The 72,089-nt window shown below is 43.8% G+C and overlaps 1 protein-coding gene across 1 annotated transcript; it reads right to left on the bottom strand.

Moving 5' to 3' along the window:
- Nucleotides 1-45,879: 45,879 nt before the first annotated feature.
- Nucleotides 45,880-69,948, bottom strand: AJM1 (apical junction component 1 homolog). The gene is made up of 3 exons (XM_069241433.1): nt 69,878-69,948; nt 50,230-52,478; nt 45,880-47,327 (listed from the first exon to the last, which is right to left on the bottom strand). The coding sequence occupies exons 2-3, from the start codon at nt 52,417-52,419 to the stop codon at nt 46,200-46,202; spliced, it is 3,318 nt and encodes a 1,105-aa protein (XP_069097534.1). The 5' UTR covers nt 52,420-52,478; nt 69,878-69,948; the 3' UTR covers nt 45,880-46,199.
- Between the last annotated feature and the right edge of the window lie 2,141 nt (nt 69,949-72,089).

Here is a 72,089-nt window from a genome sequence, read left to right as displayed (position 1 = left end):
AATTTATTGAAGCCAAATAAGTTTGTTTATAGCCACCAAAATGCCATTTTCTTGAAGGTTATTTTTCCTAATTTCTTCTTTGCTTTTTTACTTAGTGATTATGGTAGAAATCCTGTTTGTTAATTTCAAGAAAGTATCCTCAAAAGCAGTTATTGGATTTTCCTCTTTATTTTCTATGACGTCGCCAGTTGTAGCATCGTCCCCAGCCTGGGTACCCGCCGATGGCTACGCCACACATAGAGCTGTAAATCACACGTCTTTATTCCTCTGCGAGTAGCAGTGAACTCCAACATTCTGAACCAAAATTTCAGTACATTCTAAACTGGCGATTACATCACTCTGATATGGAGTCTGCTGGTAGCCAGAAAGGTTCCATTTTAAATCATACAAGACACTACACTTCCAAGAGGTATATAGTGAATAGTGAGGTGTCTATCAACCTGTACAATCTGTCACAAGGCCTAAATAACAAAATAGATCAAGTCACAACCGTGATGGTCTTCATTACCTCAGCACGTCTAATGAAGGTAATTTATTGTGCTTAAAAATAATGGGAAAACTTGACTAGTTGCTGAGAAGGATCTTTTTCATTTCAAAGAAAACATTTGGGTAGAAGTACCTTCACCAAGAACCATTACAATGAAATGTTGTAGAGAAATACACTTACAATCAAATTTGTACAGAGAAACATGATTTTTAAGTTTAAATAGAAGAAAATCTCCCAAAATGAAAATGCTATTATAAATTACAACAGAGATTTATTTTGGCCACCCACTCATAAATGTAGCCACACTAACATTGAACCTGAGCCTATCGCTAACCCGAAACCTAACCCAGTCCTGAGTGAGAACCAAAACCTTCTCAAAAACAATCTCACAATGCATAGTGTGAGTAAGCATAGAAAGGGAGTCAAGACCTTTCCTGACTGGGGTGGGGAGGTTCTTTCATCCCCTGTATAAAATATTAGAAATAACAGGTGAACAGTGTACATTATAAATTACTTTTCCACACATATTGGCTAGGCTGTTTTATGGCAGCTTACGAAGTACTAAAAGTACCCCACTAGCTTGTGGCACACTGGAGAATGCCTGAATAGCCAATCCATCTATGCCTTAACCTTACCCTTAATTCTAAACTTAACCTTAAATACTAAACTTTACCTTTACTTTAGCCTTTCTAAACCACAACCCTAACCCTATCACATACAATAATCTCCACCATACCTATTTTTCTAGCATCTTTAACCCCTAATGTCAATTGTTTTAGCTAATCACATAATATTACTAGACATGTTTTATTTTTCATTATTCAGGTTCCCTTGTAATGATATAATCCCACTCTGAAAGACCCCCAGAGAGAGCCATATAGTTGATCACAGAATGTGGGGGATGATTTCCTTACTGGCTGGATTTTTGCAGTTATAATAAAAGCCCACAGAGTGTTAAAATGAAGATATGATAGATTTAGTTGGTTTACTCCTGAGATTTACTTTGTGTCTTTTTGTTCACCAGAGGAAGAATATAATCTTAAAAGGAAACAAAAGATTAAATGATTGGTTAGGTGGAGAAACACTTTGGCAAGAAATTTACATTACTATAGAATTCCCTTTCACTCTCATTTAGTGCTAATTTTTGGAATATTGCAAATATGATTTACTGTGACGTATCATGTCCTCATTATAAATACAGTAATAACACTTTATAATCTCATACAAAAGTTCTCCCCAAATCATTATTTTTGATATGAGAATATGCAAAACAAGCCATCAATTATGAATAAACATTCCTGCTTAACCTATATGCTTAGTACTGGAAATTAATCTAAGATAATCAATGACCCAGCAACTTCATTGCATTTTATTATTTATAAATTGCACACAATTACATGCATTTCATATTGTTTATGAATATTTATCAAACATTTTTCCATACTTTACAATAAAAGGCGTCCAAGTTGCACTTATTTATACCAACCAGGATTATATCATGTGGATAACACAACAACTATAATCAATACAAAATTGGTCACAATCCACCCCACTGTCACTGCCTCTCATTCATTCCACACCACTACACTCATAACATCTCACATAATCTTAGATATTTCCTCACATCCCAACATGGAGACTACTCTTTTTCCAAATGATGTAATCCTTGTTGTTATAAATATGTGAAATATGGATTCCTTTATTTATTTATTATTTAGTATGGAAACATTGTGATACATATTCATAAAAAACATGAAATGCATGTAATTGTAAGCAATTTATATATAATGAAATAAAATGACATTAGTGGGTCAGCGATCATCTTGGATTAATTTCCTGTACTAAGTAGATTTGTTAAGCAGGATTGTTTATTCATAATTGATAACACTTTGTGATGCCTAATACCACGCTGCAGCAAAAGAAAATCTTGCCTGTTAGCACCAGTAAAAAGGTGGTGCTAGCCCAGCATTAGTAAATACAAAAAAACAACAACTCAGGAGTAATGTTTCCACAGGTTATTCTCCATTTTAGAGTAGATTCACAGCAAAACAACATGTACCAGTGCAGTACTGCAATCATTAATTCATGTTTATACTTCATATTTACTGAGATTCTCTAAATGAGGGCCTCTGTTTTGGGTAAAATCTAAGTGGGAAGGGTAAGTAGGGACCTCTTTAATCTGCTAAGGAAAACTCAATATCCTTGTTAGACTGACATTGAAAATACATTCTCGAGTACCCACAGTTTCAAAAGGCAATGGTAAATGGTTTCCCATAGAGTTTCACTGAGCTATGACAGAAGGACATTTAGGGTCTGATTTACATGAAGGTAGTAAGAAAATTCACAGAAAAAGATTCCACTTCTGCATCTCCAGCAGTATAACCACCTTACCTTGTGTACATCAGGTGGCACACAAGTCACCAGCAGAGACTCCTTTGCTCCTCCATCGGTTTTACATTCTTTACAGAGATTTCTGCTATTGTTAATATTGGATCAGTTGTGCAGTCTAGGTAGGGCTTGCTGCCATCACTTCTGCTGGAAGTACCTCCATCAGACATGCTGTGGAGGTAAGGTATGTTGATACTGATGATGTGCCCCACCACCTTTTTGCAAGTAGATTTCTAGTGCCCATTGCTGTGTGTGCCATTGCTGGATTTTCCACCAGTGGGCTTCTCACCACAGTAGTTGTTTTCATAACAGATGCACCTCTGTGGTCAGAAAACCTCTGTTTCCTAGTAGAACCCTGTTAAATAAAACAGATGTAATCACCCCCAGATAGAGCCCGGTATTCACCCACATCAGTGGGCAGAAATTACACCAGCATGCTCTTAAGCAGACCATTAGCTTCATGGGGTAGCAGGATATCACAAGGATGGGGATCTTAAGACTTCTTAATGTGAGACAATGGTTTAGTAATTTGGGTGGCTGGGTGACCACCACAAGTAATAAAATCACCATCTTTTTAGGTTCAGTCAAAGGTTTTAGTCATTTAAATCTGATCGCAATCCCTACTATCCGTGGCACAGGGCAGACAGGCTTACCTTAGAGAAAATCAGTAAAGCATTTAGAAAAACCAAAACAGTTAAAAAGTTGAAAACACAATCAATCAATCAATCAATCAATCAATATTTTATAAAGCGCGCTATAAATCGAGGCGCTAGGGGGGGGTGCTGCTATCGTTCGAAGAGCCATGTCTTGAGGAGTCTCCTGAAGGTGAGGAGGTCCTGGGTCTGGCGTAGTGAGGTTGGGAGTGCGTTCCAGGTCTTGGCGGCGAGGTAGGAGAAGGATCTGCCGCCAGAGGTCTTGCGCTGGATTCGGGGGACGATGGCGAGGGCAAGGTTGGCAGAGCGTAGTTGACGTGAGGGAACGTAGAAGTTGAGTCTGGTGTTCAGGTAGGTGGGTCCGTTGTTGTGTAGAGCCTTGTGTGCGTGGGTGATGAGTTTAAAGGTGATCCTCTTGTCCACGGGGAGCCAGTGGAGGTCCCTCAGGTGAGGGGAGATGTGACATCGGCGGGGTATGTTGAGGATCAGGCGGGCGGATGCGTTCTGGATGCGTTGGAGTCGTTTGATGTCTTTTGTTGGGATGCCTGTGTAGAGTGCGTTGCCGTAGTCGAGTCTGCTACTGACGAGGGCTTGGGTTACCGTCTTTCTGGTTCCTGTTGGAATCCACTTGAAGATCCTGCGGAGCATACGAAGGGTGTTAAAACAGGAGGATGAGACTGCGAGGACCTGTTTGGACATGGTGAGGGCGGAGTCGAGGATGAAGCCGAGATTTCGTGCGTGGTTGGCTGGGGTGGGTGGAGGGCCCAGGGCGGTGGGCCACCACGAGTCGTTCCAGGCCGAGGGGGTGCGCCCGAGGATGAGGACTTCCGTCTTGTCGGAGTTAAGTTTTAGGCGGCTGTTGCTCATCCATTCGGCGATGGATTTCAGTCCCTCGTGAAGGTTGGCTTTGGCGGTGTAAGGATCTTTGGTCAGGGAGAGGACGAGCTGGGTGTCGGCGACGTAGGAGAGGATGCTGAGGTTGTACTGGCGGGCCAGTTGTGCGAGGGGGGCCATGTAGACGTTGAATAGCGTTGGGCTTAGTGAGGAGCCTTGGGGGACGCCGCAGATGAGGTTGGTGGCTTTGGAGTGGAAAGGTGAGAGTCGGACCCTCTGGGTTCTGCCGGAGAGAAAGGAGGAGATCCAGTTGAGGGCTTTGTCTTGGATGCCGGCCTCGTGTAGACGGGGTAGTAGGGTGCGGTGGCAGACTGTATCGAAGGCGGCTGATAGGTCTAAGAGGATCAGGGCTGAGGTTTCGCCGTTGTCCATTTGTAGTCTGATGTCATCTGTGGCGGCGAGGAGTGCAGTCTCTGTGCTGTGGTTTCGTCTGAACCCGGATTGGGAGGGGTCTAGGATGGAGTTGTCTTCAAGGTAGTGGGCGAGCTGTGTGTTGACGATCTTCTCGATGACTTTCGCTGGGAAAGGGAGGAGGGAGATTGGTCGGAAGTTTTTGAGATCGTTGAGGTCAGCCTTAGGTTTCTTGAGGAGAGGTTGGATTTCTGCGTGCTTCCAGCTGTCCGGGAAGGTAGCGGTGTTGAAGGAAAGGTTGATGATCTTGCGGAGTATGGGGGCGATTGCGATGTCAGCTTTGTTGAAAACGTGATGTGGGCAGGGGTCAGAGGGAGATCCTGAGTGGATGGAGTTCATGGTTTTTAGGGTTTTGGCGTCGTCTACTTGGGTCCAGGTGTTGATGTGGTCGGCGTGGGAGGAGTTGTTGGGGGTGGGGTCTGGCGGAGGTGAGGTGTTGAAGCTGTCGTGGATGGCTGCGATTTTCTGGTAGAAGAAGGTAGAGAGGTCGTCGCAGAGTTTCTGGGATGGAGGGATGTCGTTGACGTTGGCGTTGGGGTTGGAGAGTTCCTTCACGATGCTGAAGAGTTCCTTGCAGTCGTGAGCGTTGTTGTTAAGGCGTTCTGTGAAGTGGGAGCGCTTGGCGAGTCGGATCAGTTGGTGGTGTTTACGGTTGGTTTCCTTGAGGGTAGCAAGGTTCTCGGGTGTGCGCTCCAGGATCCATTTTTTCTTGAGTTTCTGGCAGGTGCGTGATAAAAATCATACTCAAATTTATAAAGCGCCAAGAACTACAAGGCGCTAATGATAGTCATTGGTCACAGTGGACCAGGACCTAGGTGCATTTTGAGACTATGGTGGAGCGCAGGTTGGATACATCAAGAAGATTGGCCTGCAAGGGTCTGGAAGTAGGAAAGTTTGAAAAAGTTTCGAAGTCCAATCTGAAAAGGGACTTTGTCATTTTTCTAAGCAAAAACTCTTCTCCACGCAAGACGAACCTGACATTCAGGTGTGCATTCTGAGTTTGGCGGTAACCGAACAGCCATGCCGATGGCAGTCTTGTGACCGCCGGCAGGGTGGCGGTGCAGACCGCCAGATAACGAGTAACGCGGTGAATCCAACGCAATACAGACAACTCACCGCCAGCACCGCCACTGCCAACGAACCACATCTGCCGGCGGAAGACAACTTCAGGGAGGAGGCAGACAACGTCCCGCCCTCCCTATTCCGAGTAACCACTCCGCCCGGATATCCGGTGGGGCCATCCCCCCATGAAAAACCTGGCGGAAACAGAAAGTATAAATGGAAATACCCACCTCTAGGCACAGAGACGCCGCCGTGGCCGCCATGGCAAATTAACTGATAGTCCTCCCAGCGCTGTATCTCGCCATACACCTGCAAGACCACCGCCGCCGCCGACGAAGACAACCATAAGTATACCTAGCACATATGGGATGGAAATGGCAGTAATACACTCCCACACAGAACACACATACCCCACACACACAGTTAAGGCCACACACACGCACACACAACATAACTCAATGCAAAATATCCAATACACACACACAAAGCCATGCAGATATGTACCAAACATACAGCACAACGCACAACAACACCACCAACACACCCCACAACCACACAATGACAACTACCCCACAAACACCTCAACAATGGCATAGACGGGCACGTGGTGCGACACCACACATACACACACATCATGAACTCCATGTAGCAGTAAAACACAATCAATAGCTGTGAACACACATCCAGACAAACATACAGCTGACACAATACGAACAACCAACAATCAAGGAAATACACACATCTAGCACTAGACACACGGACGCACACAACACCCCATACAAACACACAAGCAAGTAGACACACACATCAAAACATCCCCATGGCCCAAACCATCTACCAAGCGCATACAACAACACAGACACATTCCACACACAGACACCACACAGCTTTGTATACAGATGTCACACCACAATGTTGAAGGAAACCAGGAAAAGCATCTCATCTTGCCAACCACAGCAATTTGGGCAGTTGTATTGGAACAAAAAACTATATACAAAGGTGGCAATGTCAAGTTTAAATGTCAAATTTTGCAGGACACATTGTCCATGAAGAATGGCCCAACCTGACTCCTGACTGAAGCTAGGGCTCCACTACATAGGGGCTGCAAAGGGACAGGCAGGCACCTCAGGGGTGCGGGGTGGTGGGGGAGGCTTGGAAGTAGAAGGGGCATGTTTTAGATTGGTCTTGGGAGGGGTGACCTTGGCACTGGGAGGGGTGGATTTTTTGCTGTGTGGAAGAGCAGGGGGGACCCAAGGAATGGGAGGTGGAAGGACCCGAGAGGGGCGGGGGACATGCTGTTTATGGGGAAGACGGGGTGGGAGAGGAATAGGGAAGAGGTCAAGGGTGGCAAAGAAAACTCTCTCAGGTACACAGGGGTTGTCACATGATCAAGGGAGAGGAGTGTAGGTAGAGGGAGTGGTCGTCTGACGTGTGTGTGTGCTATACGTGGATGCTGGTGTGTGCAGTGTCTGGATGTGTGTGGTGGCTGAATGTTGTGTGGGTGAGTGAGTACGTATGCATTTCTTGGGAGGGGGCAGAGAAGCAGAGAGAGGGAATGGGTGATGTGTGAGTGAATGTTAAGGTGATGTGTGCAAGTGAGGTGGATGTGCTGCAGGTGGCAGAGACGGTAGTCGTGGTGAGTGCGGATGTGGTGTGTGGGGTGTGTGACTGTGAGTCTGCTGTTGTGGTGATTGTGGGGATGACAGGAATGACAGTAGGACCAATGTGTGATGATGCTGGTTTGGCAGGTATGAGTGGGGATGTGACTGTACGTGAGGAGGTGGTTGGAGAAGTGTCTGTTGTTGTGTCTGCAGATGTGTGTTGTGTGTGTGCGTGCCTGTGTGAACGTCTGTGATGCCCATGTCTGTCTTTGCGCACCTTGTCTGTTGTACTGGGTGTATGCTTGTGTGTTGGTGTGCCATGGACAGGTGTAGGGAGAGGGCTTGTGGATTGGGAACAGGTAGCTGGAGGGGGGACGGAAGATGAAAAGACACTGGCTGCCATCAATGAGGAGGCCAGAGCCTAAAACAATCTCTGGAGGCCAGACAAAGCACCGTGAATGCCTTCCAGGAACGCATTGGTCTGCTGCATCTGGGATGCCAGTCCCTGGATGGCATTCACGATCTTGTCTGCCCCACAGAGATTGACCTTAGGAGGTCAATAGCCTCCTCATTGAGGGCAGCAGGGCTGACTGGGGCAGGGGCAGAGGTGTCTGCGGCGAAGGAGATGCCCACCCTCCTGGGTCAGCGGGCATGGGCAACTGGGTGAAGTGCTACAGGGAGGGGCGGTGCTGGAAAGGGGGTTGGCAGACAACAATGGTGTTGGTGTGGTACCAGAAGGGTCCACTATTGCCAGGAAGCCACCATCGGAGGAGGATTCTGAGTCAGATGTTGTGGTAGCTCCTGTCTCTGCCGTGGTGCTCCTCTCGCCCTCCGTCCCACTAGTCCCCTTGGCTTCACCGCTGGTCGCCTCCTGGGTCCCGTGGGTTGCAGCATCCCCACTCGCCGGTGCCCTTCCTCCCTCGCCAGATAATGCTAATGCACACATAGACAGAGGAGGAGAGAGAAAAGGAGGGTGGGAGGAACAGAAAGGGAGGAAAATAGTAGAACATACACATCCACTTCACATACAAACAATGCAGATAACAGTCCCTGCCTGCCAAACATTGGACATTTTAGCAGTTTTTACCAAAAAGAGTCATGCAAACTATGTCCAAACCCATTGCAACCCTGCAGACCAAACCCTTGCATGGAGACACCTACATGCCCATCATTGCCAAATGGCTCCTCCTACAATCAAGCCCTGGACTATAACCAATCACGTCATCCACTTCAGGATGATATTAATCTAAGCAGAGAGGGACTCGGACACTAACTAACGGACAGGAATGTGAGGAGTACATGTGGTACAGAGGATACATTGATGTAAGAAGTGATGCAGCTGCAACCCTCACATAACATGCCTGTCAATACCCATACAGTACACGCAGAGATAGAGGATGCAGCCATTGACATGATAGCAAATTAGAGAGACCCATACCTACAGCAGAACATGTGTCATTGTACCACCACTACTCATCCTACATGGCTCAACATAGCATCCATCACACATGCCTACCTGACAGGTGTGGCAACCAGAACTATACATTCCCTATATCACATCTGACTACATTAATTCCAAGTCCAAGGAGGGTGACAGTGCACAGCCATGCAGTAGTGACCTGACAGTCAACACTTACCCCCTTGTGGCTGCTGTGCTGCCTTCAAGCGCCCATCCAAATCAGGGTACGCCACTGCCAGTATGTGGGCCATTAGTGAGGTCAGGGTCTGACGTGCACCCCTCCCACGCTGGGAGGCCATCCCCAGCTGGGCCTCTGCGGTCTTCCGAGCCCAGCGACGCAGGTCCTCCCACCGCTTCCTGCAGTGGGTGCTTTGCTGGCAATGGATCCCCAGGGTCCGCACTTCCTTGGTGATGGCTCACCACAACCCTTTCTTCTGATGAGCTCTGACCTGATTGGGAAACAATGAGAAAAGGGGGGACATGATGCAAATGATAACAATCCAGCAGTGAGCGTAGGCAACACACAACAAACACTGCTCATGCACACTGGCAATGTCCCACACATATCATGTGCATGCTACACACCTGGTCAGTCATGACATGTGAATGAGCACACACATACATCGTCAAACAACACACAACTTGTGGAACCATGGACGTTGTACTGACCTGTTGTCCTGGAGCTCCATACAACCACCCATACAAGGATAGGACCCGTTCCACCAGTTTTTCCAGCTCCTCTATTGAGAAGGCTGGGGCCCTTTCCTCTGCATTGCGTGCCATCGTTGTTCCAAGAGACAGGACACAGCAGCACACAAAGTGGAGGTCTGTATCGCCCGAATGCCAGGAGTCAAGTGAGCTGTCTCACACAAAATGGCGGTTACGACCGCAGCGGTCATGACTGTCACCGCCGGCGGTGATCGTCATTCATCCCAGTCTCCCATTGACATCAATGTTAACCAATGAGGAGTTGCACTCAGGTTCTGACCGCACGACGACTTCCGCCGGCAGGATGAGGTCACTTCTAGCAGTCCAACGCATGCCATTTTAGTTTGTGACATTACAGCCCTGAGTTTACACAGCTTCACTATCTGCCTGTCAACATATAAACATACTTCAGGTCTGACATGGTGAATATGGACAGTTGTAGTGCGTGTCTAGTGAAATGTACAGACTTGGCACTACAATTGTCAGCATATTTGACCACTAAGGTAAAACACAGGAAAGGTGTAGGTGTACATGTCCTGTATACGTCCATCCACACAGTAATCATGTGCCATTGTCTATTTAGGTATGGATAGTAGAGTAATGTGTACTGACACATTACATGCAACTTGCATGAGTAGTGCATAATGACTGTTGTGTATCATACTGTATAACCTACACTGTGACAGACATACTGATTGTTGTTTGTATTCCTGCACAGATTTGGCCAGAATGGAGTGAGGAGGAATGCACCAGTAGTCTGGCTACTCGTTGATCTAGAAACCATAGAAGAGTGCCACATCCTGACCTATCGACTGAACCGTTCATCAGGGAACTGGTCGCCCAGTTGAAGGCAGACCTCCTGCCGGGTTTGAGGAATCCCCATGCCATCCCTCCAACAGTGCAGGTGTTGTCATTCCTGCATTTCCTGGTGAGTGGCTCATTTCAGAGCACAGTGGGACTGGCTGCAGGCTTTTCGCAGCCCCAGTTCTGTAAGGTGTTGCAGGATGTGCTGGATGCCCTACTCAAGCATGTGCACAGGTACATTAGGTTCCCACTACCTCCAGATTTTCCCACTGTGAAAGCAGCCTTCTACAACATCTCAAATGTCCCACGTGTAATTGGGGCCATTGATGGGACTCACATTGCCCTGGTAACTCCGAAGCTCAATGAACAGGTTTATAGGAACAGCGCAAGTACATATTCACTCAATGTACAAGTGGTGTGTCTTGCAGACCAATACATTACACATGTGAATGCTAAATTCCCTGGATCAGTACATGATTCCTACATCCTGAGGAACAGCAGGGTCCCTGCAATAATGTCCCAGCGAAAGGGCCTGGCTCATAGGTAGGTGTACTGCTCTCCATGTCAGACGTCTATACCCCTCATGACCCAGTCAGCACTCCGCCTAGCAATGTTACCCATGTCCATGTTTCCTTTCCCACACAGGTGACTCCGGATACCCCAACCTGCCCTGGCTCCTGACACGTGTGAGACATCCAACTACTTTAGGGGAGAACAGGTACAATGAGGCACATGGCCGGATGAGGCGTGTGATTGAACGTACCTTCGGTCTCTTGAAAGCCAGATTTTGTTGTCTCCATGTGTCTGGTGGTGCACTACAGTATAATCCAGGGAAAGTCTGCAAGATCATTGTTGCATGCTGCATGCTCCATAATCTGGCCCTCAGAAGGCACATCCCACTATTGCAGGATGGGGACGTTCATGCTGGAGCTGTTTTTGTGGTCGGTGACTCTGATGCTGAGGGGGAGGCACATGACAACAGGACTGTCATGATTTGTCTCTACTTTCCTTGATGTACAGGAATGTCTGCATTACATATCATCTGCGCATGGGAGATGTTTTGTTGAAGGCAGTCTGTAGGCAGTATTTGCATGCATGAATGTATGTGTGGGGACTGGAGCCTTACATATTGGTTGACGACTTTGAAGGGTAGGTGACTCACCATGAGGGGTAGTGGAAATGCAAAGCTGATAACTTAATTTGTGGTATGCTGGTGCAATTGCGGTACAGTCTTAAAGTTGTTGTGTTCTCTCTCGCTCTATCTGGGTTTCAATTTGCACAGGGTTCTGGGTATGTGCGTGGAGTGGGTGTTTTGTAGTGCTGTGGACAGGTGTGTCTGTGTTTCAGGTGTTGCTATTGGTATTATCCTATCTGGTGCAGTGTTGCTGCGGTGGTGGCTACTTATTTTCCCCCGGCGGTTTGGACCACCAATGGATTACCACTGTGTTGGTTTCCAAATTGCTGATTTGTGTATCGGAATTTGGCGGGTGGCATTTTCTCAGCATGGCGGTGGTGGGGCAACCGCCTCCTTCTTTCCGTCATTTGGGCAGACGGTGTTGTTTTTCCAATCAAAATTTGGCGGTGTTGTGTTGGTCACTCGTGATATGGGGGGCTTCACTCCGCCATCGCTGGCGGTGTTTCGGCTGCCTTTTGCACGGTGGTCTTCGGGTTTGACTGCCAAACTCAGAATGAGCACCTCAGTGTGACACTGCCTGTCAGCTACTTTTCTTGGTCTCTTGCCGCTCTGAAGCAAAAGTGTTGAAAAAGTTCCCAAACTTCGTTTGGTGCCCAAACAATCAGAGGAGTACATTTCCAAGGCCCCAGGACGTCTGGGAGCACTAAGGCCCATATTGATACTTTTTTAGGGCCACATGTGCGTCATTTTTAGATGCAAAAGCGGTGCAAACTTACAAAATACATTTCTATTTTGTAAATTTTATCCACTTTTGTATCTAAAAATGACGCAAATGCGGCGCTAAAAAGGTATAAATGTGGGCCTAAGAGACTCACAGTGTATCATACAGAGGGCAACATCAAGCTCCGTTTCAGGTCCAGTGGCCACTGTTCAGCTGGGATTCTTCAAAGGAATGTCCTCTTCAACTTTTAAATGCTCCTGGATCCAACTAGGGGATTAGCCTCATGATCACTGGAGATATTTATGTCAGATCCTTCTCAGATGTCACAAATGACAAATACAGAAAGTTCTGTCTGTCTGATATCCATTCACAAGTCCAGCATTGTTCAGAGGAAGACTGGGTGAGGGTCCAGATATGTAGAGGTCTCTAGCTTTTGTGTCAGGGATACCATAAACCACTCCTTGTCACCAACAGAGTAATTGTTCACTAGCATAATCTCCTTAAATGGACCCTCTAAAGAGTCATTACATGTTATAAGCTGGAAGGATTCTAATAATAATAGTAATAATCTTCATAGTAGGCTGGTTGATTGCAAACAATTATTTAATAGGGTCATTTTTACTGTAGTAAATAGTTCTGTGGAAGAGACAGACTAGTTCAATTTATTATGTGTGTTACTGTCATCCACAAGTTATCTAATGAAAAAATTAAGTGCAAACCTATTTATTCAACTGTAAATTAATAAATGTTATTTACATACGACTGGCGGGAATGTTGTAATACAATGTTCTCCCCGGTCAGCATGGCAGGAACATTGTAATACGACTGGGGGGGGACGCGGCCAGTATGACGGTTGCATCCTCTCCATGGAATTGGCAGTCCTGTGGTGGGACCGTCAGTGTCATAATGAGCCCCTTACTGCCTTTTACACAAATTCCTAGTTCTAAAGGTCAGGTGAAAGTTCAAATTTACCATAGCTAAATTGTTTCATTCACTTGAGTATAATGTTCTGAGTCTCCCACTTAAGGAAGTCATTCTTTCGCTGCTTGCATGGTGAATATAATTGCTGTGGTCACCAGCTAGCAGGCCAAAGGTGCCATTGATTAATAGGCCAAAACCAGGGGAGATTAGGTTCTCCTGCTGGAGAAAGTGGAGGGGTGTGAATTTCAGGAGCTGCTAGCATAATCTCCCTGTCTCTCAATTAGGTCAAGGGATATCCCCAGCCTGAACAGTTGAGACTAGGCAGATTTCTGTCTACAGTGTTCATCAGGAAGCCCCTTTAAAGTTCGAGAGAGAAGGAGAAGGTCTGAGTGGGTAGAGACAAGCAAAGAGATCCGATGTGATATCACTTTTGTAATATTACCCATCTTGAGTCATTCCCAGCATGCTGTGCAGTGGTAGGGCAATCACTGGACTGGCTTCTGTCTGTGTCAGTTGGAAATGGAGGGATAATGTGGCAGCTGCTATAGATAGACTGGGTTTAGCCAAAGACAGATTTCTTCACCTTCGCTTTTAGCCATCAACCTGCCCATGCAGGGTGAGCTGAAAAAGAGTTGTGTGGAAGAAGGACCGACCCAGCTGTTGAATCCGTTTAGTGGTCTTACAGATTCACCGACTTCTGACTTGCATTAAATGACTCTCTAAGTTTCTGTCCAGAGCTGTTGGCCACGCCTGTCCGCGTGAATGCTGTAGTTCTTTAGAGGAAAGGTCACTGTGGACCTGGTGGTTGCTGCGAGTGGACCTGCTAAGAGGAGAGATGCAACCACTCAAAAAAATAAACTTGAAGCACTGGAGAGTCTATGATTTAATCATGGAAAGAGTAAAAGTAAAGTGAAACACTAGTATAGCCTCACAAAAGAAGAGTGAAAATAAAGCATGGTTGGTTTTTTAGGCAATTGTAATAAACGTTTGGATTTTTGGATGGGATGAGCTTGCAACTTCCCATCATGAACAAAAATATAAACTGGCTACAAATTTCTTTGAGCTCCCAGGGACAGCCCTGATTTTATCATTGTAGGTCTGGGCATTTCTTCATGTTGTGTCTCAAAAAAGAGACCTGCTGTTATCATTCTGGGTCTGGCTGATGTGTTAACTTGTCTCTCCATTGGGAATCTGAGAAGGCTATTTAGTATGGGAAGTACCAGGCACAGCCAGCAGAGTTTTATGCTACCTCTGAAAGGTTATACAGTGATGTATAAACGGATTCCATGTGTTGTGCCAGGTGACCATGGAAGACCTCACTAAATAACCCCTATAATGTTAGTGTAAATGAAAAATGTTTTTTTCTGTTGTATATTATTCTCAGAGATGTACTGACTGTCCACAGAGCACACACAGGCATATTCTTAACCTTTCTTTCTCATGTAAAGTTTCCCCACAAAGAAAGCATGAGTGGACTCATTCATGACAGTAGGTTGAGGACCTGACTGGGAACCAAAAGCAGCCCTGGCACAAATGTTCAAACCAGCCCCTGTCAGTCCCTCTCCACTCTCTTCCCAGCTATTCATTTTCTGCCTCCTTCTCCCTCTCTCTCTTGCCTCTCCCCATCCTCTTTCTTTTCTTCCCCTCTCTCAGTTGTTGCTGTCGCTCCCACTGTGTCTGCTGTAATGAAGTGGCTGACAGTTGCCAGCAAATACCCTGGGACTTAAAAAACTGCCTCCACAGACTCCAGCCCACCTGTGAAATACCCATTGAGATAAAAGGCCAGTCCAGCCCTGAGTGGGATCTATACATGCCACGATGCTGTGGTCGAGTAGTGTGTGTATGTGTCTTAATGGGTGCAGATGTGTGGGTGTGATTGCGCCCAACCTAATTTCAAACCATTTCCCCGTCACAATAGTACTGTATGTATGTTAAGCTGCACCAGAATAATTATTTGATTGCAGGAACGTCCTTGGAAGATTGCAGGATAAAGTGGTTGTTTCTTGGAAAAAATGGTGACCACGAAGGAAAACTATTGTGAGGGTGACCTTCCGGCTCTTCGATGTTTCTTGGTAGGCAAATGACTTTTGTGGAACATTGGCTGTGACATCCATGTTGTATGTTCTGCTTGCCACAAAGAACGTGTTGCCTTTTGAGCATAGTTCTCGTCTTTGCTGGACTGAAGTACAGCTAAAGTGTGCCCTATCCCTAGTGGAAAGTTATGTGTCTTCCCTGAGCATGCTCCAGTGAGCCTGATGGTTGGAGGCAACTGATTAGCATGCAGGGACACATGCCTTTTTTGCATGTATCACTGAGGGAGATATGTACCGACTCTCTTGAAAAATCTGCACATTTTCCCAGTACTAGGCCTATTCATCTGCCAATTAGTGCATATTATCTGACTGTGGTTATATGTGGTGTACAAGGAGAAACATGTTGCTCTTCTGTCTGGGGATCTGGTCCGAGTTTTGTTACTGTGTCCTGTTTGGAAGACTGGACTTGTAGTGTGGTTAGTTTTACGTATTCATTGCGCTTTAGCTTCAGGCTTTAGGCCTTTGTGCATTTTGCCCTGAATGTATTTTATTCATTTGCTGACAGCTTAGAGCCTCTGTGCACTCTGCTCTACATGCTTTTATTAGGCTTCGTACTGTTATTTTTCAAATAGCCAGTTCTACGGTGTTGTTTTTTATTCATATCACACTGTTTTGCCTACTTCAGCACTGGAGTTCTTCATAACATATTTACTCTGTGCTTCAGTCAAGGATACAGTCTGGTACATTGCCGATAGACGTGGTCAGAGTTTAGACTTGGCATTCCTGCGTAGGGACATTTTGTGATCACGGTGACATGTTAGTTATAAAATCACTTCCTTGTCCCAATACACGCAAGAGGGAGATTCCGACCAGGGAACCACAACTTGACGCTGACTGCCTCGTTGCAGATGCTGAACCAAGATCACAGGTCTTTGCTCAGGTATGAGGGCTGATATCCCCACAGTGATTCTAATAGGCAAGCTGGAAGCTTAACATGCTGTGCTCTAGTTAGAACAAGCAGAGGGAGAGTAGAAACTGTTTGACAATATGATAGCTTTGTTTTTATGTTTTACTCTCCTGGTAACTATTACAATCCTACTGTATTGTATCGTTCTGGTTATTGCGGCTCACGCCTTAATATCTAAAATACAGTCGTTTTATTAAAACATTATATAAAACTTATACTGTCTTTGTCATTTGTATATGAGATCATATTGGAAATGAGAGAGTTGGTTTGGATCTGAGTAACCACGACTTCCCTGAGAAGTTCCAAAGATGTCATGCGCTCGGCTGCCCAATCATTCCTTCCACATGGGAGAAATGAGGCACTGCTAGTTAGCCGGAGCAAAAACCGGATTTAGGGTGACAGAGTTCTTTACACGTGGGTCAGACTCAGTCCCCCACACCGTTATCGATCATGCTACCTAGAAATCCAGTAGTCTCATTTAGAATAATGAGAGCCCACGCGACATGGCGCCGCCAACGTTTGGTCTGGCTCTAATGATTAGGTCCGACTGACTCTCTTGGTCTCATATATATTTTGACTCCTCGGTTCCGTATACGGAGACGTCCGTGGGGCTGAGGGTTTCCGCCGCCACTGCATAGGTGTCCTATTGCTTAGTGGTTGGTTGTTCAAGCTTCAACTTTGAAAGGAAAAAACCCCGATATTGGTGTGCCTTCTCTGACCTGCAGCTGTTTTTTAATATAATGGCGAATCCTAATGTAGTGAACATAGCTATTAATATGCGACATCCGCTCACGGGACATCTATTGACACATGGACTGACAGTCCAGGGGGGTCCGGTCACTTTTGTGGTGGACGCCCATGCAGCCTATAGAACGGAACTTTTTTATTCTTGGGTCGCTTTTCCAGCAGTGGATGGGGGGACAAATACTTTTCACGAATACACAGTTGCGAATGTCCCTGGACAATACAGGGCTTACGCTTATTTAGAAATACCTCTATCTTATCAAGAACACCATAATTGGCTTGATGGCGCCCTCCCACACACAATAGCACAAGTAAGGTTAGGGCCACTGAGCAATGATGGCCCTACCTGGCCTTTATTGGCTACATATACACCACATCCTGCGGTTGCTCAATTGGCAGTGGTTGAAGTTCGTCGTTTATATACAGAATTAACGGCTACATATAGACGATTAGTTCAGTTTGTGATGCAGACATTAAACACAAATGCAGCCCGTGCTGCTCCAGCGCACCCACAGGCGGTGGTTCCGGGTCTTAATCCGGCCACTGTACACTCAGTTATGGGTAAAGTACCGGCTAAACGAGAGGAGACTCCGTTTTGGCTGGCGCAAAAAATTAATACGCTGGAAGCAGTATTTCCCCATACGGGACCTCAGGATAAACATAGAATTTTGACGACGTGTTTGCCGTACGGGATGGTTCCTCCGGTGGACCTTTGTAATACCTGGGGCACGGTGTTTGCCGCGCTCTACACTACGGCACACGGTACACCGACATTAGCTAATTTACCGGACGTACTTAAACAGATTCAGGATGAATATGGGGCTGCCCCTGCCTTGGATTTGGGCATGCAGTTGCTGGGCAATTTTGCCACAGTTTCTTCTATTATTTTGAGTAATCTCAAAGGAGAGGCAGTAGCACTAGCAGTGCGTATGCGTCTTCGGGATGTTCCGCTGCTTCAACAGGAGCGGGAGCTTCCGAGAATTATGGCGGAAACATATTCTAGTATTGGTCGTGATAGCCTAGGGGCTAGACCACAAAAACCCCAGTTACAGGGTAAAAATAATAAAGATAATGCTAAACAGCAACAACCTGAGGGTTCGAAAAAGCGCTGGGAAAAGAAACAGCAAACACCTAAGAAGGATGATGGGCAGTCTCCGCAACCGGAGACCCCACAGAATAAGTATAATCTCAGGAATAGGGATACTTTGAAGACGCCTGATAGATATCAATATACTGATACACGTCAATCTCGTTCCTTTCAGGACTCCTCGGAAAAGAGAAGTGAGAGAGGTGGGCGGTCAGAGCGGAGGACGGAGTACGTGAAACCGAGACAGGATTCACAACGCTCAGCGGAGGTTTCTATTAAACAAGAAGAGAAACCGCTGCAACAGAAACAGCAATTCAAAAAGAAGAAGGTGGCAGCTGTCTCAGTTAGACATGCCGCTCAAGAAGAGAGTTCTCTTGACGAACAAGACATGGGCGTTAGCACTGTTAGACAGCGCGGCAGAGGTCACAATAGTTCGCCGGAGTCTTCTAGAGCATCTGGAGGTGAAAGCAACTGATGACTTCATACAAGTCGAAACGGCGGATATGCGAGTCTCTGATCCTGATAGGGTATATGAAGTAACTCTGCGATTGGAAGGAGACATTGACCGTATTATAAACGCCATTTTTTGGGACCATGTGGTAAAATCATATGGGGGGTGATTCTAAGCTTGGCGGGCGGCGGTAGCCGCCCCCCAAGCGGGAACCGCCAGAAGACCGTACCGCGGTCAAAAGACGGCAGCGGTCATTCTGGGTTTCCCACTGGGCTGGCGGGCGACCGCCGAAAGTCCGCCCGCCAGCCCAGCGGGAAACACCCTTCCCACGAGGACGCCGGCTCAGAATGGAGCCGGCGGAGTGGGAAGGTGCGACGGGTGCAGTTGCACCCGTCGCGAATTTCAGTGTCTGCAAAGCAGACACTGAAATTCTTCGTGGGGCCCTCTTACGGGGGCCCCTGCAGTGCCCATGCCATTGGCATGGGCACTGCAGGGGCCCCCAGGGGCCCGCGGCACCCCCTACCGCCATCCTGTTCCTGGCGGGAGACCCGCCAGGAACAGGATGGCGGTAGGGGGTGTCAGAATCCCCATGGCGGCGGAGCGCGCTCCGCCGCCATGGAGGATTCTCAAGGGCAGCGGGAAGTCGGCGGTACACCGCCGACTTTCCGTTTCTGGCCGCGGCTGAACCGCCGCGGTCAGAATGCCCAGCGGTGCACCGCCAGCCTGTTGGCGGTGCTACCGCCGACCTCCGCCATGGCGGTAATTACCGCCAGGGTCAGAATGACCCCCATGATGTTCTGTTGGCCGAACAAGATTGGCCGCCTGACTTTGTTCGCGACTGTCCGGTTGGGGAGGAGGTTATTACACCTTCCTTCTCACCACTTGTTCCGAGAGAACTCGCGGAGTCCTATAGTAAATCATGGGCTCTAGCACAGGCTCCCGCCTTGTATAGAAATAACGTGGGGTGGGACAGACAATCACCTTATCATGTAATACCGATAAAGGGCGAACCTCAGCCACAACCGCAATATCCTATCAAATTTGAAGCTAGGGCATCGGTTAGACAGATTCTTACAGAATTGGAGTATCAGGGTGTAATTGAGCCCTGTGTCTCGCCGATTAATAATCCCTTGTTTCCGGTTGCTAAACCGGACCATTCGTATAGGACAGTGGTGGATTACCGACATTTAAATAGTCATACACGCACATATGCAATACAGAATTCACACAGCGCAGCGCTTATGAATAATATAGTGCGTAAAAAATACAAGACAACATTAGATATCTCGAATGGATTTTTCTGCCAGAATATAGCTCCCGAGAGTCGGGACTATACCTGTTTCAGTGCGTTTGGCTCTCAGAAAATTTTTTGTTGTTTGCCTCAGGGGTATAAGAATAGCCCAGGACTGTTTTCGGCTCGTGTAACTGAACTGCTGCATGAGTTCGACCCTGAAGCATTATCATATGTTGATGACATATATCTGACAGATGATGAGATTCTGCAACATCTAAGGCGCGTATCGCGCATTGTTGTGGGGTTTGCTAATATTGGCTATAGGTTTAATTTTAAGAAATCGAAGATTGCCTTCCTCAGCGTCATTTTCCTGGGATATGAGTTGTCGAGTGAGGGCAAGAGCTTAGCGCCACATTTTTTGGAGAAATGTGCTTTATTGCAGCCTCCTAATACGGTTCGGAAGCTCCAGTCATTGTTGGGGTTTCTGAATTTTGGCAGAACTTACATTCCTGAATATGCATCGCGTATAAAACCCTTATACGAGTTGATTTGCCCGAATTTTTCGAGTAAATTTTGGACGATTGAACATACACACATACTGCGGGAATTACAGAGTGATCTTTTAGCAGTTAAACACTTACACACTCGGGACAATAAGACACATTTAGTGATCAGGGTGATACCTGGGGCTGTTGGGTTTATTTATGTCACCTTTAATGAAGGGGAGACTGTCCCAATTGCATACAAATCTCACTTGTTTTCTGCTGCAGAGCAACGTTTTGCACAAACTGAGAAAATTCTCACTGCAGTACAGATGGCTGTTATTAAAGAAAGACCGCTGGCCCAGGGTCAACGCATTGTTGTTGTTTCACTGGTTCCGGCCTTAGAGGCTGTTACAAAAGCGAGTGTTCCTAATTCGAAGGCTCTACACCCGCGATGGATACAATGGGCTACGTCTTTGACAGCCACTGATGTGGATTATGTATTTGACCCTAAACTGCAGACTCAAGAATTTCTTCAATATGAAATAGAATATCCTGTTCCTGCTGGTACATTGCCTATTGACCAATATGAAGTGGTCATGTATACTGATGGCTCTGCGCAACCAGCGGTTGGGACTAAACAACAGTATTCTGCTGCATGTGCGGTGGTGAGCGGCACTATGGAGGGGGAAGTGTTCTGCCCCGACATACTTATACTAAAACCTTGGGAGATTGCACGGCACAGCTGGCTGAGCTCAAAGCTCTATTGTTAGCGTTGGAGCACGCGGATCCGGCACTTTTAACCTTGCTGGTCTGTGACTCCTACTACTGTGTGCAGTCTTTCAACGAATATTTACACTATTGGAAGATGAATGGGTTCAGTGATTCTAAAGGCAACACCATTAAGCATAAAATGTTGTGGGGTAAGGTTCCGGATCTGAAGGAAACGCTTCCTAAAGTCCATGTTGTGCATACACTTGGACACCAGTGCGTTGGAATACACGTTGCTGGGAATACTTTGGCTGATGAAGCCGCGAAATCGGCAGTGGCTGTCGCCACTGTGGCCGCAGTGACTCGTTCGAGTTCCAAACCAGACACAGAAATATCGGCTGCCATAAAAGCTACTGCTGATGGCACGCCCTTTCCTAAAGGATTTCCTTCAAAATATAGTTACTGCTTGAATGGTGCGCTAAATGCTGCTGTTACAATTCCAGGCATTGGTGTACGTGAAATTCCGAATAAAATAGAGAGACCTCGATTGATTTCTGCAGCCCATGAAGGGGTGGCTTCTGCACATGCTGGGGTGGCTGCCACAATTTCACTTTTACAGGCTCGTTACTGGTGGCCTGGTCTCTATAAAGAGACGAAGCAGTATGTCCTTTGTTGTGACATTTGTCAACAAATTAAGGCATCGTCGGCTAGACGCCCGCAGCAGACGCCCCTTCTGATTTCAAACAAACCATTACAGTGTGTGTACTTGGATCATTGTGGTCCGCTGACGCCAGATAGTGCATACAAGTATATATTGGTTGCTGTAGATTCGTGCTCCAGATTTGTATGGGTATGGACACAACGCTCGGCTAACGCTCGCACTGTTATTAAAGATTTGCGCATCTTTGTCGATATATTTGCAGTTGCGGCTTTTCATTCGGACCAGGGCCCTGCTTTTGCCTCTAAGGCATTCAGGGACACCATGGCTTTGTTGGGGGTCCAACTCCAATTCTCGTCTCCATTTCATCCCGAGGGAAATTCTGTTGTGGAGCGTTTACATCGTGATTTAAAGCAGTCCTTAACGGCCAGAGTTATAGGTACGGGTCGTGGTTGGCTAGCCCACCTATATGGAGTACAGAGAGCACTTAATAACTTGCCTAGAAGGTCACTGGGGGGTCGTACTTCATATGAGTGCCTGTTTGGAACACAAATGTATGTTCCTGATCTTGATGGTCCTGGTGTGGAGGCGGCAGATACGCCCTTTGACATAAATGATCGTGTCACTGTTTTGCAGGATTTACAACAATTCCGTGAAGATAACTCTTCTGCTAACGCTGCCTCCTCAGGAATTAAGGATGGGCCAGTAACACCTACTGGTTGGATACCCAGGATTGGGGATCTAGTGCGTGAAAAGGTCGCAGTTAAAAAATAATTTGGTCCTTCCTATCGAGAACCTGTCCCTGTGTTAGGGGTAAGCGGCACGAGAACTGTGATTTTACCGCCGCTGCGAGGGGCCAAAGGAAATCGCTTTGTTTCCATTGATAATGTCAAGTTACAACATGTGGCCGATTCTGCACAGCAGACCAAGAGGGACACCCAGTAGTTCCGGAATCCCTCTCACTACTGGGGACGAGGTCCCGCTGCAGGTGATTTTCACTGACACTGTTTCCTCTCCGAGCTTGGGGAGGGTGGATGATGATCTTGCGATTGTTCCACCGACGGCGATTAATATGGAATCTTGTGATCAAATTGCTGTACGTTCTACTGACGTTTCTGAACATGTGGTTTATAGCGTGCCACGGCGAGAGCCTCCGTCTGCTTCATCGTTCACAGTTGCACCTTTTGCTAGAACTGCTTCTGGCTGCTTCAACGACGCTGATAATGATGGGTCCGGCTCCTCGTCTTCGATGTCTTCTGTCCACGACGGCTGCTGGGATGGCTTAAACGAACATATTTTGTTTTTCCTTGGAACTATTTTTGGCTGTTTTTGGCCGTGATGACTATTTTATTATGGTTGGGATTTGTGGTTACTTTTTTTCTGATAATACATGGTCATTTTCTTCCTGATCGATCTGACATTGAGCACGTGGAGACTGTGTTAAAACCACATTTTTCGTCTCATATGGTTCGAAGAGACTTGTCCACAGTGAACATTTCTGCTATACCAGTTCCGGATGGAATTGTGTGGGATAAAGTAATGTTTGATATATATGGTCCCACTGAATTGATTCAAATACCGTATGTCCTCAAATTATCAATGAATGATATTGTTATACCTGCCATTGTTTCTGATGATTGGGATGTGAAGACAGTAGATTCTATGCTAACGGATTTGCAATATTATACTTTCTATGACGATGAAGATGCTTACCAGTTTAGAGATAATCATGGTGACATGTTTTGTTACAACTATTATGGACACCACTTTATTCATAAAGCTAGTAGCCCTAAGCCCATGTTTAATTATGTGCAATGGGAACATTGCTCGACTCCTCCACAAGGGAGTTCAAAAACGTATTATGACAAATTTGCATATTTTGCTGGGCATGATCCACGTAATGCTAGGTCCTACTATTTTAAAGTTACACCGTATTCTAATAAGCAAATGTTATTGACCGATACTAAATTACTGTATTCCAATTTGTTTGTATCTAAACTGTCGGTCGAGGGATATGAATACTGGTTCAAAACTGTTGACTTGAAAAGTGTTTGGGGTACGAAAAATTGGCAAATGCAAGGCAGGGACACGTTATTTAGAGCATGTATTATCCCTGTGCAGATGATTTTCCTCAATGACACAGTACAACAGACTAGCTGTTTGGGCTTAGCGACGATTAGGGAGTTAACTTTGCCTAGTATACCTGTCCCTTCTAAATTAAAAAATTGGCAGCGCTATGTGAATGCTACTTTCAGTGACTTTACACATTGGGTCCAGAATGGTACGCTTAACACTTCATCGTTACATCCAGGCAGGTGGTTATTATGGCCTGTAGACACTAATGTGTGTCATCAACGTTTTGTCACCTCTTCGGGGGGGTTCAGGACTAGTAGGACAGACCCTCGTTACGTTTCACTAGAACATGCTGATATTATAACTACATACAGTGTGGGGAAGCTTTGTCAGCAATGGTTGAAGTCATCCACGCTGGATGCAGTTAAGTCACATCTCATGTTACTGTCTAATACTACTGATTTACAAGATTTTTTGTCAGGTCCCAGAGTACCACGGAAGAAAAGGTTCTTATACGAGGTTTATAATGAGATTTGGAAGCTTTCACAACAAGAGGCTGCAGCCCGGTTGAGGAAGATTGATCGAGAAAATTTGATGCAGACTTTGTCTGTTGTTGATAATGGCATGCATACCCTTTCTGAAGGTGTTTACACGATTGACAGCATTGTTTCCTCTGCCATTGACATTATTAAATCGGACATGTCTTCTTTATATCATGGGCAGAGTCAGACGCGGTCCATCATGCAGCTGGGTTGGACTTTTCAGACCTTGAAGGCGGGTCGCGTTCCATGGCAGCACGTTCGTGCCAGAGAGATCTTTATCTCTTTTAATTTGACTCGTCAACAACAACTGATGGCTAAAAAGGAAGCGACATATGTTATGTTAAATATTGAGAAATTAGAGAAACTGCCTTTCACGGTAGCTGAGATTCCGTCAGCTGAATGGTTGATCCATGGGGTTATTAATTTGCCTATCTCTACTTTGCAATTTACTTTGTGTTTGAAGCACATTCCGGTGGGTAGATATGAACTATTGGGAGACAGTTACATACACGAGGTGTGGGACCTTCCCTTTCAGTACAGATGTGTTAATGGTTTGAAGGAGGTTTTTCTTAGCGGCAGCGAATGCGAAGCTTCTGTCAGCCATTCAATGGTTTGTAAACAGCTGTCCTTGCACGGGGCGTGTAACGCTTCGATTGCTAACTTAGCTTGTTATCTGAAGGGAGTTCCAGTCCCGGTTATTAAAAACACTTTCCAGGTGCTTTCTAACGGCAGTTACATTGTTCTTAACAGCGAACGCTGCTGTGGCATGCGTGCCGGAATAGTTTACATCGTCGTTGTCAACAAGGCCGTTACGTGCTGCGGGAATGTGTTGTTTCCCCCCACTCAATTTAGGGAGGTAGCAGACATCTGGCCTCATATTGCTACTTCCAAGGTTGATTTCGACAAGTTGAGTCGGCTAAAAGCTTTATTGTTTCAAAAGCATGTGGCCCTTACATCTGCTAGCGAGACCTACGCACTTCAGGTGGCAAGGTCATCGGCGGAGATACAGTCCCTTTTGAATACTAACTTTCCGAATCACTTCGGTGAACTTGTGGGACGTATATTTAATGCATCCAGCACCGCTGGTATTGCACATTTTTTCAAAGTCGTTGGTGTTGGTTTTGCTCATACCTTCTCTTCCATATTCGGTTTGATACCTTCGGCTATACATTCTATTTTCGGAAGCATTTTTTGGGGTTTCCCGATTACTTTGGCTTTATTGGCTGGAGTCTTGCTGTTGTTGCTATTTTTTCGCAATGGCTGTCCCGTCACGACGAGATCCTGTACTGCTGCTCCCATCAGCGCAGCTGTGTCATGAACGCATGATGCAGCATTTTGGAACAACACTCCTGGGACATTTGGAGTGCGACTGGTCTCTGTCATTCAGACCGGTTTTGGATTGTGTGCAACCCGTGTTTCGATGCCTTTGGTGCTCGTTTGAACATGCACTGGCTCTCTGTCTCTCATTGCAGCGCCCTTCAATGGTCGATACTGATCTGTTGATGTTCCCGATTAGGGCTCATTCCCAGACTTGTGCACTACGGATGCGCTTGCTTCGTGAGGCAGTTTATGAGATTCCCTTCCTGGAGGAAGATGGTGTTGTCTCTTTCATAGGCCCTGCACGGGGTGCCGCCCTGAATGGTTTTGGGGCTTTGGATCACACCTGCTCCATGGTACTTTGTGGCGTGGATCTTCCGATATTGACATATATCGAAGTGGAGGAACTCCTGCGTTCTATTGCTTCTGTCTGACGATTGGATTTTTACGAAATTGACACTATATTGAATTTGGTTATGCTCACATGTTACCTAAATTTATGACTTTGTTGTCTTCTCACCTTGTCGAAATACTTGTTTTAGATATTGTTTATATTTAGGGCATCCTTTTATATTATTGGTACCACTTGCTACCGACAAGGGGAGGGTGTAGTGTGGTTAGTTTTACGTATTCATTGCGCTTTAGCTTCAGGCTTTAGGCCTTTGTGCATTTTGCCCTGAATGTATTTTATTCATTTGCTGACAGCTTAGAGCCTCTGTGCACTCTGCTCTACATGCTTTTATTAGGCTTCGTACTGTTATTTTTCAAATAGCCAGTTCTACGGTGTTGTTTTTTATTCATATCACACTGTTTTGCCTACTTCAGCACTGGAGTTCTTCATAACATATTTACTCTGTGCTTCAGTCAAGGATACAGTCTGGTACATTGCCGATAGACGTGGTCAGAGTTTAGACTTGGCATTCCTGCGTAGGGACATTTTGTGATCACGGTGACATGTTAGTTATAAAATCACTTCCTTGTCCCAATACACGCAAGAGGGAGATTCCGACCAGGGAACCACAACTTGACGCTGACTGCCTCGTTGCAGATGCTGAACCAAGATCACAGGTCTTTGCTCAGGTATGAGGGCTGATATCCCCACAGTGATTCTAATAGGCAAGCTGGAAGCTTAACATGCTGTGCTCTAGATAGAACAAGCAGAGGGAGAGTAGAAACTGTTTGACAATATGATAGCTTTGTTTTTATGTTTTACTCTCCTGGTAACTATTACAATCCTACTGTGTTGTATCGTTCTGGTTATTGCGGCTCACGCCTTAATATCTAAAATACAGTTGTTTTATTAAAACATTATATAAAACTTATACTGTCTTTGTCATTTGTATATGAGATCATATTGGAAATGAGAGAGTTGGTTTGGATCTGAGTAACCACGACTTCCCTGAGAAGTTCCAAAGATGTCATGCGCTCGGCTGCCCAATCATTCCTTCCACATGGGAGAAATGAGGCACTGCTAGTTAGCCGGAGCAAAAACTGGATTTAGGGTGACAGAGTTCTTTACACGTGGGTCAGACTCAGTCCCCCACACCATTATCGATCATGCTACCTAGAAATCCAGTAGTCTCATTTAGAATAATGAGAGCCCACGCGACAGACTATCCTAGTGAGGAGACGATTCGTGCCAAAACTGAGCTCAACCCTGTTAGGGCCAAAAGGGAACTCTTGACCTGAGACCTCACTGTCACACCTTGTAAGGGACTGCAGGGTGGAGAAAATAGACAAGCCACCCAGGACTCTTCCTTCAGTTTGTGCAAGACAGAAGATCCTTATAGGGACTGAAAATTCAAACTGCCAGAAACTCTAGAAATATTTGTAGGTGGGCTCCCCCTTATCCAGTCCCTTACTACGCTCACATATGAAGTGGATTTTATACAAATCTTTACTTTGTAGTGTTACCAACTTAACGTAGACCAGGTGTAGAAAAATAATAGCAGTGGTCACAGTTACACTGGCCATGGTAAACAGTAAAACTGTATCGTAAATGAATATTGTAAACATGGTATAGATTGGTATGTACTCTAGAGAGATTTCCATAGAAACCCGGCAAAAAGAGGAGTGTAGTGCCAGAGATGCATACCTGGGCTAGGCTGCAAACAGTAATTCTGGGAGCAGCAAACAGACGCCCGTGAATGCTGCATGCTTGTTACTGGCCACTTATTCTTTGCAACCCAGCTCCCTGGATAAAGCTGCTCCTCTCTGCTCCTTAAAAGAATTGTCTGCCTTTTTGTAGTCTCACTTACATGATAAGAAATTGTGATATGCGGTCTCTGTTTCTCGTGACGTGTTAAAATATGTGGTGGGATTAACACATCTGCAGGGTGGCCTTAGCCTAATACTCATACATTAGACATATGAGCAATATCTGGTTTGTTTTTATGAATAAAAAACAATTAAAGCATAAGAAGCATTTGTATAAACATAGCGTCAGGTTATAGGATACAATTCGTAGGTCAGAGTTTGGAGGACATAGGTCACTCCTGATGGGTCTAACAAGTTATATGACACAATTAGTGTACTTTTTCAATTTTCACAAATTCGGAGTATGGCCAATTAAAGGGGCCACTTGGCGTATAATTCAGCTGTTAAAGTGTTTCTGTGTAGTTATGAGTTTTCTGCAGTTATATTCTAATCCATAATCTGTTTATTTTACCAATTTCAAGAACATTATTTCATTCAGGTGCTAAATGGATGAAAAATTAGCCAACATGATGTTAATAACCCTAATGAATAGGTTAGTGCTTTTGTCTGCAGCATAAAACATACACCCTCCATATTTAATAATATCAAAACTGTACTGAAAATTTAGAAGTGTCACAGACATTTTTTTAATCTCTTTTCAGTTCTTCTGTTGTAAAAAGCGAGCATGTGATCCTGTTCTATAGGGCTGATTCTTGGAAGAAAAGGGGTGGTTCTTGAAGCCCCAGCGTGTGCCCAGACAAACTCCTAAAACTGTGTTTCAGGAAGCAGTCTGTAAAGCACAGCTGGCATGAGCAGGATAAAAGAGGGATACCTTCAATGACATGTAGTGTGCCTATATAGGTCTGTCCTCTGCTGAGTTCAACAAGGTATATGTTTTACACAAACGTTTTGTTGTGGACGGAAGAGAGGATGGCATTGATAAAATTGAGTTCCTGTACGTCCACGCAAAGAAATGGTTTTACTGTGAGCACTACCCAAACCAATAAACAAAAACAGAATAACATGCAAAATATCATTACTTCTTGGTGAATAATATTTACAATGCTATCTGCTGAATTTGTACTTTTTTTTTTACATTTCTATATTTACTAAAGCATTAAAATCCAGTTTTGTGCCACTTATAAATTGTCTTATAAGGTCATGATAATTAGAGTATATCGCCATTAAATTAGCTGCATTATTGCCCTCGATCACTCTTTGTGTCGTTTAATTTACAGTCTCTTTACAAATAATGTAATTAGCCTTTTTGGCCTTTCAATGCCACATAATTCGAGGATCCTGACTCTATGTAAATAACACTCACATTTCACGTGCACTCATCCTTAATGCAGGGCTTGCTGAACACAAAGCATGATTTCTTTGTGGGTAAAGATTTTGTGTATCTTCTGTTGTAATAAAATCGTGACATTTTCACCAGCGAATATAGCACTTCCCAAATCAATAAATCACAGAATCAAGAAAATTATTTTCAGTCCACCATTTTATTTTCTCATTTTAAAGTTACATCATTGACAAAATATTCTACTGCTTTTTTATATTGTTCAAAATATATTATTTCCTTTCACCCATCTTTGTTTATTGCTCTCTGGCAGGCCTTTTCTTTCTACCTGCATTCAAGAGCGGCAAACTCGAAAAAAACAGTACAATTTAAGAGGGGCTTATCCTCCTCTCACACGGCACTGAGGATGTCATGGAACGTTTCTGGCATTTTATTACACCCATGCACTGCTAATGCATCCTTGATTGGTCAAGAATACCTTGGCCACGTCATCATTTACAGGCAAATCCCTTCACAACAAACTTATGTGTGTGAAAGGTTTGCACCATGGTCATATATACTTAATAAAATTTCAGCTGCATTAAAAATATCTCAAAAACTGGCCCCTCTGAGTCATTGGAAGTGACATCCATTTTAAGAGCTCTTACCCAAGTCCTAAGGAAGTTCTGATAAAATTCTATCTCTTCTTTTAAGTGCCCTTTGTGTAGTTGAAGATTCATATGATAATCCCCAGCAATAGCAAGTCAGACATGCTTTATGAATGCTAATTTGTCATTGTGGAAAGGGCTCATGAAATAGATGCACTATTTATTGTTTGTGAATATGTTAAATTTCCTTTAGGTAACAAGGCCATACAATGTAATTTCTTACCATACATCAAAAAAAATTATCACACGTTTAGATGTTCCTTCAGTGTGGGCGATACGACCTTCGAACTAAGTTGACATCTCACTCAGCTTGGATATGCAAACATTTATAAACTTCATAATCAGAAGACAGTATACGGGGCAGATTGTAGGAAAAATGCACACTTAACACATGGACAGCTCTTTTGTAAGGTGTGTTTCCCCCTTAAAGAGATACATGTATTTTCCCATGGAAAAGAAGTGATTAGGCCATCCTTGGAAGTCTCACATAGGGCACTATTGTAGGTCAGTATGCAGTGGCGTGTTCTGTGCAGGCTGGTATAAAGCGAAACAGTTTGGGTTCCGATCAGTGTATTTTCACTTGGGGCTACATTTCCCAGTATGCTGTACGTGATTCAGGCAATGATATGGAGTCACTCTGTTAACAGTCCCAGATGAAGCTGAGCCATTGCGCCTTCGTTCCATCAAAGTGCCATCTGGAAAAGGCAATGGTGAGCATGTAGTCTCCCAGCCACTTTTGAAAAATTAATAAGAAACCCACTGCATAATGAGTGCTGTACGAGCTGGAAATACACATTGTCCATATATACTAAGTGTCTGATCTAATACTGAACTAGCTCATTATTTCTCCCCATGAAGCAGAGGAACTGCTGTCTCTTCCCTGTGCCGAATTGCTCTGATCCCACCCAGTTGCATCCTGGCCCTGTGCGGCTCGGGTGCCCCACTTTCAAGAGAAGACAGTAGTCCTCGGGAGAGAAGTGTCACGTGGTACAAGCACGAACCTTCATGCAAGAGATTTATAAACTCTCAGCAGATCGGATTCTAGCCATCAGCATATAATGTTATTTTGGTAATTTAGATACATTGGTAGCTAATTGTTTTTTCACTCACTCGCACTCTCCCCCTCTCTAACTATTTCTCTCTCTCTCTGGCTAGATGCCATTTAGGAGTGTCGAGGAGAAGGCAATTTGCTGCCACTATGGTTTCCCTGGTGACCCATATACTGGACATGTCCAGATATCTCCTGACTGTCCAGCACCTACGCGCGAAGAGGTGGATGTACGTCTGTTTGTGATTCACTCTGAAAGGAACCAAAAAGTGATGGCTTGGAAGACTCTAAATCTTCAACAAAGATTTTTCTGTGAAAAACACTATTTATTTCTTAGTTCCACTGCGATTCTGGAACCTGTAACAAGATTTTAGGATTGTTTAAATTTCTTGTAAACCTTGGAACCTTATAAATCCTGCCTATTTCTTCTAGAAATCCCAGGTAGCAGGGGCGGCTCCTCTGCTAAGGTGGAGGAGCATCACCCCGCTGGATTTTCAAAAAAGGAAAAATAAAATGATAACAATGCACGCTACGTTATTATCATTTTATTTTTCCTTGTAATAAGGGGAGGGACAGGGCTGGAGGGAGGAGGCCAGAGGAGGGCGGTGCACCACAATGTGTGCATATCTGCCCGGCCGTGTTGGGGTGGCCAAACAGACATGCACACTTTGCAGGTTCTCTACCCAGCTGTATTGAACAGCCGAGTGGAGAACATGCACAGGCTCCCACTCCCAGTCTCAGTGGTGAAGCAGGCTGCTCAGACCAATCACAGCGCTGCTGTCATGCTGGTGACAGCAGCGTCGTGATTGGTTGGGAGCTTGTTTGCACCCAGGAACAGGAAGAGGACGTAGGGGAAACAAAAGCGTCTCCCCACAAAGGTGTTTTATAAAAAATATTTATTTTGAACCCCTCGTCCCGTCCCGCCCAACCACCGCCGTTCCGCCCCGCCACCCCTGTTCAAACAGAATTCTGCAAACAAATCGTAAAGGAAGGAAGGAAGGATGAAAGTTGCACCAGAGCAGCCGATCTAATCATAGGTTAGTAACTGAAGTGCTAATGTATTGTAGGAGCAGTTCAGGTCAACTGCAGCTGGGTGCCTCAAAAAGTGATAAATGGAATTCTTGATCTCAGCCACTGGTAAACACTATGGATTACATTTAAATTTGTGTTTTTGTAGTTAATCTGTTCTATTGCAAACAGGGACCAATCATATGTAAACTACTTTAGGCCTGCTTCCAAACTGACAGTGCACACCAAAGTGCTAAGCCAGGCCAGTTTTAGACATGTTGGGCCTCATCGGTGAAGTACTGCTTGAGTGTTATGACCATGAAAGCTTGGGAACCATAACGGGCATATCCCTCCCGCTTCCGGGTACTCACACAGAACAAAATGTGATACGTAGAATGTCTGAAATATTCTCAGCTACTGGAAATCTCTCTGGACTGCATTCCAATGTGTTATTTTTAGCTCAGCTGCACCATCACAGGCAGGGACCCAGGGAAAGATTTACTAACAAGTCATGCAACGAGACGCAGCAAAACAATTTGCTGCGCTGTGTTGCTCAACAGGGAAAGGACAGGAATGAGCTATTTCTACTTCCTTCATGCACAAAAACACTCCCCTGAGGCCATTTCCTCTTTCTATGTATGCCAAAGCATATGTAGAAAGAAGAAAAATAGGAGAAATAAACATATTTCTCCTCGTTATGCCTCACCTGGGAAGGTGTAACATTTTGACACATTCCCAGGTTTACTAGTCTTAGTAAATGTGGGAGTGTGCCAGAATCCATTGGTGGATGTGTGGGAACACCCACGCTCCCCCATGGAATGCCTTCCTAGGGCAGAGTAGCGAAATGCAGTGCCTTGCACTGCCCTTCGTTACTCCACATTTACTAAACCACGCAGAGCCACGCATGGTGGCATGGTATGGCTTGGTAAATCCCAATAAAGTTCTTGCATTGCTTTACGCCTCTTAGATGACATAATGGCAATGAAAAAACTTTGTAAATCTAGGTCCCAGCTTCTGCTGATCAGTCTTGGCCCGTTGCAGAAGGCATTCCTTTCCAAAAACAGAATACAAGGAAAGTACTTATCGGCTTCAACTTTGGTGGGCTTCACCAGTGAGATGCGGCTTGTGTCCTATGGCACACCAATCTTAGGGCCACCTCTGGGCATACCCCTTCTGCCTACCGAGAGAGACTCAAGCCACACAAAAAGCGATGAATGTAATGCTTGAATTAATCTCATGTCTGTGGATACCAGCAAAGTACATCTCTTCAAAGAAGTCCCCAAGCCAGAGGCAGTCATTTCAAACAGTGCAGGCGCTCTTTTACCCACCATGTCTAGAGGCTGAAGCGGTTGCGTGCTCACAGGGACACAATCACACAGAAGGGGCACAATAAATGGGTGGAAGGATGCAGAATTCCTGGCATCAAAGTACAGGGAGGCTGTAAAGAGGGATTACATGTCAAGTGATGTCACTTCCTTTGAAATCATTAGGGGCTTATGGCGCATATGATATCACTTCAGTTAACCCTCTCATTTTGAGGCTATAATATCTGCGCTGATCAGGAGTCAGTGCAACGCAATCAAATACTGTAAGCAGAGGGTACCTAGCTTTTGGGAAAGTATGCTTTTTTGACAGATTAGTGGGCTCAAAAGATTATTCCAAGTTCCCATTCCAGTGCACTACATTATCAAAAAAGTTAAAGTTTTGCTACAACTAATCACGCCTTTGCTTGTGTAGACTTAATAGTTACTGTTCTGTTTTTTCAAGTCGGGCAAGAGAGTTGAACACTGACATCAGACATCAGACTGTAAGTTCTCACATATTGCAGCCTGTGGTTTTGTTAACCTGTTTTTCTTTACTTCTCTTGAAGTATGAAGAGGTGGCATCTCTAGATTCATTTTTCATAGATGTAAAGGTTCAGCACTATAATTTCCTTAAGATGACACAAGTATGCTGCCTTAGGCATTCACGACTGGGCATTCACGACTGTATGGCGCCAAGCTGCATGGCCTGAACATGAAAATGGATTTGTGATTAGGTGACAGGAAGATGTTTCAATGGTCAAAGTGCTATTTGTCCTGGAGCACCAGAAATCCTTGCACCAATCCTGTAAAAATCACAGTGGAGCACTTTACAGCTCTGCAGTTTGCTCCTGCTGATATATACACTGCTCTCCATCTCATCCCTTTAAAGTAAACCAAAGCAAGAGTTATCAGGATGTTAGTAGCATTTTACGCAGCCCGGTCCTGAACATTTTCAGTGGTCCTTTGGCATTGTTGTGTTTGTTTGTTTGCTAGAGTGATGACCCAGGGCGGAGGCTGCACTAATAGCTATTACGTCTCAATTCTCACCATCAACCCCAGTGTGTAGGTATGTGCTCGTACCCCTAGTTTAATAGTGCATTTTGACCCTGCAAGATTGTTTTCCTGGTTGGGAGATGGGTATCTCATTCTCCTAGTTTTCGAGCTTTATAATTGGCATTTGATGTCACTCTCGATCCCTGTCCCTGCGGCTGCTTACTTCTTGTGATGTGTTATCCCACTGTGGTAGTGCGATCTGTATGTGTATTCATGAGCTGAGTCAGCAGGCTGCAGAATTTCAAGCACGCAGGTTGCAAGAAAGCGCTGATGCATGGAATGTTGGGGTCTGTGTGCTGGGTGAAGCCTGGCAGTTTCATATAGTTGGGGGGAGAAAGGATACCGAACAGTACTTATCAGGCTGTGACTGTAACATAAGGGCCTAACATGAAATAAAGAACGTCCTTCCTTCCTGAATGGCTACAGTCTCTTGTGTGAAGACCCTGTCATCCATCGCCAACATTTTGGCAACAAGAATGGCATAGACACTGACGCATGTATATCACAATGGATTAGCATTGGACAGTTCATTGAGAGGCTGTTCTTGCAACTTGCCAACATCTGAGAATGTGGAAATGGGGAATGTTTGTGGTACCAAAAGGTTTGACGATGTTCTGGACATGTTTCATTGTCTGACAGTATTCTACCTGACCTTGTGTGGTGCTGACAGTTTGTGGACCATCTGCCTAGTCTTGATGTGGGCTACCCACCTGTGAACTCACATTGGCATTCGCCTTAGTACAGACTAAATCAAATGTACATTGTATGAAGAAGCACACAGTGTTGCTTTCTCTGTCTCTGTCTGGACTCCATATACAAAGCAGCGGAAGGCCGGGTAGTGGCTTGCCATTTTCTTTGAGTTAGCGGAGACCCAAAGGCAGTGAAATGGAGAATGACAAACCAACATCATCCTGCCTCCTTCCATCTCCAACAAGGTTCCACCGACCAGCGAGGTGGGAAAATGGGAGGTGACATAATGTCATCTCCACCCTCTCTCCCTTAAACCTCCTGAAGATCCCCAAAGACCCATGAGAAATGCAAATCTGTTCTCCGCTCTTTCTTAGAAAGGACAGATCATGGTTGCTGAGAAGGGGGAGCGCTGGAGGGCTAGAGAGAAATTGGTGGAGGTTTTCAGGACGCCAGACCCTAAAAATACATGTGCGAGAAGAGACTGCATGATGTAGGAGAGGATGACAGGAAGCCAGTAACATATATTTAAAAAATAAGGGAGAGGAAATTTAATGAAGGTGGAAGAGTGTGAGGAAAACCAAAGAGTGCATGGATCCTATGTGGCTCCATCTTCATGCAGAGCTGGTCAATGGCATCAAGTTACATCGGGGAACACGCAGAACCTACAATAAGTTTTTCAATTCTGGGATTCCAAGGGGCATCTCTCTTGTCTGTGATGGCGCTAGGATCTCCTCAAGAAAACACTCCTTGTTGATGTGCACCCATATGTAGTTCTATATGTATAGCTTCTGGGTATTAATTGCTGTTACATTACAGCAGTAAAAACAAAACTTGTGTTTCACAGCGGTGACATCACATGGGGAGGCAATTGCTTCCCTGATTTTCCCTCCTTACCTGGATCTTTAGAGACCTGAGTGAATCAGTGAGAGAAGGGACGCGAGTCACTGGCCCCCTGAACTTTCTGAGAACTAAAGAAGAGCGGGGATGGAGGATGAGGGTCCACTTTCTCACCGCATTTCCCATCCTCTCAAATCTCTGCAGACCTCAAGTAAGCAGGGGGAATACAGGTCGCCCTCCAGTGTCTCCAACCACTGTCTCCTTTGTCTACCATGAATCTGTACAGAGTTCATTTTGTGCTCATAGCAGCTTAGCAGCTGTCAGCAAAAAAACATACTCTGCTCGCATTAAAAGGGGAGAGCACAGCACATGCTCTCATTGAAAGAACTCATTAAAAGGGAACATGTTTTGTACTGTCACTGAACGTGGAGAGCATGGTAAACCCTCTCATTTAAAAGGTAACCGGCTCTATGCTCTCATTAAAATGATAGAGCAGGACACATGCTCTCTTTAAAATGGGAACCTGCCCTGTGCTCTTATCAAAAGGGGAGAGAATGGCACAAACTCTCATTAAAAGGGTAACCTTCTCTTATTAAAAGGGTAATCTGCTCTGTGCTCTCATTAAAAGGGGAGAGAACATCATACAGTCTCATTAAATAGGGACTAGCTCTGTGCTCTCATTAAAGAGGGGAGAGCATGGCACACACTCTCATTAAAAGAAGAACCTACTCTGTGCTCCCATTAAAAGGGGAGAACGTGGCAAACGCTCTCAATAAAGGAAGAACCCCGAAATATGCACTCACTAAATGGGGAGAACAGGGCACATTAAAAGGAAAACCTGCTCTGTGCTCTCACTAAAAGGGGAGAGAATGGCACATACTGTTATTAAAAAAGGGAACCTGCTCTGTGCACTCATTACCAAGGGAAGAGCACAGCACAAGCTCACATTAAAAGGGGACCTGCTCTGCATTCTCATTAAGAGGGGAGAGCACGGCACATGCACTCATTAGAAGAACCTACTTTGTGCTCTCATTGAAAGGGGAGAGCATGGCACATGCTCTCATCAGAAGAACCTGCTCTGTGCTCTCATCAAGAGAGGAGAGCCCGGCACTCGCTCTCAATAAAGGAAGAACCCTGAAGTGTGTGCTCATTAAATGGGGAGAGCAGGGCACATGTTCTCATTAAAAGGGGGGCCTGCTCTGTGCTCTCATTGAAAGAAGACAGCAGGGCACACACCCTCATTAAAATAAGAACCTGATCTGTGCGCTCATTAAAAGTGGAGAGCACATGGTTGGGAAGGGGGGGCATTAGAGATGCTGGTGAGAGAACGTGGCAGTGCATCAGGTATCTTTTCAATATTTCGGTTGTGTGTTACAGGGCCGGAAGCAGGAGGTTAATAAGATGTCATATATTCCGTTTTTTAATATTAAGGCAGGGTGGGTCTGATACCCCGAGAGCCAGGCAAGGGTGGCAGGATGGCAAGCATTCTGTTGGACGTGACAATGGGAAGGATGGTCAGGAAAAGGTGGAGGCAGGTTGATGGATGCCAGATAGGTTTTTTTAAATATTTGTTGGAGGAACAACAGGGAGCAGAGGAGGGGGGAAAACAGTGTTTGGTATGTGCACGGTTCCCACATGCTGGTTTGACCAGCACAGCTGAGCTATGGGGTTATCTTACAGGTGAGTGAACAATATAATGATGGATGCCTACGTAGCAGAACTCCAAGTGACATCAGAGATAACTCAAGGTTTCTTCGAACCCCGTATTATTGATGGGTACCCATTTATAATTCTGTGTTACGTATGGATTCTGTACATGCTCAATATAAACAACACCCTCTTCAAAACCCACTTATTCATTACTCTGATGTATGATCTTTGAAAGGTTAAGCCAGTTGTATCTGCTGAAGTATCTGAATAGTCTCAAAGAAATTCCCCCTAAATGTTCTCTGTTTCTAAAAGCAAAGGAAGCCTCACAATACCTCAAAAGAAAGTACATTTTTACCACTTAAGAGTACAGGTATGAAAAAGTATACACTTGTTTTCGTGAAATTCCATATAGGTTTAGCAAAGAATAAGCTTTTAGATTGAGATGCAGTTTGTAGGTATCACATATTACTTCGCGTAAAACAGTTGTGCATGATAGTAGCAGGAGACTGGTTGAGCAGAAAATGCCTCTTGGCAAGGCATTGTCTGAGCACACAAACTCCCCACATTCGTGAAATGCAAAATTGCATAATGTTAAACTTTGAGAAATTGCAAAATTTGCAGTAATGCAAAACTCTGAAATGACATGAATTTCACCGCCATATTAAAAAATTTAGCGAAAGCACACATAAGCCTGAAATAAAGAATAAAACATAATCACGAAAACAGAGAACAATAAACTGAAAGGTTGTAATTCAACTTAAGCATGCCTCTCTTAATTTAGGAATGATGAATTATTCTTAACAAAACAGAAGAATGTGCTGTTGATAAACCCCTTGTATGGGGCATCTTCATGGCCATAAAATTGGAGCTGATTGGACGTTACCCAGTTGTTTTTTGTGACACCATAGACAGCTTGACTTAGTACTAATTGTCCATGACCTCGTATGAAGCCCCTCGATGACAACTTAACGTCTGCTATCTTATATTCTAGTTGCTTCACTAATAAGAAAGAAAATACTGCTCTTTCTAGGAAGTAGATTCGTCTCTCTTCCCTGTGTTGCCACCTCTGTGGCTACCCTTTGAGGCTTGTTTGACCTTGATTGTATACAAGGTACCCCCTTCACTGAGCCATCTTCTCAATGAACCCCTCACTCCTATACTAACTCTCTCACTGGCTGTGGTAGCCTTTCTATTCATGACATGGTCCTGTCTTTTGCAGCAGTTTGACCTTGACTTCACCTTTATATAGTTTATTTCCCAAATGAGAAGAACTTCCAAGTGATTTCCCCAAGTATTAAACTGGGCTGTGTATGTGGCGTCCCATCTTCTCTAGCTTTAGTTGGCAACAAATGGTTGTTGCAAACAGCTGATACAAACACCAACATGCCTCAGTAAGCGTGTGTATGGCACATTGCACCAAGATTAATTTGGCATACTTATATAAGTAATATTTTGTGATGGCTCAGTTTGGTTTTGAATGCGGCATGTGTTATACGTCAGGTTTTAGCTATTGACAGGATGCAATGTCCATCTCAGGACAAGCTTTATAATACAGCACTTGAGAGAGCATGCCTGTGCTTAATTTATGCTGATGCTTGCAGGTAGTGGCCATGACACTTATTTTTTCATCATCGAACTTTGATCCAGAACAACAGGAGAAAGGCAGAAAAGTGAGAACGAAGAAGGAAGAAAAAGATAGGAAAACAGTGTTAATGGGATTCAAAAGGGATGGAAAAGAAGTTAGATTCAGATAAAGGGATAGGTGACAACAAGTTTTGGGAGAAAGGCAGGGGGAGGAATCATAACTAGGCACCCTTGGAATTGAGCTGTGCCTGCACTCAGCTCTGGCAACTGGATCCCCAAAAAACTTTGGGCCCTCCACTTCTTGTACCAGAAGTAAAAAGTTAGGATTCACATAAATTCGTTACAATTTGCACATCAACATTTCGCAAATCTTATGGAAATTTGTGAACCAACCTATGTACTAATATGCCTGTTTAAAAAATATTGAATTGCAGTGTGTCACAATTCAACCTACTTCATGAATATTAATAGGGTGGGTCACAAATTGCGACTCACTGCAATTTGCTGCCAGCACAGGGTTGGTGGCCGGCTAGGGTTAGCAGACGACTATGTCTGTGATTGCTTTTTAATGAAGCAATCTTTTTAAAAAATGTAAATACAGTTCTTTTTCTTTAAAGGAAAATGGGATGTGTTAAAATAATTAACATTTTTACAAACCATCAGACCACTGCCTACCCTTAAAAAGTATTTTTCAACATTCACAAAGGAGAAAGGGTCCCCCTCTTACCATTTGTGAATGGGTCTCTATCGCCTTTAATGTGTCAGTAAAATATTATGACCAGATTTCAGGCAATGCCACTGATAATCGGTATTTGAAAGGGGTGCCCTAAACACACTGCTTCCTAATAGAGATTCTTAACTGTTTCCTAAAACCATTTAGTGATTCGGTAACATGTTACCAAATCACTAAATGGTTTTAGTACATTTGAAAACAAAAATTCTTGTGACAAACCCTGCGATTTACTGAATCGCTGGCTTTCAACCAGAAAATGCTTTTGTACATCTGACCCTTTGTTCTCTACAGATTAAGCAATGGAAATAACGTTATTGAACCTGCTGTCTCATACAGCAAGGGAGAGTTGGAATGGAGGATGGAGTACATCTCTGAGAGATACCCACACCGTCCCAGCAAAGTAGAATAGATATTCGAGGTGTTACCTCTGTTTATAGCCAAGGAGCGAGAGCAGTGGACATTCAGCCTAAATTGTTCTGCTCACTCCACACCATGTGTTATATTGGTGTTGGTAGGCCAGTTCTCAGCTTCACACTTATGAGGACTTTCACCACATCCCTCTTCCTAATCACATTTCTTTCATTATGCACAGTACATGCACCCAGGTAACACTCACGTGGCCAACAGAAATGAAACGAAACACTGATTAATCTGTTATTGGGGTCAAAACGTCGACAGTACTCATAAATGTGGACTCGTTTTTCATTTTTAATGTGTATTGGGATATCCGAAGGACAGATATCCTTTACAACAACACATCATGTGTTCCATGTCACATGTATTCGTTATGTATATATAGCACCATTGCACTTTTTTCACCTTGACACTTTGCAATGCGCCATCACTCTGTAGGAGCACCTTTGGTATTATGATACTATGATATTCTTGTTTTGAAATTACAAAAATAAAATGACATTTAATTTTCGAAAAATTTCCTTTCAAGAGGGTTCTAAAACAATAAAAAGAGTGGCCGTAGAAATCAAGGGTGACACTTCCCCCTTGGGGACCATTTGCGTCTGATATTAGGTTCATTGCTTGCTAGATCCTCATGATGCAAGAACTGTGACAAGGAAGACGTACTGTGCTGTAATGCTGTGACTGCTTTGTTACCAAGTCCCTGACTCTTTGTCACAGCCCTTAATCTCCTGCCCTCTCCCTGGGTCCTTTCTGACCTTTCTACTGGGACAGCACTGAGTAGTATTCAGACAAAGCAGGATTGGCTGCGGGACTCCTTGTAGAATGTGGTAAGGGATCCTCGAGACTCCCATATGTCAGAGATATCCATAGACTTTAAACAAAATTGCCAGCACTACCCCACAGGCACTCTGCAGGAGCTATAGGGGTCTATGTTATGCCCCTGGGATAGCCAGTGTTAAAGGGCTCAGGAGAAGTGCCAATTTCTCGAAAGAAAGAGATTAACATTTTCTGTGAACAAGGTGATGAGGAGGTTTTTTTCTGGGTTCAGTTTTGGTTTTCCACTATTAAGGACATAGCTGCCAAGTTTCCCAGGTCACTGCCTCATGTGCTGCTTGAGAACGTTTTTTTCCTTTGAATTATGGGTCTTCTTGTCCTGCTTTATAATGAAATAAATAAAACTACAAGTCCCAGAGTTCAAAAGGAAAAACCTGTACTGGAGCAGCACATCACGCACAGACCTGGGAAACCTGGCAGGGCTGTAAGGAGCTGTTTTAGGACACCACATGACATAAACATGATGAAGAGAAAGCGAGACAATAAGAACAATAACGTGTTTTAATATAGCACATCAGACCACACACCTCCCACCTCTATGCTCTCTGAATAACAAGCCTTACTATTATCCAGTTTATGGTCCTCAGCATCTTGACCTCCAAGGACAGAAGGCTGAGTTACCTTTGCCCGAATTCAAATTTAGGATGTTCAGATCATTAACTCCGTGAGCCGTCTTGTCAATAGTAGGGGTAAGCAGTCAGCACTCAGGCCTGCTCTCCATTGTCCCAGGTCCCTCCATGGCCTGTCTCCAACCTTCCTTTTGAGCCCCTCAAGAAGCAATATTCAGAGAGGACAGGAAGAGATGCTGGAAGTAGTCACTGTGAAAAGGCCACGAGAAAAGGGTGGTAACAAAACAAGAGAGATGGGGTTTCTGTAATTGATGCTGGGTGGCTGTTTCAGGGAGGGATGCAGTGGATACTCATGTGAAAGGACTGTGACAAAGTAGAGAGGAGGTAGGGCCCAGATTTACAAGAATCTGGCGCATCAATACTGATGCGCCAGCTTTCTTGTGCCCCATCGCCACCTAACAACACCATGGGTGCACCGTATTTACAATATGGCGCATGTTAGGTCAATAGCGTCAACATTTTTGACGATATTGTGGCGCTTTGCTACACTAGCGTAAATTTTGTTGACGTTATTGCAGCAAAGTACAAGGAGGCCCTTTGATTTCAATGGGTGCGTCCTTTTAACGCCTGGTTTGAGCAGGCATTAAAAATGACACCAAAAATAGTGCAATAAAGTCTTATATATTTCGGTGTGCCATTTTTGTGGGCTGTCTAATGCCGGAACGCCCCCCTTGCATACATTATGCCTGGCGCAGGCATAATGTGGTGCAAGGGGTCGCAAAGTGGCACAATGAATGCATTGCACCACTTTGTAAATATAGCGCAGCGATTTTTGCCTCGTTGAGCCATATTAGCGTAAAGAAATAATGCTATTGTGGTGCAAGGAGGTGCTATGGCCTTGTAAATCTGGACCTAGGTGTGATGAAATTACCAGCGTGTAATCAGAGAAGTGCACTGTGTGCTCCGAACAGGTCCAGGTGTACCTCTTTTTCCTCTTCCTAATTGAGATACAAAATTGTCATTGGCCCAAACACATTTATACTTGCCTAGAAATGAAAAATGGAGAACAAATGTGAACCCCTGCTTCTGTATAAAAGAACATATAATCCATTGAGGAGGAAAGTCGTCATACTGACGTGTGCTGCTAATGCAGAAGGGGCATTGGGTGGTTTATTAATTTTGGGCTCCGCACATATCCCCACCCATCACAACATCATTCTTGTTAGTGCAATCATAAAAGAAGAGAGAGAAATAACAAAAGGGAAGGAAAGTGGGGGGAACAGAAAAGAGCAAGAGAAATGAGAAAGAAAACGACTGAGAAAGAATAAAAAGAGAAGACTGAGAAGAAAAGAGACAGGAAGAAAAAAGACGTGGAAAGACAGGAAAAGGACTCAGTGACATGAAGGAGAAAAAAAGAGTGTAGGAAATGCAGAGAGAGCAGAGAGAGTGAAAGGTACTGTACCACAGTGCAAACTTTATATTGCACTCTCTACTCCTATGTAGGGCACTGGAGCGCTTGCCTAAATGGGCAGCATGCTACGATGTGTAGTGTGTGAGGTTGGAAGAGTATTGTCTTTGTTTTTGATCCTATGTGGGAAGTGCTAACATGCCATGTGTGATGACCGCTGAAGTGTGTTTATCGTGTTACGGGACACAGCACTTAGCAGGGCGGTGGAAGAACAGGCGTAAAAGATAAACACAGTTTATGTTTTTTAGCATGCTGGCAGCTTTGAGCAGCTCTGCTGGCCCTTATTTCTTGTGGTCCAATGGACTGCCCAGTCTGAGACACTGTGTTTAAAAGTTGTTACTATTATCTAATATGTGATTGGAATTTTGTAATTTGTAATTGTATTTTTATAGCGCTTACTACCCCTGATGACGTGTTGAAGTGCTTTTCAGCAAGTAGCACGCTACTCTGGAGCCCAAAAGTATTAGTGGTGGAATAGTATAGGAAATATGACTATAGTGTTAGTATAGGGAAATATGATTTAGTTTGAGCGGTGGACATGTGAGTCTGTTAGCTGGATTGAATAGATAATGGAGGGATAGAAGAGATGTAAAGAAACAGTTATAGTATATAACTAGCTGGGACCTGCAGTGGTGACTACAGTCCTCCAATTGGCTAGCAGTGTGTGGCAGATCTCTTCAGTTATTCCTCGCCTGCTTTTAGTAATGGATGATGGACAAGACCATTAGCAGCTATGACTTATGTGAGTGGATTAAGGTAGTGGAGTAAGTGTTCTAAGGAAATTATTATGCAACCTGTAGGAACGTCAATTGGCTGCCGACCACTGAGTGTTTTAGTGTTAATACTAGTGTGGGCCAGAAGGGCTACAAAGCCATTGGTATCACTTTATAATACACAGAATAGCCACAGGTCAGCCCTTCATAAGTCGAGACAAAAAGAAGGAAGCAAATAAGAGGGAAGATATTACCGAAACAGAAAGAACCAGACAAAAATAATAAAATAGCAAGCAAAAGGGAGAGAATACGAAAGAAAAGAAGAAAGATAAAGAGACAGCTGGAAGAAAAAAAGAAGAGAAGAGAGGGCCAAAAGCTAGTGATCTCAGGAAATGGAAAGGGAAAATTAGGAAATCAAGAATGATGGCAAGAAAATGACGTTTCATGCAGAGAGTAGGCACTCAGTGCACAGAAAAGAGAGTTTAAAAACTACCTTTTTTTTACAGTAACTGTTATCAATGCAGATGCTGGTGAGCAAGGCGTTGTTCTACAGTCTTCACATTGGTGAGTTCTTACTGCTGCTCTGATCCACATGTCTGAAGCATCCCTACAAAGTCAAACTATGACCTATAGAGGAATCATTGCATTAGTAGTTGTGGAATCCAAGGGTCATATGTACGAACACATTTTCCCATTGACACAAAATGGGTAAAACCCTTTGCTACATCTGGCCCCAAATGCCTTGTTGTTGCCCTCTGTAATTGTTCGATCATAGGTTTGGTTTCAGCAGTGAATGGAAGTAGCTAGGTTTTTTCAACCCAGAGTACATGAGTGAGGGTGAACTGTATATTGCGATTGGATATGGTGAATCTTACTCCTCCTGGGGAAGAACCCAAGGGTGGAGTTCAGCAAATTGGTATCCTGCTTACATGGAACTGAACTATTACCCCTTCTCCATCTTATAGATATCCATGAACACCTCGCAGGTCAAAATGGCTTCGAGTCAGACCCAAACTCGTGGCCAAGAAAGGAGGGGATCTATGCCAAACAACTGAGCCACAGCTTACCGCCCACCTGGAGTTAAGCAACAGGTAAGCGAGAACACCATTCCTCCCAATGTAATAGATGTCAATATGAAACTGTAGGACACACCCAGGATCCACTTGAGGAGCTCCCGAAATGTTGTGCCATCTGCCAACTGTACATGTAGACATCAAAAGGACTCATTGAGGAAGGCCTTGTTGCTCCGACAATGAATTACCACCGGAAGGAGCTTAGGCTACAGAGCACGAAGCAGGAAATTCTCCAGGAGCAAAAATATAAACAACGAGGGATCACAAGTTTCCTAAACAATATTTGAAAAGGTTAATGTCTTTTGAGAAATATTTTCATTTAGTTCATTATTTATTAACTTTACTGTTCAGTTTCAGTTCACAGACACCTTCCAGAACGTTCAGCTCCCAGACTCCAGGACAGCCTCTGTCTGGCAAAAGCGAGACAGGAAGAGTGGGCTGGAGATAAGAGAGCAGTGTGGGGGCTGAACAAAGCCAAGGTGTGTGTGGTCTTCAGCTCCTCGTGTATGAAACTATTAAATAAGGTTACCTAAGGTAGCACTTAGGGTCCGCAGTCAAAGTACTATTCTAGGCTATCAACTTCATCTGTCCACCGATCTCTCCATAAACGTATTTTCAAACAATATCCTAACTTGTATACATGCTTCTCCTATGCTTATACTTGCCCTAAACATGTATGCATCTACTCGTAAACCTTTTATATAAATTATCCTTTAAAGCATACAATAACACCCAGCATCTTAGTATTTTCGGACCCCCTAGCATATGCACAATAGTTTTGCTTGACCTCTTCGGTGCATTATGAACACTATACCTTCCAGGACAGATTGTCTGCCAAAAAGGTGTTTGTTTGCAGGTGGTTAAAATTTGCCCTCCCATTACAAACTTAAGATTTCCCATCCTCAAACTATAAGTGTTTGCCACCACCCCCTTCCTGGATACAAATGTGCTCTCTTACTTGAACACCTGTGAAATGTTACTCAAAACCATGAGCGGAACATGCTGATGACCCCAACAACATGCTAGGGAATTGGAGGAAAGGGGAAGAATGTAATAGGTCACAGTTTTATATCCAGACAGATTGCAGCAGTCCTGTGCAAACCTTCCAGTGACTTTAGAAATATCTGTGATAATGCATTCTCCTTGGACAACCCCCATCCACCAACACACACACACACACACACATACTTTTCGAGTTAAGCACCATCGTTTGGAAAGCCATAAATAATATTCCATTCCAATGCATCAATAATAAAATACATTTCTACAAACAATGATGTTCATAATAATTATAATAAATATCTGGTTGTATAAAGCAGAGGCCTTCAAATTGAACTTTGTGGCACCAAGGAAGTCTTAGACAACAACCTTTGAAGTCACAAACATTTTGGGCTGAGTACCTGTTTAATGGAGAACACTGCACAGGAGCACTTTGGCCTCCACCAAGAGTCTCCCAAAAATATACGAAAGGGCCCCATGATTGCAGGCAAGTTTGACAATCTCTGCTGTTTTGGAGTATCTATGCTAGTGGGTCACATAAGATCATCCAGAAGATTAGGGCTTGCTACCCAGTCAAGGGTCCTAGGTTCAGAGGCAGCCATGATCATACACATAAACTGCTTGCCAGTCCTCTTGTCAATCGGATAGATGGTGGTGGGGGTGAACCTCTTGTTTTCCTCCACATATTCGCACAGGTGCTTGTAGATCTTTGGGAACTCATGGCGTAGGAAAACCCCCCTTATTCTCAACTCCCTCTGGATATGTATGAAGCAGACTTCCCTGGCCTTTCTCCCTTCCTCGCCTTCTTTATCAATGTCTGTTGTGCCTGGCGGTGGGGTCAGGATCAGGGTCTCCATGTCTTTCTCCTTCTTCACAATTTTCTTCTCAGGGCTGGAAGAGGCTAAGGCTATCTTGGCATATTTCCGGATTGTCGGCACTTGGTCTTTCATAGAAGGTCGGTCTGGCATGGCTTGGCCGACAGCCACGGTTACATTCAGGAGAAAACATTCATCAGGGTCATATTCAGCCCCAGATTCCTGGAGCTCCTTCCCATACTCTCCAAGGTTTTCAGAATAGCTCTCTAACTCTCTCAAAGATAGGAATGTAGGGGACATAAGCAAGCCCTCCAACCCAAACTGCAAGAAGTTGTTGGAGGATCCAGGGCTGGGGAACCCTAGGAACAACACTCCTCTTCCCCTCGACAAGAACCCAACCTTGGCAATCCGGGAGAAGGCCTTGTGCACCTCCACATTCTCACGGCAGAACTTGAGGATGTGCCTGCAAATGCTTCCAATTCGGCCATAAATGCAGTTCTCTTTGTGGGTGTCCCAGTCTTCTCGCCTGCAGTTGCGAGAGCAATAGAAAGTATAGCAGCTGTGGCAGGACTTGAAGTAAAGGCAGGCATTGAACATGGTCTCAGTTCGCCTGCACTTGGCATTTGAGCACATCATAACATCATCTTCTTCGGCACTCAGTTCAGGAGAGCATTCCTCTGTTGGCTTGTACAGAGTGTTGTTTGATTCCTCTGGAGAATGCTTCTTCTGTCCTTTCAGTAACTCTGCTGAAAGAAAGCTAGACACAGGCTGCTCCTTCATTGGCTTGGGCTGCACCAAAGAGGTTAACATTCTTTGAGACTCTGGTTTTCCAACATTCCCAACAACCTGAAAGAGAGCAGGGGGAGGGTATGTCTTAGTGATATTCTTCAACATAATACATCATGACACAAACATAGTTTCACAAAATCTACTTTTAGAACTAATTAATTGAAATCACATGGAATAAGGGACAGGGAAGCTGCTCCTAATATATTTATTCACAAGAGTGGTGTTATTTTTGTAATTGCATCATTAGCAGTTTTGATGTCACAAACTATAGTTAAATTTAAAAAAAATTCAAAACAACCCTATGGAAGGTTTTTGTAGGCTCTGCCTGATTGTGTGGCAGAGTTTGCTTGCAAATATTCTCATTGCACCATTTTAGGTGATTTTAATATCCAGATAGATGAACCCCACAACGCCTCTGCTAAAACCCTACTCACAGACCTGGCAGCTTTGGACTTGACACAACTGATATGTGGCCCCACTAATCTTCATGGCCACACAATTGACCTAGTTTTTAGTAATCTCCCTAATCTATTAGCCCAGGCTCCTCTGCCTTTGGTTTGTTCAGATCACTTTTTAATTGTACTTACACTGCCTATCCAACCTTCTGCAATCCACCAACCCTGCGCAAAATTAACGGTACGTCAATGGTCAAAGCTGAAGAAAAATGATTGGATGGAAACATTAACAAACCAGTATGCCTTCTCTTCTCTCCCTCAACCTTATACTACAGAGGGCTTTGACAAATGGATTTCGAAGTCTTTAGATATCATTTTACCCACTAAAACTATTACTAAGACCATTCGGAAAAAAACTCATGTTGGTTTACCCCTTATATGCTGGATTTAAAAAAAGAATGTAAGCGGATGGAGAGGAAATGGAGGAAATCATATGATCCCGGTCTCAAAAGAGATTATAGGAATATGATTTGTTCCTTCCACCTGGAAATTAAGGCTGCTCAAGCCTCCTATAGCTCCAGGATCGAACAGTCCTCCCACTCTCCTCAGGAGATTTTCTCGATTTTTGAGGAAATGACTAAGCTTCCACCGGTTAACAACAAAGTAGAAGGCTCTCTGGAACATAATAACAACCTAGCCTGTTTCTTTAAAAAAAAATAGCTGATATCCAGGCAACTCTTCCTAATAATCTTTCTACTGAAGATGAGTTTGCCATTGATCCTGATGCTCAGGATCCTCGAGTATCTCTTTCAGTTTTCCAGCCTTTGACTAAAGAACTAGTAGAAAACCATCTTGGCTCCATAAAATCCGGATCTCCTTTGGACCCTTCCCCTCCTTCTATTTTAGCATTAGGTTCAGAAGTTATATCGCCTGTGCTAACTGACATTTTGAATGATTCGTTGTTACATGGGTATATACCACAACATTGGAAACATGCGGTTGTTAAACCTTTATTAAAAAAACCTAATCTTGATACACCTTCACTTTCCAACTATAGACCAATTGCCTTTCTTCCTATTACGTGAAAAATAATTGAGAAACATATTAATTCTCAGGTGTCAGGTTTTCTTTAGGAGCATAATCTTCTCCACAATACTCAAATGGGATTTAGACCACTCCACAGCACGGAAACAGCCTTGCTGGCTGTTAGTGAAGATACTAGACGACGTGTGGATGCTGGTGGATACGCAGCAATCATTTTACTGGATCTGAGCGCCGCCTTTGACACTGTAGATCACAAGGTCCTTCTTCTCAGAACCTCTTAAATAGGAATCAAGGCCACATGCCTTAACCGGCTCTCCTCATTTTTGAGTCAGAGAACTTTTTAAGTGCTCAATCAAACTTATTATTCTGACACTTTCCTATTGACCTGTGGGGTTCCACAAGACTCGTCATTAAGCCCTAAGCTCTTTAATATTTATATGGCCCCCTTAGCAAAGGTCGTGGAACCCCATGGGCTGTCTCTTGTGTCTTATGCCGATGACACCCAACTGTTTTTTCCTTTTCTACTGAGACCAGCTCAGAATTTGCCACTCTCTCTTCTTGCCTATCCAATGTTGCTCAAAGGATGACGAACAGTAAACTCAAGTTAAATGATGAAAAAACTGAGGTAATGCTGGTAGGAAAATCTTCTCATCTGAAGCTCCCCGTTTCAGTGTCAGCTGGGCTAAACGATGTTCCCTTTCCTGAAAATAACAAAAAGAGTTTAGGTTTTTGGCTGGACTCTTGCCTCACAATGGAATGCCACTCGAAGAAACTCACGGCCACCTGTTTTTACTGAGGACTTGTAGGAAAATGTTCACATTTCTTCCCTTTGTAGCCAAAAGGCGCATTGTTCAGGCTTTGATATTGTCCCGCTTGGACTATGGAAACATTTTCTTTTTTAGCTCCCCCTCCTATGTTTTAAAGAGACTGCAGGTGGAGCAAAATGCTGCCGCCTTCCTTCTAATGGGCACCCTGAGACATCATTCGGCCAAATCTGCTCTGGGGTCCCTCCACTGGCTCCCCATTGAACAGCAAATTAATTTCAAAGCCACCTGCTATGTGCATCGGGCACTCCACAATAGGGGGCCGGCCTTTCTTAGGCAGATTACAACCCCCTACATGCCCCATAAATCACTTAGATCTTCTTCCGCCTCCTTGATCAATACACTTCGGTTTAACAAAGCAAGATGTGGAGGCAGGTCTTTCGCCTTCAAAGCGGGTCACTTATGGAATTCTTTACCACTGGAACTTCGACTAGAGAAGTCGGAACTTCAATTTCGCAAAAAGCTCAAGACTCTTCTCTTTCCCTCATAGTCTGTCAGCCTTGTCTGTTTAATGGTCCTGCATTAGCGCTGGGAGGCCTCTGGGTAGCCATGCGCTCTATAAATCTCTAAATAAATAAAATGCATATTAGTGAAGCCAGGTTAAACGAAGACTCCAGTTAGGGGTTAGACTTTATCATAGTTGGGGAGACTGAACATCTAGCTGGCCCTGGAAGTTGTATCACTGTCTCTGTTTACCTCATCATTTATTAGTTTCCTCAATTGCTCAGTCAGGGCATCTGCTGCCTCACTCGTTCGTCTGCTGGATGGAGGCTTGTAGTCTATAACCAGGTCCGCAATCAACTCATCCAGCTGCTCCAAACTGCGCTGACGTGAGGCGCTGTTTTGCATTGTCTCTTTGGTAGGATCCCGTGGATAAGAGACCGGGCCATGGAACATCCGCTGTGGTTGGCCAGAGTCCAATGCATCCCAGCTTGCTGAGCGCTTCTCATTCTTGCTAAAGCCATTAGCTTTGATGTCGTTATCTGTAATGGTGATCTCTGGAGTGACAAACCAGGACCTGCCCATGGTGTATCTCCCATCTGAGTGCATCTTTTCAATGATGGAGTTCTCTGAAAGGGACAGTGCAGCGTAGCGTTTTGGAGAACAGGAGAGATTCACAACCACGGGTTGACGTCTGTCATCTGGAGATAAGGCACGTCTGTCCCTCGACAACAGGTTTTCATAGCTGCGTCCTCGCAGCAATGGGTCTTCTTTCCTGGCACCCGGGTTCAGGATATTGTCCCAGGACTTTGAGTAAGTCCTGGTGTCAGCCCCCAGCCGTTGCTGATTCATGCTGTAGCTGGCATGCCAAGAAGAAAGCATGGCCTCCCTGCTAGATGGCTGGGGTGTGAAGGGAGACATTGGCAAATGCTGGTAGTGTAGAGATCCCTGTTCTGGGAAATACCATTCACTCAAATGTAAGGGCTGTGGGGTTCTTGGATAAGGATATGTCCTTGAAAATGTTTCCCTTTCAGAATATTTCCCATAGTCCTCAGCAAAAAACATTCTTGAGGAAGCACTCTGAATGGGGTATGCTCGTGGGTCTTCTGGATAAAAACCATGAGGCGGGGCGCTTCTAGGAGGATAGAAACGAGGATCCTCCCCATAGAACGTCCTTGAAGGGGCCTCTTGTATTGGATAGGGTCTCGGGTCTTCCATATAAAACCCCCTGGGTGGGAGGCCTTGCATATGACTTTTGGGAGGGTCCTCCATGTAATAGGCCTGTGAAGGGACACTATGCACTGGAAAAGGACGGTGATATCCCTCATAGCCAGCACTTTTCAGAGGAGGTGTTGGGCTGAATCCAACCTGTTCCTCTGTATAAAAAAACTTTGTGGGCACATTTGGACTGCCGTAGCTGCCGCAGTCAGGGCTGTCTCTGAATTCTCTTGGTGAAGGGACATTTTGATAAGGACCATATCTGGGATCTCTGCCATAGTATTCACTGGCAGGATTGTTTTGGAAATGGATTACTCTATGGTCCACGCTATAGGAATCACTGGGTGTAGGAGTACGAGACACTGAGATATGTCGCCTGTTTGGAACCGTGAGACTCCTAGGGGTACCTGGAAGCCTTTGCCAATACTGTGCCTCCATCTGGTTCTGGACAGCCTTCATGGTACGTGAGGTGTGCTGGATCACTGCTTCATCCGGTTTGATGTCCATGCGACACCTGACGTGTGGGGTGGTGGCTGGCTTGGCAGCTTGGCTCTCCTCAATGGAACTGTTACTGACACACAGCGGTGAGATTCTGCTGGCATTACTTCGCTGAGGCTGAAGCTTTATGGGGTGGACCTCATTCACTAAGGCCTTCATTGGTGTATAAATACTCTCCCGCTTGGGGGATGCCTCTGCTTTTGGAGGTTCCCTGGGAGCACGGTGGACTTCACGGCCCCTTCTAACCATAGGAGGTGGAGAAGATGATATTGGAATTTGAACTGGGGTGAAGGTGGATTTTATCCTTGGAGCACTCTTTGATCTTGCCCTTCTCTTTGGCTCTGGTCTACTTGGTTCCTTGGAAGGATCCACTGTTCGAGTTTCATGGCTTGTGTTAAAAGATTCAGCAGCAGAAGACCTCACTGGGACTTTTTTCACAACTGGCTGTGAAGATGGTTCAGGTGTTCCCGGGCGCCGAGGCAGACTTCTCTTAGGCTGTTCCATGAGTGGAACAGTATTTGGCTGGTCGTCAAAGCACTCAAGGAAGTCAAAGCTTCGGCAGTGCCTTTTGTTGAACTGCGGCGGGTTGTGATCCTTTGAGCTGGACATGAAGACATCACATGGTAGGAAGGGTCTGCAGTCTTCGGAATCTCTAGAGGATGTCAGGTTTACATTGATGTCTTGATATACTGTAGACACTAGTATGTCAGGTGGGTCGGTCCGTGTCATCTTAAAATACCTCGTCTTTCTCCAGCTTGTGTTTAGATCATCTCAGCACCAGAAGATCCCTGTGGATGGAAATAAGAATATATTAGAACATTTTACATATAATAGTTCACCTTTATATTAAGATCATTTGTCACTTCATTATCTGACCGATTAAATTAGGTGGGTAAATGCTAGCAATTTTTTTGTTTTTGTTTTATAGAGGGAGAGATTGAGATTTCCTTTGGGAGAGGGAAGGCTATATACGTACTAAATTTAGTGTATATCAATGAAAATTTAGAAATTAATTCATAGTGTTCTGACAAGTGTACTTGAAAAAGACCTCAGTTGTTTCCTTGTGATTCATATTAATATCACCCACCCATCCTACAAAACACAACATTAAAGACAACTTCTATTCTTGGCCACAGGGCTACACAGCTCGAGATGGTACTGGAGAAGAGGCTGATCATCTCGACCTTGTTGTTTTTACCTTTACCCTTGTAGCATTTGCACATGCACAACACAGTTGCTTATGTCGCAGCTCTGCAACCCCTCTGTCTCACATAAATGTTAATACATGACATATTTGTTAGTATAAAAAAAGCATGTTGTATGTTCCTCAGCATGGCTGCAACAAGAGGAGTACATTATCACTGTTTCTGCGTCCTTTGTACATGTATTTTTCCAACCCTAACCTGTGACAGGATTTGAAAAAAGGAGGAAGAGTGGAACCAATAGAGGATCACCATAGGCTGTATTCTAGGAAGGGCACACTACCCCTGATTGCATCATGGCTCACCTTTAACTAGAGGTTTGGGTGCAAACAGGGTCAGTGCACCCTATTACTCTTAATGCACTGCCAATAGGATAGCTGTAAACTTGTGCTGCCCCGGGGGCACGGCATTAGGAAAGATGGACCAGCTGACTGAGTAGCCTGTTAGCCTTTTACAGTGCAGGAAGCGCACGGCCTGCACTTTCAAAAGAGCTAGAGCTCCCCATGCTGATGGATTCAGTAAGTGACTGCACCTGCCTGCAGAGGAATATCTGCGGCTGTCCATGGGACAGTACCCTCTCCTGAGGGGTGCCCTTGGGGGCACAATGACTGTGAACTACCTCTTTGTGGATTGCAGTAGGTGCTCCTCCTTGGGGCCTCTTTACACCCGCATCCATAATACGGTGTAGGCTCAGAGAGAAAGTGTTTCCCTCATTTGCATCGCCTCAGTGCAAATGAGGGAGCATTGCTTTAGGACAGCACTGGTGCTACATGTACACCAGCACTATCTGTATTACAAATGCGGACACTTAAGCATCTGTGGCCACATATATACCACCAACGTGCGCCTTGGGCCCAGAAATCAGGTGCACATACCTGTTGCGCCCCAAGGCACTTTATGTAATACGGCCTGTGACTGTGATTAGAATCTTGTGCATAAATGAAAGCGGTACAAGTGCCACATTAAGTGTTGGAACTTGGGGAGTCTAATTTCACCGTTAGGCTGTGTCTCCCAACTCAGCTGTCCTGCACACTGTGCTGTTCATCTGCTTATGTCACTTATTGCTCTGCAATGGGGCTAAGACAGGGAATCCAAGCATAGTCAGCTGGAACTGCAAAGGCGCAACTCTGACTCAGGGCTACACATAGAGAGAGCAATGGTTAAAAAAGGGCAGTTTCAGAGATGTCTCTTCGGTCAGGGTCACTTCTGATGGCATAGCTCTGGCGTTAGAGACAGCTTTAGCTGTCTTGCCAGACTACTGCCTTTTCGAAACATTTCTATATAATTTACTAACATAGAGGCACTTTTGGTCAGTAGGCTTCATTCATTGCTCTGTTAAGTTGTCATTCACATTTTGCTTCTGCCCACCACAGCATACAGCAGAGGGCAATGGATCAGCTAACGTTACCTATTGACTCCCTTCACTTCGAGAGACTGCACAAGTCTGTGCACATTGTTCACATCCGTCTAAAAATAGTTCCTATCTCTTCAGTGACAAGAATGGCTGAAAATGTGCTTTTTATATTAATTATATTTTACTTCAACGTTAGGCTGTTTGTCTCGCTAAGGTTGGGGGGTCCAGTTAGATGTTGATTTATGTTCCTTCTCTTTGCAATATTTGCTGTTATCAAGTATTCAAGTGGCAGAGTAACTTTGTAAGATGAGTGCTTAGTTAGGTTGTGATTTAATCTTGCCATTCAAACAATAATAATAATGCATTGCTTGGCACAACTGAATGGCTCTTTAGTTAAAAACATACCCAGTGAATGATATTTAAATGTAAATGTTTTATTGCATTCATTTGGCGGCCAGGATTGGGTGGTCTATATTTTTCTTTTGTTTTGTGGTATAGGTTTACAATACAAATACATTAAAATTATCCATCACATTAGCTTGCCAAGGCCAGGCCCATTGGCTTTACTATGAGGGTGTATTATATTTTGTAAGGCTTGTCACTTTTGGTTACATCTCAGCCCGACCTCAAAGGCTTTACCTCTTTGAATTCGATTTGAGTGAATTGATAACCTAGAAATACATTACCACTGACAAATAACCAAGAAGACCATGACTACAAGTTTTGGGGGTGGAGGTGAATGAAACTGAACATGACATGACTTTCACCTGGGAGAAGGATATGAGAGGGAATCCGAGAGGGTGGATTCCCTCCACCCCTAGAAAAAGTAGCAAAGATAACAACTATAAAAAAAACATAGCAGGAGTTTCTTGATGTTGGGTTTCTGTTTTATACTATACATTTGTGTTATTTATTGCTACCCTTGGTGTGACCCTGGAGCTCTTGGCAAGCCTTAAAGATTTGTAGGTAGCCACAACTAGAGTGCATGGTTAATAGTGTGTATAGTCTTTTGTGACACCATGGGAAAAGTTCAGTGTGGTGTGTGACCTGAAGGGTGCTTCTGTGTTGCTGCTGTGAATTTTGCAGGCTGGGATTTTGTGAAGATGTATTTGAAAGACCTTCCGCTGCATAATGGAACTCTAGTCACATGTGAGAGTAAAGACATTATTTGTCACCTTCTTTCCATCAAAGTTCTCCTCAATCTTAACATTAAAGCTTAAATTGTACTTCTTTTTCCCTTCACCTGTCTAATCTAGTGCATTTCTACTGACTGGAACTACGGAGTGGGGTTCATTAATCCAGCTCTTACCACTAGCCTAGGAGGGCCTCCCCCAGCAACCAAATCTAAATGGTGGAAATTGAGAAATTATTGCTACACATTCAGCCTGTGATCAAGCTTTTTCTAACCTGTCTTCGCCATCCTTCTGACATCACAAATATTGATGAACAAATTCATTGCTAACACTGTCTCTAACAATACGTTGAGAGACACCCATTACCAGTTTCCTTGTGAATTTCTTTATGGTCTATTTCTTTGTATTTTTTACTTTTGACGGCCAGTGTCATGCTTTCCTTCGCATTCTGCTCATTGGTCTCACTTTCATATGTGGCTGATAACATTGAATTTGCCCTGCTTGCCTGCTTTGGGGGGGCCAACTAGCTGAAAATCCTCAAGTAGAGTGGTAACTGTGACGCCTGAGAACCCAGAAATTGCAATTGAGTCTTTAGCTGAGAAGCCTGTTATGCTGTCCGCTCTTTGCCTGCCTGTGCATAGGTGAAGTGAAAGACGTGCATGTGTTTGCTGATTTTGCCTTTTTCCCAAGAATTAAATTGAAGAGAACCTAAACTCAGAATTTTCTACAGTGGTATTGTTGTGCGGCGAAGTGGTACAATCTAGGGACACAAACCAAGCTTTAGGACTTCACAAAGAATTCCAGCCCTCCAACAAATCTACGATTATCTTCAATTGCTTCAATATGTAAAGCTGACAGATATTTCAACCAATTCTGATTCTGTGAATTTCCATTCACAAAGTGCTTTTTTGCTCAGTAAGGTTATTCCTAAGTGTTCAGAATGCTTTCTTCAAGTTTACTAAAGATCATAGAGATTCGAGACTGACGAGGGCAACAAACGCATCATTAAACCAAATCATGTTTTATAACATAGACAAACACAATATTCAGATATAAAACCCTGCTTTTTCCCCATGTTATTCTATGATGGTAAACTCTGGGCCCTTACATTTAAAAATAAACTTTGCATCTCATTATCACGTTAAAATGATAAATAACTTTGACTTTTCTTCAGCTCTACCATGCTACTTAAATGTTACAAATGAACTCTATTAGCTAAGTGACTGATATACACATTAATATTGGCGTACGTTTGGAAGGACTACTTTTACTTGTGTTCTCTGTAAGACCCATCTTTAATATTTGGGTAACCAAATTAAAATTCATAACTATTTGGTGAAGGTATCTGTGTTTAATCCAATTAAGAATGTCAATGACCATCAGGCAGGGGCACCCCTCTGCTATGACGGACGAGCGTCACTCCACTGCTGAAAGGCAGCAGAGAAATAAAATGATAATACAACTATTGTACTATCATTTTATTTTTTGCTTCCTCCTCGTAGGGCAGGGTGGGGCGTTGCCATCCTCGACAGCAAGGGGAGGAGGAGTAGTGTGCACTCCAAGGGCTTGATTTATGCAAAGTTAGTGCTGCCTTTGCATCATTCTTGACGCTAACGTGGCAAAAACTTACAAAATATAATTATATTTTGTACGTTTACATTGCTTTTGCATCAAAAAATGACGCAAAGGTGGTGCTAACTTTTCATAAATCAGGCCCTAAGTCTGCATGTCGATTTGTTCAGCCGTTTTAGGCTGGCCAAACTGACATGCGCACTTAGAACTCTTCACCAGGGCTGTGATGCACAGCCCAGGTGAAGAACAAATGCAGGCTCTCAGTCCCCAGCTGAGCGGCATTTCAGCCCGCTCAGGCCAATTCAGACACTTTTTTCATGCTGGGTAACAGCATGAGAGAAGCATCTGGACTGGGTGGGAACTGAAGAAGCAGAGAAGCACTGAGGCGGTGACGAACACGGATGCGGCATGCGGCAGGTTAGTGGGTTTACATTTTTTATTATTACCACTCACGCATGCGAATCCCTCCCATCCACCTCCCAACGTGAGCCTCCCGCCCCACCGAGTGTTATTACAAGCAGTTGCAGCTGCCCTTGTGGTATTAAGGTGGGAAGCCAGTTTAGGCCTCAGGTGGACATATTCGTCCAATCAAATGCTGTTTAAATATCAATATAAAAGAGTAAAGGGGCAGTCTTTTTACAATTACATCTTTTTTCAGATCAACCTGAAGTGCTGTAATGTTATAAAAACCTGACATGTTTGAACATATAAAAGGGTTGCTACCATGGCAATAAAATTTTCTCTTTTGTAGATGGTCCCAAGCAGACTTCGTAGACTTTGCAGATAACTGTTCAGATGCATCCAGAAGCATAATTTATGTCTAATTATGTGGATTAACATGGGAGCGCTTTGTATACATCAGACCAATATTATACCTTTCCAGTGTTTGCCACCAACTCAAGAGCATTGCATAATGCAAATGCTGGGCTCCAAAAGCCCCCATAATGATTGATTATGCTCCATCACTCATACTGTAAATCCGCCTGGATATTCTGTTTCCAGATTACTTTTTCATTTTTAACTGGTGAACGTAGACTATATTTAATAGCTGCTAACCAATTAAATTCCACCTCTTCCAAAAACAGTATTGAATTGTCCACATGTAATGTAACCACTTAGTCAAACCAGACCTCTTCTGGAATAGACACACTGGCCTTTCCGGCCCAGATTTACGGGGATTTGGCACAGGGCAGTGAAGCAAGTTACCTTGGTGCGCTGCCCTGTGTCAAAGTGAAAGGGCAGGGACTGTATCTATAGCATATTGTGTATGTAGATTTGGGGTGTGCCCTTATAACCCCACTAAACCTGGACTAGAGAGTATAAAAGAAAACTGTGTGTAGTGGGAACAGATTGTCAAAGGCTCACTCCTACCCAGAGCACATGAATTACTCAGGAGCAAAAAAAGAAAATGTAATCAACACTTTTCATAAGTTCTTTACAAAGAAAGATAAGAGGTCCTCAGTCTCGAGTGCCATCAACATATGTTTATCAAAGATAACACCATCTTGTGAACACATTTAGACATTACATTCTCAACAATTAAATAACATAATTTTCTTCCACTAATCACTTCTTTTAGGCTGCATTCTTATTTCAAAGACAGTCCTTATGTGAAGTAGTCCCTTAGGGCACATGACAAATCATTGCCCTCTCATAATTCCACAATGCCCTTGACCAATGTTCTGGCTCCAAATCAAAATTAAATGGACTCCGTAATGTATGCCGACGCGTTCCAACCCTCTAAATTTCAGGCCTCCCCAGGACACAGGGAAGACATATCAATTTAGGCTTCCAAAAAACACCTTCATATGAAGTAAATCACTGCACTGATGCCTGCCACGCATCAGTCTGACAGTTAAAAATCGCAAAAATTCTCACCTGGTACATGGAGATCCCAAAATGTAGGCCTCGCTCCGCTCCGGCATATGCGAAAAGAGTACGACCATTGCATATGGCGCGTTCCTGTCCTTTCCTCCTGCACTGTCGCTGTTTCAGCAGCCTAGTGTCAACGGTTCCTGCAGTATATGCAGGATTTTTGTTTTGTGCAGGTAGGGACACTTTCCTGCACAAAAACAATCCTGGGAGGCATTTTCCTCTTTCTATGCGTGCTGCAGAATGCAGAATGCAGCACACACAGAAGGAGGAAGAAACAAGGAGAAATAAATAAATTTCTCCTCATTGAGCCATGCAGGTGAAGTGTAAGGTTTTGATGCATCCCCATGTTTATATGGCCTTGTATTTCTGAGGATGCATCAAAATACATGGGGGTTAAGTGGGAACACCCACTGCAATGCCCATGTAAGGCCTTCCTGATGCAGAGTAAGGCAATGCATTGCTATGCGCTTCCTTGACTTATTCCAAATCTATGAGGCCATTCAACGCTACACAAAGCAGCTTTGCGTGGCCTCATAAATATTGTTGAAAAGTGTGGTCTCCCATTGCTTCACTAATGTTGATGCAATGGTGGTACAATCCTCTCATAAATATGCCCCTCAGTTTTTTGTACCTAATGCAAGTGCCACTAAAGTCCAGAAATGTTGCCTAATATTCTTCTTTGTAGCCTTAAGGAAAGAAGTTTAAGCCTTCCTTGGAGGATTTTGCACTGTCAAACATTGATGAACAGGACTACATTTAAATACAGTAATCAAAATACTCCATTGAGCTGATGGCGAAGAACTTTTCCTCATTACATTTTTCCCGATTGGAATTACTTTTAACTAACAATATGTGATGGGAGGCTGCTTGCATTAGGTCTGACCACTGGCAATAGCTCGGAGCAGCAGTCCTACTCATCGTTCTTTTGCTCACCATGCCAGGGAGGACCTAGTCTGGCTGTTCGGTCTGGACTGTTCCCATGAAGAGCAGGGTCAAGGGTGATTTGCATATGGCTGGGCCCAGACTGAGGTAGAATGGTGAGCAAAAGAACAATGGGTTAGGAATCTACCCCAAGCGATTGCCAGTGGTTTCACAAATTGCAAGTATTCCTCCCTTCACTTTTTGTGTGTCTCATGTACCACCCTAAGTGGCATGGGTATGCCTAGACGTGGGTCCCATGCTCACTGTGTCACTGAAACCAAGTTGTACTGGGTGAGGAGCCCATAACTAGGGCAAAACCCATCCTGGGTTGCTTGTGTTCTGGTTCAGGGAGGACCTTGCATGGCAGTTCGGGCTGGACTGTTCTCATGAGGAGCAGCAACAAGGCTGATTTGCATATGGCTGGGTCCCAACTGAGGTGGCCTGAAAATCAAAAAGAACGATGGGTTGGGATGCTACCCTTAGTGATTGCCAGTGGTTAGATAAATTGCAAGCATTACTCCCATCACCTTTTGTGTCTTAAATTTACCTTAGTCAGACATGTAGCAGACATCACAAGCATCCTTTCCATTAAAAATTCAAAAGTCATTCAGACAGCACCATTTATAGAAGAAAAACAATTTCCCAAAAATAATTCTTTAAAATGATCATAAATTCTAAAGAATACGGATATGCCCAAGAGTTTGTCTTTTCTATCGGCAGTCCCCCTCAAATTTCAAGTTTACTGAGATGTCTACAATACACACTACACACTACCAGATTATGGTCACTTAAATATGTTTGATGTACCACCATATGAAAGAAAGAGTGAAATATACCACATGTACAAATAATTTAAACCATGATGGAGCAACCCCATTGCCAGTACATGCAGGTGTTGTGGAATCTTCCCTTATTCCTGTCATTTAGTATTTAGTATTACATAACATACTTCCTATACCCCAATCACCAGCTGTTTACCTTTTCTATCTGCCTGAGCGGACCTAAACTATACTATAGGGACATTCCACTACTTGTGCCATTTAGTATGAGAGAATAACCTAGACAGCAAGTGTTAGACCTGACATCCTTGGCATGGTATCCCCCCAGACTTTATCTCTTCACTCCCTTTTTTGGCTGAACTGGTTTTTGTTGATATTAGAACTTTGTGCATTTACCCCAGCTAACCAGTGGCACATTGCTTGTGTTCTCTCCTTGAAACATGGTAAAACTGTCATACGCCCACATGGCTCATTTAATTTACTTATAGGTTACTATTAATACTATTAAATAATACTACATGTACCGAGGGCCTGTAAATTAAAGGCTAAAGTGAGCTGTAGTACTCATTGTGCCACACTAAAGTAGCACTGTAAAATGGGTTCATGCCCACAACTGCAACCTGTAGTGCAGTTTAAACTGCAATTTCAACCTGGCAAAATAAACGTTTTGCTATACCTAAATGTTGCTTTTTAATACTTATAAGTCATCCCTACGTTAGCCCCTAACCACACCTAGGACAGGGTGTATGGTACTTAAACAGAAGGACATGTCTCCCTAAGTTTTACACTGTTATAAAGCCATCTCTCTCATAGGCCGACCCTGGGTTACCTTATTATTAGACTTAATAAGTGATAACGTCAGTTTGGGAACTGATACATAAATGCTTGTTCCACTCAAATGAATTGTAATTTAGTATCTTCCTTTATGGTAAAGTCAGTGTCCAGAGTCATATGACTATGAATGGCTCTCTTGTGTTAGTTTTTGGATTCCTTCCATACACAGAGGCAAAAGGGCTTTTGGTGTAGGGCTGTATGTTGCTCTTCTGAGCAAGATTTCCTGGGGATAGTTGTATTCAGCTTTTCCTAAGCTTCAAAGGGTAGCCTGTGGGCTTGCCCACACCCTCTCTGACCTCTAAAGGCTGCCTGCACTGACAAATGCAGCTCACACCTAGGTCTATCTGCCCCTTGTTACAATAGACAGTTTGGAGTCAAACAGATAAATGGGGAAAGGGTTGACAAAAGGGGCATCCTCCACCCACAGGCTGGCACTGGAAATAAAAGTGTCACCTTCAGAACCTTCCATCAGAACACACATGCACCGGTGAAAGACTCACAACAAGGACCGTCTTGCTTTCTGAAGAATTATACTGGATCTGCTTGCCTTAAACCAAGATCCTCAGCGGTGACTCAAGGGTCAGTAGGATGACCTCCTTTTTGAGCTACAGGGACACTAAAAGCTTTCAGAAGCATCTTTTCCTTTCCAGTTGACCACATCCAACTGGACCTAACCTTGTCCCCTCTGCTGGCCTCTGTGGAAGTGAGTCCAGACCGCTCTCCCCCAAGTATTGTCCTCAAGGTCTTCAACCCTTGGCTTGAGTCAGTTACTCCTCTCACCACAGCTGAATGTTTCACCGGATCTGAGGCAGCGCAGCGCAAATTGGTGCAACATCTCGTAGCTCCTGATCAGCTGCTTTACCAGAACTGAGGCAGCGCAGCACCAATCAATACAGGATCTTGTACTGCAGCACCAAGGACAAAACATTATGAGTCCCAGCAGGATGAACTTGGTCCTTTACCCGGCCAGCGATCCAATACGGTCAGCCTGAACTTGTGACTTTTTCCCAGTTCAGTTCGACCAGATAACCACAGTTGAAGCTTTGTCCCCCTATTTTTACTAGACTTTAAAAATTCATAGCTCCTGTTCGACTGATTGGAGTTTTGTCATTTTTATATCATTTTATTTATTAAAGTTAACTCCATTTTTGTGAATCATTTTGGGGTTTTCCTTGTGTTGTGTTTTCACTTTGTGACTGCTTGACTGTTGCATAAATACTTTAGACATTGCCTCTAAGTTAAGCCTGACTACTTTTGTGGCAAGCTAGCAAAGGGTTAAGCACAGGTTTATTTAATGACTTCTGTAGTTCACTCTAACACAGAGTATATTTTTTATTTGAGTGGGGCAACCAACCCTCTCAACTAATAATACAATGTGTTACTGCAAGTCAGATATTTTTGCATTAAAATCCCCAGAAATTATTACATCACAAATGTATTCTTTATAAGATTTTTTTTTCATTTCACACTACAGCTTGTACAGTGTAATTGGTGTCCCCAGGTGACACGTGCATTCAGTAAAGTAGAATTAGGTTTAACTGTTCTTCTTCAACAGATAAAGACTGATTGTAATGCAAAAAAACGTATATGTTTAATTAACTTCCTGTGTTTGTGCCTCAGGTACCTATTACTATTCAGTACTGCAGTAAGCATGTCAAAATATTATCCTTTGATTTAAACACCTTTCCATGGTGACTGTTAAGTAGAGAAGATGGCTTTACTATTCTATGAACGCCTTCGATGCATGTGGTGTTAGTATGTATGTGGTATTTATATAACATAAACCTAGCCACAAATGCAGCAGAGAATTTTACGGGGTCAAAGGTAAGCCTAAAGTTAACGAGTGATACACACAACAACTTGTTATTATATTGTCATTGCATTGTGGAGTAGTAATTTTTTAAAGAGGTGTGTCTTCAAATCCTTATTAATTGGAGCATTACGCTTATCTCTATGGTGATATTTTTTGAGATCCTGGGTGCACTTTATACTAATTAGTCCCCAGTATGATGGTAACCTGGGTACAGTTTTGTTGAGAGCCACCAGAGATGGCGAGCTTGTCCACAAAATAAGTGGGAGTGCTGTTCATGATGAGTTTGTAATTGATGTAGCTGTTTTTGAAGACAGTGTGAGCCCACATGTTGAGAAATGGAGGTCATCGGGATAGAGTGATGAAACTTAACTTCTACCAGCCCTGAATGGGATGTGCTGAAGCCTTTAGAATGTTCTTAATGGGTGGCAATGTGGAGTATGAGAAACCATAGAGCAGAGTGTTTCTTGGTTGGGTTGAGCTTCAGGTAGGGGCTGGACATCTATGTCTGTGTGAGGTGCAGACAGTGTTTGAGGTGTTGGATGTCTCAAGCCAAGGAAACTTTCATGTACAATAGTGTATCAGCATGTTGGTGAATATAGATGCTGTTACTTAAGAGTAGAGCCCCAAAACCCCTATGTAGAGTTTGAAGATGAGAGGAAACTTTATAGAACCCTGAGGAACTCCACAGGAGCTAGGAATGCAATCCTTTGAGACCTGTAGGTGACAATGTGAACAAACCTGTGTTGATTGGAAAGACAGGCGAAGAGCCAGTGTAGGACATTACCAGTGAATTCCATTAGGATTACAGAGTGTGAGTAAAGGTTGATGATTGAGCTGGTCAAAGGCAGCTGAAAGGTCCAGCAATTTCAGGAGGAAGGGGTACTTTTCATTTGTGGTCAGGAGGTTGATCTGCAAGGTAGTGGTCTCAATGCTGCAGGGTGATCTAGAGCCAGATTGGTCAAAATAGGGGGTGGTTTCCATTGATATGATCTTGGAGTTGATCACAGAGAGCTTTTTCAATTATCTGGCAGAGGAGGTGTAGGTGAGTGATGAACCGGTATTGTGAGGTCATCAGGATCTAATGTAGAGTCCTTTTAAAGTGGAAGGCTATTCCATGTCTTGAGAGGTCCTGGAAAGAAGCCTTGAGAGAGAAAGAGGCATTGACAAAGGCTACTGGAGGTGAGAGAATTTATCTGAAGATAGCCTTGACGATGGACATGGTTAAGCCATCACCTTCATAGGAAGTGGATTTGAGGGTGTTGAATATGTCAGAAAGATCTGTGACAGGTTTGAAGGAGTACCATTGTGGGATTCTACAAGAAGAGGTGGGTGTCAGAGAGGAAGCAGGCTTAGTGTTGTTGATGTGATGACAGACTGTCTTTATTTTGTCACTAAAGAATAGGTTGATGGCATTGCGCTTGTCTGTGGAGTGTGGGATGGGGGTAGGGAAGGGAGTTAATACAGTGCCTGATTGTCTTGAAAAGTGTTCTGCTTCTGTTGGTAGCTTTGTTGATGCTGTTGTTATAATACTTTGCTTTAGCTAATGTGATGAGCTGTCTGAGTGCCGCATGCAGGGGTCTTCCTTATCAACTGGTCATCAGGATTTCTGCTTTTCTTCAATTTTCCTATCCGTTCTACATATGGTGCATATATACTACTTTAACACAAATGTCACTGTAACACAAAAGTTATTTGCATCTACATCACCATATTTGACAGTGATCAACATAGAGAGGCCAAATAGTTGGTCAATTTTTGTTTCATATTATTTTATGAATATTACACTACTATTAGTAACTACATGGATTTCATTGTTAGGTGCCATGTCTATGCCTCTTACACAAATCTGAACAGTATTTCCTAATATCACATGTACAACTTCAGGACTTTTAAATTTAACACTAGACACCTAGATGAAGTCTCCGACGGTGTCAGGTTTCAATAGGTGAACAATCTACATATTTTTTCGATTAATTATATTAATTAGACAAAGACAAGAAATCAAGTAGAACAAATCCAACATGTGTCCTGTTTAAATAAAGTTCTGCTTTAGGAAACATATTGACAAAATCAAGATGGAATCAATTAGTTGTCTTCGCAGATAGAATTCAGTAGCTAACTAACACTATCCATAATTAAATAGCCCTTCCAGCCAAATGTCGGGCAATAAATTCTGGAGCCATAGGCTTGAGAGAGAAGCAGGCTTTAACATTATTTATTTTGGGCAGTTGAATGGGCATGGATACAATCTCAATCAATGCATCCTCATTCATGGCGGGATCAGGCATATTTCTCTACAATAGCTTTATTTGTGGATTCCACATGTGAAGATGGTACCTAATTGACTTGCTGTAATTTATATTTCTGCATGAATTGTATTATTAATATGCTTACTTGTCAGTCTTTTTTTAAACTCATTTTGACTTTGATCTAAATGGTGATCCGAAATGTTATTAAAAACTATTCACATTTATTACAAGGAATCCCTAATGAGATATATTGGTAGGTTGACCACTTTTGGTACCATGTGGCTCAGCTTTTTATATAAAGTAAGGTACAAATTCCCTGTTCCTCAATAAGATTTATATATTTTTTCTTTTTTTCTTTTATATATTTTGTCTCTTTTTGAGAACCAACAGTCAGAGGAATTAACTGTTCTAGGATAGAAAGAGGAGGCATATCACTAAAAGTCTGTGTTGCAGTTTTCTTACTCTGTACAAATGATGACATGGAAATTGAAAAAGGAACCTCCATACTGTGTTTGTTTTGTTTAAGGCCCTACTAAATTGTACAGTGGCAAATTAATAGTACTTGATAACTGATCATGGTCACATAATACCTATTCCAAAGGTTTAAACATTGAGCACCAACCATTGGTCAGTGTGTACATTGCCTTGGATTTTTCTACACCACTTCTCTGTATTTAGAAGAATTCGAAATCTTAAGTATGGGTGATGCAGAAAATTAATCTTTTACGTCTCCCATTCAAAAATATAAGCCGAAGACAGGAGATAGAGCATGCTAAACCACTTTAGAATTGTGTGTACAAGTTTTGGAAAGATTAATCAACATTGTACAACATATACTTAGTACTTAATAAACTTTAGTTATTTGGAGTAGAAATAACTCTTCTTGGAGACAAACACTTTGCAAGTGCAGAAGAAGTGATAATCTTTAGGCTAATCTTCACATTGGTGGCGATTGAACCCACATCAATTTCTGGGGCATCAGTAGATAAAACAGAACCAGAAATGGAATGTTCTGTCAATAAGGAAATCGCTGGAGAACTAACATTTTTACCGGCATTTATTGGGGCACATATAATCGCTACAGTATCTTCATGTCTGGATGTTTTTCCTTTTTATCTAAATATTTAGTAATGTGGATGATATTCCTTGCCATGCATTGGTAAGGTGATTCCTGATTTAGAGTCTACTAAAGTTAAGCTTTTTACTGGTATCTCACCTTATTGTAGTTTTCTCATAATAATACCACTAGTCAGGGACTACCAGGACAAAACAAATATGTAAAAGCCAATAAAAGGGACAGTAATAAAATGCGCTGTTGAAGAATATCTCTGAAGGTGCAGTCTCTCTGTCCCTTGCCTCCATCTGAATGGCCCGTCTGTGATGTGCTTTGTGTGCTTTGCACACTGCCGCATTACTAAAGCTCCATGTTGCTGAATACGTGTAAAAATCTCTTGTCAGTAGGGTGGGAGGCGCACTGGTCAAGTTGAAGCCTATCAGAGGGCTGCAGGTAAGAACAGTGGGCGGAGTCCATGTGAGCCAGTTTAATGCAGAGTGTCTTTGGCCCTACAAAGCTAGGTAGTGGATAAAGTTATTACATTCAGTTGCCAGAAAAGAAACAAAACAATCAGCAGCAAAGACAAAAACGTCTATAAATGTTTTGTAAATTAGACTTTTAGTAACTGGTTTACCTTTTTATATAGGTGCAAATGTTAACAGATGCTCTTACTGATATTCGCTGTAAATGGTTAACCACATATCTCTCCACACATCCTTTATTTTTCCTAGTCAAAGTTTGTGTGGGTACTATTGAGTTTATTGAGGAAAGAGAGAGAGAGAGAGAGAGAGAGAGAGAGACAGAGAGACAGAGAGAGAAAGAGACAGAGAGAGAGAGACAGAGAGAGAAAGAGAAAGAGATGAAACGTTATTGTATATAAATAAATCACTTACAATAAAAAAAAAAACACAAAAAGGATAATAAAACCAGCTACTAAATGTTTAAAACGGCCAGCTGGTGTGGGTACTAGTTAATGAATCCATCTTTTAAATTTACTATATTGGTGTAGAGCTTACATTCTATACTATGTATCTGCATTACAGTCTGTGTTTCTGTGTCTGTCACGCGTTTTAAGAGCAAGTCTGCAACATCTGCCCAGTTTACCAAGAGCACTTTTAACAAACCTTTACTTTGCCTCTAAATGCTGCCAATGCCCAGGTCGTTATGGGATCTTGCTTCAACCACCAGTGTCTTTGTGCACTCTAATCTCCATTGCCTGTCAGATGGCAATGAGGAACCCATAATTCAAAAGGCTGTGCAGAAGAACAACACTCCGGAGGACAAATACAACCCAGAATTAAGTTACACGACCAGAGCATCTGGGTTATGAACCGACCCTAGGAGTTGAAAGCAGAAGAAGAAATACGACCAACCGGCAGGCAAACGGCATTCAGAAACAGAGCGAAGCTTCAGAAAGGAGGTTAAGGAGGTGAAGGTTGTAGTTTGTGGCAAGAAGAATGGCAAGAAGAAAAGAGGCAGATGTTGAGGAAGTGAAATGACTCCCCAAAGAGGACAGTAAAATGAACTTGGTTAAGGACCAGTGAATAGGGGAAAAGTGCACAACAGCAATAGAAAAAAGGGCACTCAAAACAAAGAGCAAGACCAAAAGGAAAATGAAGGGTGATGGAAAATGCCATGGAAAACGTGGACAGAGGGAGCACGAGATAAAAAGCACCAGGCTTTTGGTAATACTGAACCAAAATTACTGTGGAGCAGCTTTGCAAAACACTTTATTAAAGGTAAACTTAAGCTACTTTTATATTCAGTAATGACTACGAAACATGTGACAGGAGAAACTATTGATATAGATCACAATGACGGTCAAGAACATAAGAAATTGGAAATTTGAAGACTATAAGACAGGTTTATAAATGTAACTTACACTTTTGAGTAGGTTACACTTTTCGATATTCACAAACTGCACTTTTGTAGTAACTTACACTTTTATAGTAACTTACACATTTCTAGTAACAAACATGTATAACTTACCGTTTTGTAGTAATTTACAGTTTTGCAGTATGCTCAGATCTACGCATGGCCAACTACTGGTAATGCAACTCCCTCCCACAGAAAATAATTGAGGTAGGCAAATAAAATAAAACCCTATAGGAAATAATGTTAAATTAAATTAGATTATTTAAAATAGTAAAAATATATAAGAAAATGTTTCATAAAATAGCTCTGATTTGAAACATAATAATAAATTATATTTTAATAAAAATAATTACATTCATTTGAATTAATTCTATATATATCACTTTTAATTTAGTAATTATTAATGCACATTAAAACCATTTTTTCTGCAGGAGGGATTTTTTTTTTTTTAATTTAAACCAGAAAAATACTTTTAATTTAATTTAATATATTTCAATTAATTGACTGTTTAATTCAAAAGTAATTTAATACTAATTTATTTTTTCTACATTTAAAGCAAATACATAAAATTAATTTACATTAATATACAAATATTTTTGTTATTTATTTTCGAGTTGAATACATTTTAAATTGTATTTATACTTTTTCAAAGGAGACTCTGCAGTCGGCTAGTGACTTCATGCTGTGTATAGCTCTCGCTTGCCTCACTGATGTATTATATAATGCCTCTTGCACTTTCAGATGTTGTTCACGTCTTGCCCGATTACCCTTTGTTGTAAAGTAGGCACAGGGCACCTGTTGCACTTACCACCAATGACCAGCAGAGACTGGTCCAGTGGGGTATGAGATAGAGGACTGACCCAGAGGTGACCCGGGTTCATCTATGGGGGTCTCCTCCGCCCTCCAACAGCAGAGACACGGTTTTCTACACACTCTCATCTTGGGTCTGCTGCACTCTGCACTAATGCCCAGTGCAGAGAGGCCTGTGGTGTGTGAGTACAAGGGCGGGTGGTTCTCTCTCCAAAGCCGCGTCTAACACCTGGAAACAGCAGTGTCAGGCAAGGCTCCCTGCACTGGGACTCTGAGCTGCACTCTGCATTAGTGACGAAGAGCGACCCAATGGAAAGGAGAGGAGCGCGAGACCAAGAGGGGAGCGGTGCACACCCTTCAGGACCGGCTGTTTTTGCCTGTGGTCAGTGGTGTGTCCGCAGGAGGAGGCCCACAGCTCCACTCCTCGTCTTTCACAAGAGGACAAACAACGCGGGGAGATGGAGGAAAGAGTCTGGGAGGGGTGAGCTGAGTCCATAGCTGGCTCTCTCGTAAAACCCCTTCAGTGATACCCGCCCCACTGCGGAACACATATAGTAATCGCGTAAAATAACTCCCCAGTCCCACCACACACACTGCAGACCTCTGCCGGTCCGGGCCCGGCATAAACCTGAGCCTAGGGGGCGATACCGTGATGTGCCGGCCGTCTGCACGTGCACCACGCTGCGGCGCGTGATGAAGACAGGAAGGATGCTCACCTGCCCCGGAGGCGGAGTGCCTGCTCCCGTCCACCCCGGCCCACCATCGCGGAAGCGCCTCCGAGCTGCCTGCTGCTGGCCTTCCCTTGAGCGCAGCGCGTTGCCATGGTTTCCCTCTGCTATTCCTACTCGACAGGAGCCTGAGGGGGCCGGCGATGTCACTTTGCACAAGTGATGGAATACTGGTAAAGGTGAAAACGACAGGGGTGACGTAGCATCCGAGTCACCAGATCGGACGTCGATATCCGGGCTCTGTAACTAATGTCCCTAATGCCAGCGAGGGGAAGGGAGGGGCTGGCTGCACGATAGGCACCAACGAAGGCTAGTAAGACAGTGGGTACCTGAGTGAGCCCCACCTGTCACCAAACTCCAAGGCCTAAGACCTGATGCTAAACTGCCAACAAAGTGCAGAGTCTACGCTCTACTTAGTACAATCTACCTTCATACCTGCATTCTCATGTCAAACTGTCAACACAGCATACAATCTGCAGTCTAGTCTGACACTGCCTACACAATATAGAATGTGCAGACTCCTGTCAAACTTACAATAAAGCGCACGGTTTGCAGTCTGGTGTCACAATGCATTATATACAAACACATGTTGACCGTCTCACACAGCACATAAACCACAACCTGTTGTCACACTGTCAAGACAGTATACAAATACAAACTCATGTCAAACCACCGAGACCGAAAAGAACAATTTGCAGTACAAAGTCACACTCGTTACAAAATAGAAAATACACAAACACGGGCCAAACTGCCAAGAGTAGAAACAGCCACAGTATACTGCTATGGTACACATTTATGTCGAACTGCGATAACAGCACACAATCTGTAGTCTGGTGTCATCCTGCCTGCACACTGCACATTATAGAGACCACGATCAAACTGCCAACAGAGAACCCAGTCTAGGGTCTCGCCCCGAGTTTGCATCACACACTGCTCCATCTACAGACCCATGTTAGATTACCAACAAAGCGCACGGAAGCCCGAGAAACCACAGCGATGCGCACAATGCACATACAAATGTCGCCACACAGTGCACAATCTAGAGACCTCTGTCAAAGTCAAACACGCCAACAAAGCCCACTCATGCTAACCGAGTGAGCAATCACGGTCTGTGACGCAATATCTAGGTATTTGTGAATCCTAGGAACAATGTTCGTCCAGATGTTTATCTGTGTTCCACATGCGACAGCGTTTGTTAATCGTAGGGTTTAACTGTAGAATGATTATGGCTTGACCCCACGCACACTGTACTGACGCCATGACCCCATAAAGGTCTTGCTGACTGATCCCATAAGTAGGCCATCACACACTTCCAGGGCTATAACTAGCTGCAAACCAACAAAACACTGCAGCCTCGGCAACAGCTGTCTCACTAACTCAGGGTCGCAAGGTTTACAACCAGTTGTTTCACTGCCGCAACACTGCACTATTTACAACCCGTTGCATCGCTGCTTCAACACTGCAAGATTCACAATCAGCTGTTTCACCACTAAGGCACTGCAATATTTGCAGCCTGCTGCTTTACTGCCACAACACTGCAAGGTTTACAACCAGTTGTTTCACTGCCGAAATACTGCACTATTTACAACAAGTTGCATGGCTGCTACAACACTGCAAGATTCACAACCAGCTGTTTCACCACTAAGGCACTGCAATATTTGCAGCCTGCTGCTTCACTGCCACAACACTGCAAGGTTTACAACCAGTTGTTTCACTGCCGCAACACTGCACTGTTTACAACCAGTTGCATGGCTGCTTCAACACTGCAAGATTCACAACCAGCTGTTTCACCACTAAGGCACTGCAATATTTGCAGCCTGCTGCTTCACTGCCACAACACTGCAAGGTTTACAACCAGTTGTTTCACTGCCGCAACACTGCACTATTTACAACCAGTTGCATGGCTGGTTCAACACTGCAAGATTCACAACCAGCTGTTTCGCCACTAAGGCACTGCAATATTTGCAGCCTGCTGCTTCACTGCCACAACACTGTAAGGTTTACAACCAGTTTCATCACTGCTACGACACTGCAAGATTTACAACCAGTTGCATCACTACCTCACCACTAAAAGCTTTACAATCAGCTGCGTCGACGCCGCAGAACTGAAAGGCCTTTAACTTGCTGCCTCAGTGAAACAACTACAATGTTTACATTCAGCTCTATCACTGCCATAGAACTATAAGGTCTGCAACCTGCT

This window comes from Pleurodeles waltl, chromosome 6, assembly GCF_031143425.1.
Source record: "Pleurodeles waltl isolate 20211129_DDA chromosome 6, aPleWal1.hap1.20221129, whole genome shotgun sequence".
Classification (NCBI taxonomy): domain Eukaryota; kingdom Metazoa; phylum Chordata; class Amphibia; order Caudata; family Salamandridae; genus Pleurodeles; species Pleurodeles waltl.
Note: the sequence above shows the minus strand (reverse complement) of the source record. Positions and strands in the feature narration are given on the sequence as shown.

Bases quoted from the DNA above. Each gene is read 5' to 3' on its own strand.
- AJM1 (XM_069241433.1), bottom strand. From the start codon at position 52,419: ATGACACGGACCGACCCACCTGACATACTAGTGTCTACAGTATATCAA. The intron at 47,328-50,229 runs GTAAACAGAGAC...GCTCTCTTTCAG, and splicing joins GGAAACTAATAAATGATGAG to GTTGTTGGGAATGTTGGAAA.